Source organism: Lacerta agilis, chromosome 4 (assembly GCF_009819535.1).
Source record: "Lacerta agilis isolate rLacAgi1 chromosome 4, rLacAgi1.pri, whole genome shotgun sequence".
NCBI classification, from domain to species: Eukaryota; Metazoa; Chordata; class Lepidosauria; order Squamata; family Lacertidae; genus Lacerta; species Lacerta agilis.
In genome coordinates, this window is record NC_046315.1 from 45640040 (window position 1) to 45712128 (window position 72089).

The 72089-nt window shown below is 41.2% G+C and overlaps 2 protein-coding genes across 3 annotated transcripts; one reads left to right on the plus strand and one right to left on the minus strand.

Moving 5' to 3' along the window:
• Window positions 1-12003: 12003 nt before the first annotated feature.
• CXADR (CXADR Ig-like cell adhesion molecule) lies at window positions 12004-43600 on the plus strand. 2 transcript variants are annotated; one of them, XM_033146857.1, is made up of 8 exons: window positions 12004-12205; window positions 24472-24632; window positions 24978-25176; window positions 26097-26249; window positions 29076-29198; window positions 29315-29453; window positions 31511-31697; window positions 43140-43600. In XM_033146857.1, exons 1-8 carry the CDS (start codon window positions 12151-12153, stop codon window positions 43179-43181), a joined length of 1059 nt encoding a protein of 352 aa, XP_033002748.1. In that variant the 5' UTR covers window positions 12004-12150; the 3' UTR covers window positions 43182-43600. The 2 variants fall into 2 exon arrangements, with proteins under 2 accessions (XP_033002748.1, XP_033002747.1); XM_033146856.1 differs by lacking the exon at window positions 43140-43600 and having other exon boundaries at window positions 31511-31936.
• A 26145-nt stretch (window positions 43601-69745) lies between these two features.
• Window positions 69746-71924, minus strand: LOC117045626 (glutamate--cysteine ligase catalytic subunit-like). The gene has a single exon (XM_033146858.1). It carries the CDS (start codon window positions 71865-71867, stop codon window positions 69954-69956), a length of 1914 nt encoding a protein of 637 aa, XP_033002749.1. The 5' UTR covers window positions 71868-71924; the 3' UTR covers window positions 69746-69953.
• Between the last annotated feature and the right edge of the window lie 165 nt (window positions 71925-72089).

The following is a 72089-nucleotide window of genomic DNA, read 5'->3' on the forward strand; positions in this document are numbered from 1 at the left end:
GGTCTGGTTATTTGCCCATATATCCCAATGTGAAGAAGGACTTCAGCCTGTGGTTATTTGTAAAGAAATCTATAGTACTGGGGTTATGTCTCAGGCCTGATCACTTTGGCACACACAACAAGGCTATTGTTTCATAAATTAGCAATCCAATTCTGGCCCCAAACTGGATCCTAACAAGTAAACTGAAGGGTGGCATATACACTTTGATCTATTTTGGAACTCATTTGGGCCTTGAGAATTATGAAGGAAAGGAATGAAACATTTTTGCAGAATTGATGACACATCTATTTACCATTCGTTTTGAACTGTGGATTGGTTTCACTTCCTTATTACTAATCCACTAAAAATGATTCTTCCATGTGTCATTTCAGAAAATTATTAGAACACACAAAGAAACCAGCAATGAGCTATTTTAAAGGTGGGATTCACAATTCAGTTTGTATTAAAAAAAAATATCTCCATTGCTTTCTTGTTGCCTATCCTCAATAACTGCTTGAACAAAGGTTCACTGTAAAGGACTATGCAACTCTTTTAAAAAGAACCTTATCTGCCAGAATAAGGTATTGTTTAACCTTGCAGTAGGCTTTCCAGAGTTAGCATAATACAGCAGACTATCAAAACCTGCCCAACCTGTTTTAAATGTTTTGAAAGCAGTTTGCATAGCTTGCTCTTTAAATACACATGTTGTAAAGGGTTTCAGAAGGTGTTATTTCAGAAGACAGGTGCAGCAGCTTAAAGAACAAGGTATCTTAGGCTATACAAACTTATCTGAAACTACCATTGAACTTAATAGTATTTATTTCTGAGAAGATTTCTAAGTAGACATGTATAAGATTGCACTCATAGTCTGTTTCAGATAAAGTAAAACTAGTGAAGTGACACTCTTGAAAGAAAATGGGTGATCACAAATTTTAAAGGTATGTGTGTTAAGTTGTGGGAAGGATGGACGAAGGACACAGCTCTTCAGATCAGCAGCTCTTTATTACAGCAGTTAGAACTGCTCCTTGTGCCTGACACAACAGCGTAGCTGGCTGCCTTATATAATACTAAGTAACTTGTAACAGTAACAAATTCCAACTAACTAACCAATCAGTGAACAGGAGCTCTCAATCCTTCATTTGCATACTGGTGGCCCTGAGTGAGAACTGGAGCGAATCTTAATACATAACAATATGTGACATTTAGATATAGCTAAACAGTTTTATTATTCATATACCCACTTATCTAAGAGTATGTACCATCGAACTCTGGTGCAAAAACACTACTCATTATGGTTTATATGTTGTAACACAGGTAACATTTCAATTCTATAAAACAATTACAAAAAAGAGAAAGGGTCCACATTTTTTTTAAAAAGTATAAAACATTTGTCTACCCCGTAAAATAAAAGCCTGCTGTAATAAAAAGGTTTTCATGTAGCTAGCAAAAAATAGGGAAGGAGGAGGGAGCCAACCCCACTTTATGGGGCAAGGTGTTTCGTAATCTGGATGCAGTCCTAGAAAGGGCACTGTATTGTCCCTCCCACCAGCTGTTATTCCTCCCTAGCTCACAGTCCAATTCTAGCTTGTTTCCTTGGCCTGAGACTTTAGCGAAACCTACTTCCTATTAAGGGCCCATAGGTTAAAATGACACGTGTTTTCTTTGCCTTGTGGCTTACATTCTCACTTCTGAACCTATGATCCATGGACTATTGACTTGTTTTTTCTGCTTCTTTCAGCCACACTGTTTGACTGGTACATGATTACTTCACTTTCTTACTACGCTTTTGTCTTTTATGAAATTATATAATTGGGGAGTCATTATCCCATTAATCTCACACAGAATTCTTGTTAAGTATTGTTCAGATTCGAAAGAAGTTTCATCATAATCAGACTTGAGCCAAGTATCATTTATTCTAACCACGTGATCCTTCCCTTGGAATAGACAAGTCATGGTTTGCCTGCATGCCTATTCTAAGGTACAGAGTTTCGATAACTATAGTTCAACTGCAGAAACACTGTGAGGTTTATTTAATTAATGCTTGCTCCATGCTAATCACCATGGTGCCTGTGTATAGCAGGCATAGGCAAACTTGGCCCTCCAGATGTTTTGGGACTACAACACCCATCATCCCTAGCTAACAGGACTAGTGGTCAGGGATGATGGGAGTTGTAGTCCCAAAACATCTGGAGGGCCGAGTTTGCCTGTGCCTGGTGTATAGTATTGCAGCCAACATTAATGGAGCTGTGTTCTCCTGAGATATGATGCTGCTTGTTTCTCTCTTTCTCTCCCCTTTCTTGGGAGAGTAAAGAAAGACTCTCCTCTTCAAAAGCCTAAAACTAAGTCATTCAATTTCTTCTTACCCCAGACCCTTCCTTTCTTCTTTTGCTTTTGGCAGTGCAGTGCTAGAAGGCACATCTCCCTCAATATGACAAGTACTTTTTCTCCACAGGACATTCATACTTTCAGGGGATGGGGGCAGGATTGACACCTGGGTTTCCTCTGCTGTTCCTCTCAACTGTATGACCAAGTATAAGCCACCTGTTCATGAAGCAGATGTTTGTCAAATCCCCCAAATATGTACCATGCAAATTTTACAGATTTAAGCCCCCTAAAGATATATTGTCTATACCATTTCGTAAAGAAGAAAAGACTGCACTAAATTCAATTAGCTTTCATCTTTTTTCCATAAAGCCTCTTAATTTTAGCGACTTGCTGAGATACAAAGATCTCATTTCAAGCCAACAGGAATATCATTTCCCATTCACTCATGGGAGCAGATCTGTGAAGTCTAAACACAAGAGTTTCAGTTTCCAAAATGCTGTATAGTATTACATAAAATTACTAGGTGGTGTTATGTTGCATAAACATGAAGACCACCAATCTAACAAAGATAGCTTTTTATTTTTCTGTGCAGGGTATAATTACCTGATTAACTATTCCATCATGTACAATTTATGTCAACAGGCCACGCAACCAGGTTTTTCACTCATCTAGTCTATAAAAACAAATTTAGACTACTACTGGTCTTCAGAACATCAAGGAGAGTGATGTATAGTCAAATGTATATTTCCAATCATGTATGATCACTCATATTAAATAGAAAAATAACCCTGCAAATCTGCCTAACGTAATTCACTCCCACTCTCTAAACACCCAGGATCTCACCCTGATTGGTGTCACAAGCATCCATAGCAAATGACTCTCATTTCTTATCCACATTAGGAATGGAGCACAATACATACACAAAGGAAAAGAGAATGGCAGTATGCCACAGATGGTGTTCCTTCCCCCTTCCCAGTCCTGGGGAAGTTCAGGAACCTCAACAAGAAACACGCAGATGGCTTTACTGGTTCCCACTGTCCAAGGACTGATCTGAACTCAGAGCATACCAGTTATTAAGGTAAGGTAGTTATGGGGGCAGATATCTCAATACAGAGATACTGATTTCTCCTTTCTCCTATTTTTCCCTTTACAAACGTGCAATATGCAAAATAGTTCACATCAAGCGAATAAATTAAATCGCTTGCTTAAAGAACAGATGCAGGTTGAAATTTCCAGATAGGCCGCTGCAATGCCAAAAACAGCAACAAGTTTTATTGCAACACAACTATAATTTTTTTTTGATTCTATGATAAAGACTACAGCTCCCATCAGCCCTGATCATTGGCCATTCTGGCTGAAGCCAAAGGGAGTTGTAGACCAGCAACATCCACACCATGTTGGCTACACTGTTGTAAATTTAATCTGATGGTTGACACTAATCAACTGAAATTTATGCTATAGTAAATGTGTTAGGGTTGAAGTCAGCATTAGTTCTGCTCAGAGTAGATACTGAAACTAATGGACCTACCGTATGTTAGTCATGGATACAACTTTTAATCTTCAAGGTGCCACAATGCTATCAGTTGTTTATTCAAGTTAAAGAGATTCATGTTGTTTCTAAAATGGCTAAAAAGACACTGGCTTTAGGACTTGCTTAGTAACAAAGACTCACGATCAGTCTAATTTGGAAAGCCACAAGTGCTTATTATAATCTCCCAGACTTTTCTTTTGGGGGGAAAACATACCTTTTAAAAAGCAATGCTAAATATATAAATAACCCCTTATACAAACATTTGTTTCGCCTGACCTGGAGGAAAATCTGAAGAAGCTGTTCGGCACAGTGATTGCCTTTGTAAAGGGTAAACAGTACTTTCAATTGTACTCTCAAGGAAAAAATGACATGCATCTACTGCGTCCCCTGTAATTTTACCAGGAAAACAGAGACTCAGATTTGGCAGGTAAAAGCTGTAGCTTTATCTACGGTAATATAACTAATGATTTCAAAAGATATAGGGCACATTTACATATTCATTATTTCAGCAGAAATGGAGGCATCCTGATTCTCATCAGTGGGAGCCATCTACCACAGCAAGTGACTAATAACCACCTTTTTGTTAGCAAGAAGAAAATACTGGTACACCCTCTTAGGTAACAGCCCATTGGCTCTATTAATGTCCATAGAAGGCATAAATTAACTTGGGTTAATAGGGCTAGATTGATACTATGAAGGAATACTCTCAGACCCTGCCCAGCCATTAAAACTCACTTTAGTCACCACAGTTGCATTGTTCTCTGTACAATGCTGTTTCTCCCCACTGCAGTTGAACTAAAACCCCATTCCTGAGACACATTCATGTTTTAGACCAAGTCCTATGCCTTCAGCAGAAATACAAAATGATGCTTGTGAAAGACTACAGTGGTACCCCGCAAGACGAATGCCTCGCACAACGAAAAACTCGCAAAACGAAAGGGTTTTGCGAGTTTTTAGTTGACTCGCGAGACGAATTCGTCTATGGCTGTTTTTCGCAAGACGAATTCGTCTGGCGAGGTACCACTGTGAGCCGCCGGAGCCGCGTTTTAAGGCTGCAGCGAGCGCTGCAGCTTTAAAACGTGGCATCGCGCCATAGCTAAAAAGGCTTACCTTTTGGCTCCGGGGGGGGGGGTGTTTTCCCCCGTCGCGTCCGCCATTTTGGATCGACTCAGACATGCGCAGTCGATCCAAAATGGCGGGCACGACGCAGAAAACACCCCCCCCACCACCGGAGCCAAAAGGTAAGTCTTTTTAGCTGCGGCGCGACGCCGCGTTTTAAAGCTGCAGCGCTCGCTGGAGCCTTAAAACGCGGCGCCATGCCGGTCGGGAGGGCTTACCTTTTGGCTCCGGTGTGTGGGGGGGTGTTTTCCGCGTCGCGCCCGCCATTTTGGATCGACTGCGCATGTCTGAGTCGATCCAAAATGGCGGACGCGACGCAGAAAACACCCCCCCACCACCGGAGCCAAAAGGTAAGCCTTTTTAGCTGCGGCGCGACGCCGCGTTTTAAAGCTGCAGCGCTCGCCGGAGCCTTAAAACGCGGCGCCGTGCCGGTCGGGAGGGGCGCGGCTTACCTTTTGGCTCCGGTGGGGGGGTGTTTTCCGCGTCGCGTCCGCCATTTTGGATCGACTCAGACATGCGCAGTCGATCCAAAATGGCGGGCGCGACGCGGAACCCCCCCCCCACCGGAGCCAAAAGGTAAGCCTTTTTAGCTGCGGCGCATTTTAAAGCTGCAGCAGGCGAACAGTTCGCTCGCTGCAGCCTTAAAATGCGGCGCCGCGCCGCTCCGGTGCCGGCCGGCGCCCCTTCCGACCGGCGCTCCCTGACTTTTTCCCCATAGGAACGCATTAATTAAATTTTAATGCGTTCCTATGGGAAACGGTGCCTCGCAAGACGAAATTTCCGCAAGACGAAAAGTCTTGCGGAACGAATTAATTTCGTCTTGCGAGGCACCACTGTATCCTAATATATGTAATTCATCAGTTGTGAAACCACTTCAGTTTTTCAAAGTGTCTTGCTGATCACTTGACTTTTTGCAGCTTCAGACTATATATTATTATTTTATTTACTTTCCCTGAACAATTGTGTCTCTTTTTTCACCATGCTGTCTGTAATTTACAATTCATGAACTCTGTGTATTGGGAAAATCCTCCTTTAGTGTCTGCGTTATTTAATTAAGATCTTTCCTCTTCATAGGATTTCTTCCATGCAGGGATCTTATCGGGGATGGCACCACATGGTCTTTTGCACCATAGCCCACATTTCCTGGTCCACTCTCTGCCTTTTTAAAACATATTTTTAAAATAGTTTACTTACAGAGCAGTTGAGCATCCTGTGAATCACAGTACAGTCGACCTTGGTAGTCAAACGGAATCCATTCCGGAAGTCTGTTCAACTTCCAAAACATTTGAAAACCAAATTGTGGCTTCTGATTGGTTGCAGGAAGCCAGTCAGAAGCCACGGAAGCCCTGTCGGACGTTCGGCTTCCAAAAATAGTTAGCAAACAGGAACAGTCACTTCTGGGTTCGCGACGTTTGGGAGCCAAAACCTTCGGGAATTAAGCTGTTTGAAAACCAAGATACGACTGTACTAGTGAGACTCCAGCTACCTGTCTTTGTTATATGCTCAGAGACATCTATCAGTATAAATTAATATATGGGTATTTTATACCAATTTGTGCCACGCCTGGGCCCTTAAGTACCTAGCTACTCCCTCACTCCAATTTCCTCACAATAGCTTTCCTTTTTAAATTCTGTGAGGATTTTTTAAAAAAGAAGACACTGTATATAGTTCCACGTTTTGCCATAAAGTAGACCCAACCAGCCTCCAGAAATCAATCCATGTAGCCTAGAACAAGCCACCCCATGCAAAGAGCATTCTGTGAGGGTGTTTATAAAGGAGTAGTTGCAGGCGACTCTTGACAGCGAGCCAAAGCACTTCCAATTAACTATAGCACACTGTTTCATAATAAATTATTACTCGTTGAGCAATTCAGTTTTGTGGGTGGATTTAGGCATAGTTAAATAATCAGTCACTTGAACTACAATATGAAATTGTTATAGGAGAGTTAGGGAGTTCGCAAACATGAATTTAAGGAGTCACTGTAGCTGAGGGACTTTTTCAGCTGAATGCTTTATAATTGTTCAAAACATATCACAATTAGAATAGGGTTTGACACCCTGTGACAGAATGAAGAAATCTCTTCAATTAATGCAGAATCCTTCCTTCTAATAAACTATCCTTCTCAAGCAAACTCCTATTAAACTGTTTCTCATAACATTTTAAAAACACAAATACACTTCAAATGTTCAAGGTTTAGTTAACAATGTACCATCAGCTATCTCTATCTACTTGTCAGCAAAATTATATTTGCCAAGCTCAGTGTCTATTCTGAGAATGGAGATAACTGGGCACATGCAAACACATTCCAGTCCTAATCCTTCTTTCCAATGGACATTATCATCCTTCTTTAAACTGAATGTTAATGTAGTGGCTAATGTTGGCCTTTAACCTTATTCTTTTACCTAGTAGATTTCTTACCTGCCCTTTACTATCAGGTCCTAGGGAAGGTTATAATGCTGAACTATACAGACAAACAAACACACACACACACCAACCAACCAACCAACCAGTTGCAACCATAACTGTATAGCCTGACACAAGTCATTGCAGCTCAATCTGTCTACTTCATAGCATTGCTGTTAAGGTGAAAATGACAACCTGAGCTCCATGGAGAGAGTCAAGACTTTAAGTAAGTAATAATAAAGGCTTGTAAATACACACTCCAGCCTAAGGTGAATATATTTTAGACCACAATGCTGTATAAAATCCTGAAGGCCAGATCAGAGTTTAGAACTGTTTAGATAAATCAGCAGCTCTAGTTTTTAAACGTTTGAGTTCTCACAATGAGTTTGATAACATTTCTAATGTACTGTTAGTGCAACTGTTTAACATGAGTGTTGGTTGGCTCTGCAAATCCACTGAAGTGGTTGACAAGTGCAAGTGTGTCAGGGTTTAACAGAGCAATCGAAGCTCCTCTTATGCTGGCTGGGGTTGGATTTGGTGGACATGTCCCTCCGCCCAGTTCTGCTGGCTAAACTGACCTGTTGGTGGAGTGATACAGGTGTCATTCTACCAGTGCAACACCTGTCTTCCACCTACCAAATCTGTGGGTAGGAGTGCTGTTTACCCTACAAACAGCAGAAGCCCCCCAAATGAGGTGTTCTGGAGGCAAGGAGGAGATGCTGAGCTAGCCTGGGATCCACTGGTTCTGTGGGCCCACTTGCTGTAGTAGTAGCTCTGCACTGATTATTCAACCCCTTCTTTCCCTCCTGGCCACTATGAGCAGCAGAACTGTAGATACAACAGTAGCCACGTGGCTCTCTTATAGGAGCAGAAGATCTAGATTGCTCCCTTAGACCTGGAATCTTTTTTTCACTAAACAGGTTCAATGAGGAAACGCCTAACAGTTCCTTAGGGCAGGGATGGGCAGAAGGTATTTTGGCACCCACTGTAGATCCCTGATAATCGGCTATAGATTGGGAAGCGTTTCTGACTCTCAGTTGCTTTACAGTTGCAACCAATCAACTTTTTTCATCTAGGCTGCTGAAATGAAGAAAGCTAACCAGGCTGGCCTTACCATTAGGAAGAATGAGACAACTGCCTCAGGCAGCAGATTGAATGGGGCAGGTAGCATGGGCAAAGTGTTGGAAGGTAGAACTATACCCTGTCCTGTGTCCCTCTAAACTAATCTGCTGTCTTCAGGTGCTGTGGAGATGTTGTCCATAGCCAGTGCTGGAGTAAGAGTCAACTATCAGTATGTCAGGGTTCCATATAAGGAATATCTATTTTCCCCCTTTGCCTAGGGGTACAAAATGTCTTGGGAGTGGAATTTTGTACAAAGAAACTGTGATCTTCTGTCATCTCTGGTGCTGAATTCAAATGCCAACATGTGCTCACAAGCACCCTGTTCCTTAATTTATGGTCATATCCACACCATACCTTTAAAGGGCTATTATGACACTTCAATAGTTATGGCTCCTCCCAAAGAATCATGGGAACTATAGCTTGCGTGTCGAGGTCCCCCGAAACCACCCCCTGAAATAATTCAGCCACAGACAAGAATTTTGGTTTTGGTTTTTGGCATAATTTTGGCCACAACTTTATTGACTTACAAGGTACGTGAGTGGTTGCTTAGGCATTGGTTCAGACTATCTGTCCCTAAGGACAGAACTGACATTTGTCAGTCGAGGGAAAGCCTTTCGGGAAGAGAAAGTGAGGGGGAAACACACTCTCCCCTCCTCCCACAGGCTCCCAGGGGCTCTTGCATGGGCCCTGGCCCCCTACCGGGGGATACGGGCAAGCATGTCGAGCCCCTGGGTTCCTTTAACGGAAATCCCCACATACCATGATGACTTTGGAGGGCTGCACGAATATGTCAACAGCCCCTCCCCAACCAATCAAAAGAACCAATGCCTAACCGCCAACCTTACAAGTTGTGACTAACTGCTATGCAGTAGGCGAAAACCAGATGGCACCAGCCAATCAGCCATATGGAAAAATTCCTACCAGGCCCCTGCCTCAAAAGCAGACGACCCCATGACAGGCATAGCAAGGTCAACACAGAGGCCTAAAATAGGGTGGGAAAGGGCGGGTGATCCGAAGCTCGCAACCAGAGAGGCGGAGCACACAGCGAGCTGCTCTTTTAACTAGGCTGGTCTGTCCATCACAACTGGCAACATACGATTCTCCCCAACAACACCCAGGGTCCAATCAAAGTAGTGGCCATCCAAACCAACCCGCCCAGCAACAAAGGGGTAGTTTGCAAAAAATCTTATAGATATAAATAAAACCCATCTAGATTGCCTTGGTGCAGGGGGTGCCTTAGGAGTGGCCCGCGGGGCCCAAGTTGGCCCAATTGCCTTACGGTCAGCCCTGATGAGACTGTGTAGGGGTTGGACTCAGTGGCGTTGCTAGCCTCTGCGCTGCTGGGGGCGGCGGCAGCGCAGAGGAACCCCCCTGGGGGAGGGGCACGACGCGTGCACGTGGGTGCAGAAAGGGGGAATTTCCCCCTTTCCGAGGCTTTTTTTCGGCGGTGGGTGGTGGCCAGCGAGGAGGGCGTGACAAGCGTGACACCCCCCTCGCCAGTCGACCCCCCCCGCCGAAAAAAAGCGGCGGAAAGGGGAAAAAAGAAGCAGAGCCGGCGCTTCAATGCGTTTTTTTTCGGCGGGGGGTGGTGGCCAGCGAGGAGGGGGTGACAAGTTTGACACCCCCCTCGCTGGTCGGCCCCCCCGCCGAAAGAAAGCGGCGGAAAGCACCCCTTCCATGTGCTGCTGGGTGATGGAGGGAGCGGCGGCGCGTGGGAGTGGCGGGAGGGGCCGCCGCTTGTCACCCCCACCCGCCGCTTGTCACCCTGTCACTGGGGGCGTACCGCCCCCACCGCCCCTCCCCAGCGACGCCCCTGGTTGGACTGACAAGCCCTGCACCTTCTAGGTCCCTGATGTCACCATTCAGAGTACAGACTCAAGGACTTGTTATGGAAATAAAGGGGGGCACTTATTGGAAATCAGTTTTGTCACCTCTTCCCGCCAAACCCTGGGACAATGAGCCCAGCCATCTTTTATTCACAGTCGCATAAGCACTACACTACAGCATGGCCTGCACCCAATGTTGTTTTTGTACAATGTTGTTTGTCCTCAGTAACCAAAATTATATTATCAACGTATACAAGCAGAAAAGTTGTTTTCCTTCATTTGCAAGGAATCATACAAAACAAAGTGGCACTAATAAAGAAACGTTCCAGTGTGGCAACAGAAAGCAAACTAAAAATGCTTTTGCAGTTGATCAAAACTATCCAGTAATATCAAGGTATAGGAAAACTGGTGCTATTAACAGTAATCCTTCTGGTTGGTTAATTGGTTTGGCAACTTCCAGGCACATGATGTGTGATGCTAATTATTTCCCCCAAGAGTTAAATGATAATTGATCAGAGGCAGCTACCGGAGAGCTATGAGATTCAGGTGAGGGTGAGGGTCAGATGACTTGTCAATCCCAGCAGGTATATAAGAGGATGACCCGGCCTGCCCAGGCCAAGCCCATCTCTTTCGATTCCCATACGCTGTCCCCCACGGAGCACAACTATGCTCAAATTGACAGAGGCATGTGCCATTCCTTCTGATGCAGATCTGATACACACACACACACACACACACACACACACATATATATTGGGGGTGGGTGGGGTTGCACATGTGCCCATCAAGCTATGTGTGGGAATTATCCCTGTGTGTGTGGTGCTGTCAGGAGGGGGTCGTGCAAATGCTGCACATTGTACAGAATGGAAATATTTAGGTGTGATGTTCTGCCCATGGATGCAGCTTGCAGAGGGGAAATTCGAGAGGGCGAGGGAGCATGGGTCCGCTGTGGGGAGCAGAGCACATTTCTTGCGCACGGGTGCCCGCCTGCCTGCCTGCAGAAGGGATTTGTGCTGCCGAGCTGTTGTGGAAAATGCCTATGTGGTTGTGTTGACAGGTGTGCAAAGGAGGGGTGCAGAAGCTAAAGGTATCTGTCTATATGGCCTTTCCCAAGGCCAGGTTGTGCAGTCAGCTGGGGCCTGTAAAAAGCCAGGCCGGGGAGCCACCTTAAGTTGAGGTTGCATAGGCCTTGTGGTGCATGTGATTCAGATTCTATTCAGTTGAACCTCTGGTTAAAAAGTTGAATTTTTTTTTAGCAATGCCCCCCTAGTGAGCCTTCTTTTGTTCACTTCTTTTTATTTCGAGGCAGTGCACACCTATGTTTGTGGAATTGCAAACCTTTCCAGTCATGTGTTAATCCATGTGATCCCTTATTTTGAAATCCGAAACTTGACAGCTATGATGTCTACTCAGAAGTAGATCTCACTGAATTCAAAGGGGCTTACTCCCAGGTGAAAAAGCAGGCTAGCGCTGCACCCTCAGCCGCGCAGCTCTTGCAGCCATTGTTGAGAGAAGAGCGCGCGCGCGCTGAAAGTGACCGCAGGGGCGTGTGCGGCGCTGCCTCGCCCGGCGGGCATTGCTTGCTCGGTGGGAGGCTGCAAGGTAGGTGGGTGTGTGAGCTCAGCCTAGTCAGACGCGCAGGCGGGGAAGCCCGTCCTCCGCGGCGAGTCCGGCGCCTCAGCCTCCCATTTGTGCCAGCGCAGCGGCGGAGCCGAGTCCGGGCGGAAGTGACGGCCGCTTCACCTGCTGGGCTTGCGAGGGTCGGGCCGAAGAGTGTCCGCCGGGAATTTACTCGAGAGTCGCCGCCGCTGCTGCTGCTGGCTCTCCGGCCGGCTTGTCCCCGCCATGGAGTCGCAGCTGCTGGCTCGCTTGCTGTGGAGTCTCCTGTTTCTGTGCGCAGGTAAGGAAAAGAGGCGACGCAGCCGGCGCCCTGAGGGGAAGGAGACCCCGCTTCCCCCCCCACCCCCGCTTCGCTTCCCCGGCGCTGTTTTCCCTGCGCCCCGCTTTGTGGCGTTTCCCCGCACCTTCCGCGCGCGCTTCCCGGGCGCTTCTTCTGCTGGTCTCCGCGGGAGGAGGTGGGGGAACAAAGAGTCGCGGTGGGCAGCGCGCGTGTGTGTGGGCTGATTTTCGAGAAATATGGCTGGAGGTCCTCGATCACTCGGTGCTTGGGCTGCTCCAGAGTATTGCCTACAGATACCCGCGCGCACTTTCTGAAATAAAAATGTTTTGGGAACTGTGGAGGGGCTGGATGAAAAAGAGAGAGATACGAGCGCCTCTGCTTGGCGCGAAGTACTTCGCCTGTTGGCGGCTTCCCACGTAACTATAATGTTTTAAAACGTGATGTGCAGCTCCTCTCTTTTTTTAAAACCTTTTTTTGTGGGCTTTGTTCCTTGGTTGGGGGTGGGGAGCGAGGGCGCGCTCAAACCGGACTGGTCTCAACCTGGGCTGGCCCGAGCTCTTCTCTCTATCTCTGGTGATTCACCCGGGTTGAGGTCGAAAGCTTTGTTGTGTGTGCTGAATGTCCCTCCGCCGCCCTTCCTTTCCCCACGCCCCATAGCGAAGCCCTCCCTCCTCTGGACTCGGCTGCCAGCCGGAATTTGTGTGTGTGTGTGTGTGTTCTTTGCGTGGGATGACTTCTTCTCTAACAAAACAAATAAAAGCAAGGTTTCTTCCAGATCCTAGCACCGCCATCACAATCCGAACGCGGCAGACTGGCTGTGCCTTGGAAGGTGCAAGGCAAAAAAAAGGAGAAAAGATTTTGCCAAACGTGGGCAGCGCCAGGAGGGCTCAAAGGAGAGAGGGAGGAGGGGCAAAGTTCTCCTTGCAATCTGTGATCTGGGCAGCAGCGTGGTCCTTTCTTCTACTCTCTTCCCCTGTGTTTCTGAGAAAGAAAGAAAAAGACACGGAAGATCTTTTTAAAAAAAATAAAATAAAATTATTGTGCTCTTCAGTTTAGGATTAACTTTTAAGCCTCTCTTAAGAATTTGACTCTGTGACTTCACATTAGGAAGCTAGTAGTTGGATACTTGAAATAAATAGGATTAATAGCTGCATGTAGATTAGGTACATTTATTTTATTTTATTTTGCTTAAAGGCTCAGCCTGTTTTGCCCGCTTGGACATGTGAACTTAAAAGGCTGCCTTCATCACAGTGATTTTTTTACCTTGGTATCTCTAGGAAGGAAAACCTGTATTACCGGCTGTACTGAAATAAATCCATAATGCATGGCAAATGCATGTCTTTTTACTTTGGCACAATTCACAAAATGGGCAGGACTAGGTATTTCTTAGTGGTTTGATACAACTGCTGTATGTAGAAGATTCAGTTCCTGAAATCTGCAGGAGGAACAAGACTGGCTGGAGTGTCTATGAGGAAGTCTGGCAGTCTTGAGGCAGTTGCACAATGCACAGATATTAGTGCACTTATGGATGGTTTGTTTTAAAATGGAAGTCATATCCATAAAAAAGTGAAGTGGCTTTCTTCCAGTGTGTCGTCTTGTATTGAACTGGAGATACTGATGGAGCATCTTTGGAAATGAATTGATGTAGATGTTATGCTCCATGCAAAATGCTTTGCCCAGCAAGTATTGGGGCTAGAGCATAGGATGGTGGGAGTTTTGTGTGTGTTCTACAAGTTGTAAATATCTTTGGTATGGTAACTTTTCAATAACAACAAACTAAATTATAAACGTAAGTTTGCAATCTGGATACCTTTGAAAATATAAAAGCTTTGTTGAAGGTTTTCTTCACAGAACTGGTAATGTAATAGTGGACAATTCTCATTTTGAGAAATTGCTTGTAATTATTTCCTCTTCTCAAAACCTAGCTATTAAATTGCATGCAACAATCAGAATTCAGTGCATGCAACACCTGTGGGGTTAAAAGCTATGCAAAATAAAAGCTTTTCAACACTTTTAAGCCCTTTGTTTCCTGTTGAAATGTTTTATGCTATTGTTGATGTCATACATGCTTTGGAACATTACTCATATGATAAAAATCCTGCCCAGTCATCAAATAACTGCTTCAACTATTAAATAGCAGCCTAGAATCACACACCAGTTTTTACTGTGTGGTAATAAAAGTAACGATTGATTAAAATCTCATTTATAAGGCAGTACTACTTTAACTTTGGTCTGATGTCAACAAATGCCAAATAGATGGTTCAGAAATTGATTTATTTCCCAATTGTCACAGAATTGTCACAGAATTATACCATACACAGATAATTTAGGTTGCCCAACAAGTGCTGCACTGAATGTTAATCATCATAATTCCTCTTGTAACAATGAAGGCATATAACACTGACCACTAGTTTATAGTTTGTTGGCTGTTAATTAAGAATTTTCAGAATTGAAAACAGTGTTGTACAGTTGAAGGTTTGCAAATTTTAACTTGGATTACTAGTTAAATTATTGTTTGTAATCTTCATAGACTTCTCCCTGTGGCAGACCTTTCAAATTTGCAGATATCTTTTGAAAGAGCAAGTGCTTGCTCGCTCTTCTGCTAGACTTTTCAAATGGAGAAATGGGTTCTGCCACTGCCAACTCCTGCAAATGTCTAATGGGGAAAGGGAGTGAATCCATGCCTCCTTTTCTTCCTCCCAATTCTCTGTGGTGGAACAGGAAATGTTGATAATCCTATAGTAAGAAAAGCTGCAAAATCCTATAGTAGCTAAAGCTGGGGATATAAGGGGAGGGGAAAGGAGTGGTTTGTTTTCTTTCTTTTTTTACTTACTACAAAACCCCGAGGTGGGACAGAACTCACAGCTTTTTCTCATTAGACTTTTCTGGGAAGAAAAGGGCGGGGTAGTTAATGTCTCATGAATGGAAAAGCAGGGATTGATTGATTAATTTATATTTATTAAATTTGTATACCGCCATTCATCTGAAGATCACAGGGCAGATCACAACATTAAAATACATAATAAAAACAAAAGCTAATCAATAACCCCCCCCCTCACGCAACACATTTAAAAGGCCAAATTCTGAGCATTTGTAAGGTCTTACTTCAGTGTGCATTCTTTTATGTTGAATAAGATCAAATGGAGAAGTAAATCCCTTGTCGCAGCCTTTGAGCATTCTTATGTCCTCTCCACTTCATGGGTTCTCTGGTGTGCAATAAGCTGTGTGCTGCACTGGAAGCCCACATTCCAAGCATTTATAAGGCCTCTCCTTGGTGTGTAGGAGTTGATGTCTAACAACGTTTGATTGAGAACTATGTCCCCGACCTTAGTCTGAGCAATTGTGTGGATTTTCCTTTGTGTCTTCTCCAATACACTTTAAGAAGCTCTGTCCACATTCTGAGCATTTAAAAGGCTTCTGTTTAGTGTTGATTCTTTGATGCACACTAAGGTTGGAATGAGAAGTACAGTATACCTCTTGCCACAGTCCGAGCATTCGTATGGCCTCTCCCCTACCTGGGTTCTCTGGTGTGCTTGAAGGCTGGTGCTGTAACAGAAGTTCTGCCCACGTTCTGAGCATTTATAAGGCCTCACTCCAGTGTGGGTTCTTCAACGTTCAGCAAGCTTTTCCTTGTAACAGAAACCTTTCCCCACATACTTGGCACACATATGGCCTCTCCACAGTGTGGGTTACTTGGTGTAAAGTAGGACTTGCGCATGAAGCTTTTCCCCATACAGTTCACGTTTATAGAGATGCTCTTCAGATGTGGGAGGGTGGTTGCTAGTAGCAAGCAGGCAAGTTAATGTTCAGAATCTAGAAAGAAGTTAGATTGGGAACACCTAATAAATGGTTCACATAGTCGGAGCAGGCTTTGTAATTTTCCTTGTTACATCTGTTTAATGAAATGGCTCTCAGTATCCTAACTACATTTGATTTTTGATTTCCACAGTTGATGACTCAACCACATGTTGCACGGATTCTGGTTGTGCATCCTTCTTACTAGTCGAGTCCCTGGAGCATTTCAATGCCCGGAAAATGAACAGGAGAGTTCATTGGTGGTGAAAGGGTGTCTCCCAAGAAGTGCAGAGCATCACACTTCTACTACAGTGCGGCTCACTTGTGGCCAAAGCACCTGTCAGTTACAGGTGGTTGTGATTGGCAAGGAACCTTCTTTTTGTAGGAGGGAGGATATATGTGAAGACAGATTGTGCCGACTAAAAAGTTATGAATTGCTGGGTTGAATGATTGCTGGCTTCACTTTAATTATTTAAAGGATTTTTATCCTGCCCATAAGCTAAGACTTCCAGAGCAGCTTACAGATCATTTAGTTAAACCCAACAAGACAGTCCGTGTCCTCAGGCTTTCAGTCTTAACTTTGGGCTTGTACAGATAATGTAGTGCAAATCAGATCTGAGCCCATGTGATTAATCCTAGACATTCAAACTAAAATGTGCACACAATTCTTCAGGCAGAAAAAAACACATTTCTCAGCATTAATAATTTTAAAAACATTAAGATGTACACAAACGGTTCACCAATCTTTGTTTCTTAATTTTTAATTTCATTATTTGTTAATTAAGGGAGAATACTAAAATTCCCATTTTTGCAGTTCTTGGCTGGCAGGCATAGCATTTTCCTAAGTATCTGATAGCTAAATGTTTTATTAGTTTTTGAATTTTGTTCTAGCCTTACGTGTCTAAACTAACAAAAAGAGGCTGCAATATTTTGTTTTAGAGTTTGTCTTCTCTCCAGGATTAGAAAACAAAAATTTAATTGAGTGTTCTATGTTTTAGAAACTTCCTTTCATTTCCCTTAATAATAGTCTCTGGAGGTCTCTGGAAGTAATTATATATTACAAAGGGAAATGTGGTGGTCTTAATTCTGTGTTTCCTTGTAACATCAAAGCAGTGACAGGATTGGCAGTTGCAGTGGTGTGGAGATGGAAGGAGGTGCATGAGCTTTCTGCTTCCTACCATTCTCACTGCAAATGCCCAGCCCAGCAGATGTTTACTGGTTTTCCAAAGATGTGGGTAGGATGTTAACTAGCTACCATGTGGTTCTGCTCTTTCATTGCTAACCACTTTCTAGGTAGTGTTATCTAGGCGGCACTGGGCAGCCAATCTCTAGAGGTGTGGGAGACTGTGGTGTCTGTTGGCTTCTCCCAACTTTCGTTTTTTCCTGTGTTAGCCAGGCATGCTGGTTAGAGGTAGAGTGTGTGGGGAGGGATGGGGGTGTCTGCTTGCCTGCCTTTGGCTTTAGTCCCCAGACGGTGAAGCCAAGTGCTATTATGTTTGCACGAGTGGGGAGGGTAGCAGGGGGACTGACAATGAGGTATTATTGCTGCTTAAAGGCTTTTTCCCCCTGGCTACCCTTTAAAAAAGGATTTTCTTAAAAAGAAAAAAAAAAATAGTGTTTTGAACTACCTGCATGCTCGGCCAGGGTGCCGTCTGTTGCGGCCGAGTGCAGCAAGCAGCAGGAGGGGACAATGGGGGAGGGCATACATCCCAATGGAGGTGATACCTCCTGAACTGGGAAGGTAGGTCAGCTGAGGAGGGAGGGGAGTGTGGACAGGAGGCATTGGCAGCACACAGTCTGGAGCTGTTTCCAGGTGCGTTGCAGAAGGCTACTAGGAGGAGAACTTCCCGACCTCTGCTGTAGGTTTGGCTTGGCTCTCCCCTCCCAGTCTTGCCCACTTAATTCTAGTGTAGGGGTTCCCCCCCCTTCATGCGGATGCCACTCTTTATACTGTACTCCTTCCCATCTCTCTGAGTCCCTTCCTCCTTCCCTCTCACCTGGCTGCTCTTGGCTGGCCCCAAAACAAAGGTGAAAATAACAAAACCGCAATCTGAGACCAAAACCTCCCCTCAAACCTCCAACCACAAAAAGAGGCTGCTTGGGAAAGCTGTCTCTTAGCATTAATAATGATTATTCTCCTCCTCCTCCTCCTCCTCCTCCTCCTCCTCCTCCTCCTCCTCCTCCTCTTCCAAGCACTTCCACAATTGGGCCTTTGTTTTTTACTATTCTGCTGAAAAGTGTGAGTACCTAGGATTTCAATATAAGTTTTGCTCATCTGCAGAAGTTTACATTTGCAGCTAAACAAACAAACAAACAAAAATCTTCTCTTTACCTGTCAGGTTGCTTAACAAATACAGAGACTCTCTGGGAGCTGTACCTATATTTAACATAACTGCAATGCAATCCTCCTCCTCATAGAGGTGTCAAATGTCCTTGGGAACTGCTGTTAAGAGAGTTGCCTTAGAAACATCTTCGTCTCTCCCAAGTGGCACAATAGTTGCCTGGATTCTGTTTGGCTACTATATTTACTTTTCTAGCCAAGAAGGGATGGAAATAAAAGCATGGTCATACAGAAGTATATTATATCTAATCATCCATCGAAGATCCCAGGTTACTTCATAATGTAAAGTATCAATTTCATTTTTGGGAAAAACCCACTCCATTTATCCATTCTACAGTGCTGGCCAGTATCTTCAAAAATACTCAGACCTTTAAAAGCTTAGTGAAAGGATGTTTTAAGCTGGTGCCTACAGTCAGATGATATCAGTGGCAGTCAAAGCCCAGGATGGAGGATGTTCTGTAATAGAGCTGTCATTTCTGAGAAAGCCCCTGTCAACTCCTAGATTTGCAGATTACAGAAAAAGGGGGTTCCTCCAGTTGATTCTCAAAGCACCAGCAGTACAGTATGGGAAACACATTCACTCAAGTAATTAGGTCCTAAGCTGTTCAGGGCTTTTTTATATGTCAAAACCATCACTTTTAATAGGGCTCCATAAGAAAAGGCAGACAGTGCAGGTCTCCCAACACTGTCCTTCCACGGCCCCAAGTTGTTAGGCCTATTAGACCTCCAGCAGTTGCCTTCCTTATGCACTAGCTGCAATCATTTCAAGGGCAGCTCCACATAGTGCGGCATATGAAAATGCGTAAAAGCCCTGCTATATCAGACCAAAGGTCCCTCTAGTCTAGCTGCCTGTTCTCATTGTGTCTGTTCACAAGCCTGAAAATGAGCACAATAGCACTCATGATTCCTAGCAACCATTTTTCAGAGGACTGCTTATCCTTGAAGTCATGATTAGTAGCTACAGATCACCCAAACATCCATGAATACTCTTTTAGTTGGTGGTCACCACCTCATCTTGTAGGAGTGAATTCCATAGTTGTACTATGCATAGTGTAAAGTAGCACTTCTTTTTGTTAGTTATTCAAGAGTTTTTGGTGATAAACTTTATCAAAAACTTTGACATAGGTTGTGCTGTAGACTGCATGTCTTTCAGTAGGGTGCAAGTTTTTTTCATGAAGGAGACATTACTTTTCCCACAATCCAGAGAAACCTTGTGAATATCAGAGTCCTCTATTCCTTCCGGACAACTTACAGTCACTCCCAATTTGTAAGTGTCCTAACAGGAGATGAGACAGACTTTTCTTTTTCAATTGACACACAGCAATGTACCTTTTCAAATGTACCCCAAGAGGACCAGCAAAGTACTGTTTCAAGCAGTGAACTCCTTCACCTTGATGCAAGACTTGTCAGCACCATGATATGAGCTTCAAATTTGTTTTGGACGGCATATTGCCGAGCTCTACACACCAAAACTCAGGAAAGGCCCTGACATTCCAGGGGCGAGACAAAAAATGGCCCAGGGGGGCAAAGCATCAGTCACACTGTTCTCAAGTCCTGGAACATGTTGTGTTACAAGTAAGATGTCAAATTCCATGCACTGCAGCACAAACTAAACCCTAGAACCGCAAGAGAATGTGAAGTTAGTGTGCAGGGGCCAGAGTGTTGCACCAAACAGTCTAGTTGGCAAACATGCATTGCCACACATGTCAGCAACTGGTGAGATAACAAATAACGCTGAAGCCACAAGCTCCCTCATTCTATTGATAATTCTTTTGACCACAAGACTGACTGGCTGGTGCTTTCTTTTACTGCAGCTGAAAGAATACAAATGTTTTCTGAATTTGATAAATGTGTCTCAGTAGACCAAGGCCATCAACTGTTTGTTGCTAGGAGAAATGTTTGGTTAACTTTTAATTTAATTAGATTCTGAATTTGTTCAGCAAATGCTGTGAACACACTAGTTCTTAATAATGACGATATATTTTTATTTATATATTTATAGTTTTATTTTTTTATGAGAACCAGGAGTGTTATGTGTTCAACTACAGAAAACATTAAAGCTGTTCTGTGAAGTAACTTGGTAAAAAGTATTAGTTATGACATAATTTAATGTGAGGACTGTACAGGTAAGGACTTTATCAAACAATGTATAGTCCCTGATGTATGTTTTCAAGCAAAACAGAGAACAGCTTATGCAGTAGGGTATGACTTTCCTTGCCTCCGCCCTGTAGCAGGGTCTTCAATATCTGCATTGGAAGGTTGCTGGGGTAAATGTGCGCTCTCTGAAGCAGATTTTGGAGATGCCCATTGGGTTGCAAGAGGGAGATGCGTAAGTTGAAGTCTCGTTGCATAAGCAAGTCTTCTCGTACAACGTTTGATTCCTCCCAAAACTTATACATGATATTTCAGTTTTAATTATGTGTTTGATTTGTTTATTTCTTTATTGACTTTAAAGATATATGAAGAGGCTGAAGACAACACAGTTTGGTTCTGTCCATGCTAGCTTAAGAAAAGAAATAGACATTTGTAGTGTAGAATATGAGTTTGAGTTAATTACAGGCAACAACCATCTGATGCATGTCTGTGCATGTGTACATCATGGCGAGCTGGAAAAGGGGGTGGGGTGGGCTTATGTGTGCTCTGCCGTTGATGCATTGGCTTGGAATGCAACCTCCATGCAAATTGGCCGTTGCCTGTATTAGAATGTGGTTCTCTAAATATTTTACTTTTTAGTAATTAAGTAGCACCCTAATTTTACATGAAGGAAACTAGTGTGAAAGCTCATGTTTGTGGTGGTATGCTTTTTCATGTCTACCTGGTCTGCTCATATATCTAACCCAGTGTGGTGCCCTCCAGTTGTTTTGGACTACAGATCCATCAGCCCCAGCCAACATAACTGCACTGTCTGGGGTACTGAGAGCTGTAGTCCAAAATTCTGGAGGGCACTAGGTTGGTGAAGACTGTTTCGTATATCGTTATTAGAATCATAGAATTATAGAGTTAGAAGGGACCCTGAGAGTCATTTAGTCCAACCCCCTGCAGTGCAGGAATCTTAACATGTGGTTCTCCATTCAAGTTGAAAACATACATGACCCTGCTTAGCTTTGCAATTGTGCCAGCAGTTCTATTGCTGCAACACTAGGAAGATGAAGTCTATAGGGGAAGTTAATGCATCACTTAACTTGAAAATTTTCCTACACTGGTGTTCATGTGACACTTCAGTAAATCATGTAGACTGAAAACATAGCCTGGTAAATTCTTCATTGTGACCCTAGTGCATCTGCAGCAGGGGCGTATTGATCGTTGCATTATAAGCATGAGCGGCACCACAGCTGTGGCACAAAACCAAGAAAATGGATTTGGTGTTCGGGCTTGCATCTTTTTAAGATGTGCATCCTGTTCAGCTCAAACATTGCAGGAGGGAGCTTTAGAACTGCAAGATTACATTCCATGTCTAAGTAACACATTCTGTCTACAGAAAACCCACACTTCCATACATGTGAAAGTTCATGTGAACTGTCCTGAGAGAATGAGAATAGCACCAAAGTACCACCAAAGGGACCCAGGTGGCGCTGTGGGTTAAACCACAGAGTCTAGGGCTTGCTGATCAGAAGGTCGGCAGTTCGAATCCCTGCCACGGGGTGAGCTCCCGTTGCTCAGTCCCAGCTCCTGCCCACCTAGCAGTTTGAAAGCACATCAAAGTGCAAGTAGATAAATAGGGACCGCTCCAGCGGGAAGGTAAACTGCGTTTCCGTGCGCTGAGCTGTTCAACCACCTTACAGGGTCCGCCTCCTGGCGCGACCTAGCCAATTACAGACAAGCTAGGTGGGCAAACACTCCTATCAGAAACAAGCTAACTAAGCACTCTTTTCTTTGAACACAGTTTTGAGGCGGCAGCGAGTCAGTCTGGCTCGGGCAGGCTCACACGCAGCATGGGTTGTTCTTGAGTTCTAGTTCCGTTGTTAATAATAAAGGACATTTGGAACCAACACTGCCTCTGCCTCTTATCCTAGCTGAGTACTTAACAGTCATGTTGGCCACATACCCGGAAAAACTGTCTGCAGACAAACACCGGCTCCCTCGGCCTATAGAGCGAGATGAGCGGCGCAACCCCAGAGTTGGACACGACTGGACCTGATGGTCAGGGGTCCCTTTACCTTTTTACCACCAAAATATTATGGAATAATTGCATGTTGGATAAATTTGAGGGGAGGGGAGTAAGATTTCTATATTTATATAAAGGGCTTTTGTCCCAGATATTTCTGGCAATATCTATTATTTTCTATTTTGTCATACTTGTGTAGAAAACAGTATTGGACAAACAAAAACCTGTTTTGAATATAAATCTATATGTCACAGCATATGTTATGAATTAATGGCATTTAATAACTATAGTACTGTATGGTGGTACTGTATAGCAATTCTTGTGTGACTTTGAACCATTCCTTATCCTTTGTTACTTGGATGTTAATGTTAAAACAGTAGAAATCAGCCATAAAAATCTAATTGGTAGCAAAAACAACAACAGTATAGGAACAAGTTTGTTTCTTTTTTAAGCATTGCAGAACACACCTCACCATTTATACGGAATAATTTTGAAAACTACTTTTCAGTTGTTTTTTTGAGAGTTGAAAACGTATAGTCTTATTTAGGATTCTCAAATTTGTGCAAACATTTCTCTTGGTCTTTACTTAACTACCTCTGAAAAAATTCTTTGGCCATTATGCAGATGTTGTGATCATTTGCTTGCCTAAATGTGTGTGTCAGAAATTTATTGTCCTTCTGAGTATAGCATGCAACTGAGGATTATGCTGATGTTCCAGGAGGAGATGAAGCAGAAAAGGCTGCCAAAAGCATTAGATCTGAAAACTCATTTGGGATTTTATGAAAACGTTAAACTACACAGTTGTTTAAAATTAAGCTGTCTTTGTCTGAAAATGGAACTTCCATGATCTGGCTGTAGATTTTACGTGTGATAACGCCCTGAGAAGTGCCACATGAATTCACTGAGAAATGGCAGTCATATGTTGATAGTACTACACTTATAATTTTATAACTTTTGTGAAAAATAGGAGGAATGATGTAAACGTTTCCTGATTCTATAAAAAACAGTGGCCTGTTTCTCACATTATATCAAGCCATAGTTAAAAGAAATGATGGTTTAATGTGAAGAAGCTGCATGTACCACTGCCCAAAAGTCCACACTTCACTCCTCCCCTGTTCCTGCTGTGCTGTAAAAGAAACAAGCCAAGATCTCGCCTTTTCATGAATGAAAACATGAGCTTGTGGTTCCCCCCCCCTAAGCTAGGTTTGTTTTCAGGGGAGAAACTAATGATAAGCCCGTGTTTGCACATGATGACAAGCCAGACTGTGGCTTGTTTCATTTCCAGCAGGGGATGAATTGAAGTGCAAATAGCAGTGCAATACAGCATGGCCACATAACTGGTTTACCATGTGAATTGGGCCAATGTGTCAATGCTAGATTATTGTCTGAATTTGGATACATGGGAGTCTCAACGTTTGACGTTACCAACTTACGCCCGCCCCGCCCCCATTTTCGTGGGGGGGGGGGTGTAGTTAATAACACAGACAGAGATTTGTGGATGCTCAGAATGACTCCGTGAAGTTATTGCAACGAAAGTGCTCAACTTTGCCTTCCTCGTCCCTTGATTTTATAGCACGTCTCTTAGATTGTAAACCATTATTGTAAAATGGAAACTACTTTTGCTGTGATAAAAGGAGGTAGATAGTATACTGTTACATCATTGTTACGCAGGTACTGTGGTTGTAGAATTCAGTCCTACTTGCTTTAGCCTGTACAGTGTTGTGCTGGCCTTTAAGTATAGCAGAGTAATGAAAAATGCATGCAACATCTATTTAACATAAAAAATTCTTCAAAAGATATGAGTAATGTTTTAGTCCCTAAGGGCAAACAGCTAATGTAATCAGTGTGTTCTTTTTTCCTTGTAATATATAGAAATGCAAGAGGTTTTCAATAGTTGGTTCCAAGTCACGTGGTTTATTTAGATGTCTAAAAGAGAGAGAAGCTATTCCTATTTAAGTTGTACATACAATATATTTTCATACCTCTTTTAACTTTTAAGGTGTTAAAATTTTGGTTTGCTTCTAGATCTCACTGAGGGCGTAACAATAACATCAACTGAACAGACGATGGTAACCAAAGCTCTAGGAGAGAAAGTTACTTTGCTCTGCCAGTTTACTCTTGCAGCAGGAGATGAAGGACTACTTGACATTGAATGGGTTGTCTTGGAGCCAAAAAAGGAGCAACCAGTAAGTGAAAACCTTTATTAAACTCCTAGGTCTTCCATATGTTTCACTTCCATTTTGAACGTAGGTGAGCCCAAATGTCAGACTAAGAATTCAAATGTTTAACCTAATGTCCTTCCAGGAAATAGTTCCAGGACATATTTATTTACTACTGGGAAAAATAGAAATCATATTGGATAGAACATAATAACTGTAGAGCATGAGACTCTTAATCTCAGGGTTTGAGCCCCATGTTAGGCGAAACACTCCTGCATCATAGGAGGTTGGACTAGGTGACCCTTGTGGTCCCTTCCAACTCCTCTGTGATAACTCATATACAAGATAGTCATCTGTCTCTTTTCCTTTCAGGTAATTATGTACAGTCAGGACACGGTTTATGACAAGTATCATATGGCTGGGCGGGTACAGTTTGTTAATCAGAACCCGGCTGATGGAGATGCAAGTATTGATATCCTGAACTTACAGCCGGCTGATAGTGGCAATTACCAGTGTAAAGTGAAGAAGCCTCCTGCTTTGCAGACCCATAGAGTTCAGCTGATGGTACTAGGTAAGATATTTCTAGTTTTGCATTTGCATAAACTGTATATAGCACAGGCGCGTGACACTCTTTTATGTTGATAGCTGTATTTGCTTGGAGATACGTGTTCGCTGCATGTTGGCAGGGGGCAAGGCTGCAGCAGCTGCATGTGGAAATGGGGCCAAAAGTAGGTGTGTGTCCCCCCCCCCCCCCGGTTTTCATCCCTTTTCAGCAGTCTGCGGAGTAGGGGGAACAAATAACTTTGCTTGCAGACGGCTTCTGAAATCATGAGCTGCAGGTTGCCCTGCTTTAGTGAGTTATTGCATGCATACAATTAATATTAACTTTCCGTCTGATTTTATAAAGTGGCTGTAAGTATTGGATGAATAGTTGGAGATTTGCTAGTATTTATTTTAATTCATATAATTTATATATCACCTTTCATCTGAGGATCATAGGGCAGTTTATAGTATAAAAACACAAACAGAACAATACCTCCCCATCTCCCACAAAGTTTAAAAGGCTACATTCTAAGCATTGTAAAGAGGAGTTGTTAGATGGACAGTATTTAAATCAGCCCCCTTGTTATCTTGCATTAGTTGGGCTAGGAAATAAAACATTTTGCATGCCGTATTTCAGATTAAAGGGCACCATGACCATTAGTTTGTTACATTTTGAAGCAAGACATAGTACAGACTGGTGGGTGGGACAAATATGTGGTGTGATATGCTAAGAAATGGCTCTGTAGTTGGTCTCATATTGTTCGTGGAAGAAGTAGCTTAATCTTTTTGAAATTGTAGTAACAATTCTGGTTAACTACTGATACCTGAAAGACAATAAAATACGTGTGTAAAATGTCTGTGATGTATGTATAGTTTATGTTGCACCTAATTTAATGCGTACATAGTTCTAAAGTTTGCATTCATAGTACAATAATATTCTTTTATTAGAAAAACCCCAAAAGACCAAATGCTATGTCGAAGGATCTCAGGAGATTGGAACTGATGTTACTCTGAAATGTAAATCCCAAGGAGGCACTCCCCTTATAAGCTACCACTGGGCGAAGATGAGTAAAGAAGGACTTCCGGACAGATCATCACTGAGTATGCTTCTCTATTATTACTGTCTTTTTCATATTAGAACATGAGTGTCTGTTCCCTTCTAACTTCAAATGCTAAACTAATTACAAGCAGAGCTTTGAATTTTAAAGAGTTGATTTTTTTAAAAAATTGAGTCTGCTCTGATGGGTTTCTTAAAAGAGTTTTCCAGAGATGCTTCCTTGGGCCATGCAGGTAGTGTAAATAAAAAAAGCCCCCTGGTGACCTTCTGAAAAGAAGAGTTATACAGTGGTACCTCAGTTTAAGAACAGTACTGTTTACGAACGATTCGGTTTACGAACTCCGCAAAACCGTTTGCGAACTTTACCTTGGTCTAAGAACGGAATCTGAACGGTAGAAGGGCACCAGTGGCGGAAGGCCTCATTAGGGAAACTGCGCCTTGGTTTAAAAACGGATTTGGTTTAAGAACGAACTTCAGGAACAGATTAAGATCGTAAACCGAGGTACCATTGTATATTGTTATTTTTGCCCCTGACTGTCAAAAGGTTTTCAAATATTCAGCTTGGGATTTAGAAGGTGTCTTTGGCAGTGGAAACAGTAGAGGAACATTTTTTGGCAGCAGAAAAATGATTTCTGTCATGCATTTTATTGCAGTGATTTCCAACCTTTATGAGGATGCTTTTGTAACCTCAAAAAAATTCATGGTCCCCCACATGCTAATTGTTGTAATTTTATGCAACTTTAATTCATATAATGAATAATGAGCAAAATAATAATAATATGAACACAGTAACACTTTTAAAAGAAAATGCAAATGTGCCAAAATCAAAGAAAGCAGCAAGGATTTGTTTATTTATTTCCTCAGTGTACCCACAAATCAAAACCTAAGCAATTAATTCCAAAAGGTATTGCATATCAATTTATCTATAAATATAAATTCATTTATTTCCCCAATATGCCCCTTGATGAACCCAATGAATCCATTCAAAAAGGTATGAAAGGCACAAGATAAAATTATTTATTTCCCCAGCACACCCAGTGATCAACAACATAACTAATCAATCAGATTGAACCAAATATTTATTTCTGAGTAATACCCAAAATAATTATAAAAAAAACTTTTAATTGCCACCAATGATATATATAGCAGTTTATAAAATAATGACTCTCTTGTATTCTTCGATAAGTTTCCTAATCCCTGTAAGTAAATTCACTTATATATACAGTTTATTTGATTCTATTTCATTTATAGGTTTTGTTTGTATTCTTCATTTTTTAAAAAACAAGGTAGCAGGCATGAGCAGCAAATGCTGCTCAGAACAACAGGCAGCTCTAAAAGGTCTGATGCCCAAATGATCTCTAAGACAGAAAACTCCCCCAAATCCACAAATTTTATTCTTTAATAAAGCACCAAAAGTAATTTCCATTGCTGCCAAAACTGAGGAACTCAAATGCAGCCAGTAATTAGGAGGCAGAAAGCCCACAGCGTGGAGCCCACTAAAATTAAATTGAGGGTCTTCAGCCCTCCACACTGTGTATTCCACCTTCTACAATAAGCCCTAATGTGTCGTGCATCATAAAAGGCCTGAAAATCCCAAATGCAACATGCCTCTGCTACGTTCTTGCAACTTGCCTCCAGGTTTTCCCAAGTACACATCACAGCAACAAAGGAAAGCAGGGAAGGCATATACCAATGCGGCTGGACCACGTTCCCATAATTTCCAGTGGTCACAGTCACCTCAGGGATAACACAGCACTCCTGGGAATGCTGCTGCAAAGAGGTAGAGCAGCATAGGAAATCAACCAACTGCAGACTTGGAGGAGCATTACCCATGGATCCCTTGGGGGTTCCTGGCCCTAAGGTTGGGAAACAGTGTCCCAGTTCATATTTCCTATTTATAAAAGTATAAAAGCAGGCTGTTCTCAGCAGTCAGTGAATTAATTTTAATAGAAATTTTCATTGGATAATACTAATAATGTGAATCATGAAAAAGCTTGGAAGAAAATGGTATCCTCTTGTAATTCTATGAAGTTTATCTAGGCAAGGTAGAAAACCCCAAATCTCTCCAGATCAATCTAGATTAAATGGGTGAGTAAATATATGGAGGCAGTATGAAAAGTCAGTTTAAGTTATAGCTAAAAGGTAAAGGGACCCCTGACCATTAGGTCCAGTCATGTCCGACTCTGGGGTTGCGGCGCTCATCTCGCGTTACTGGCCGAGGGAGCCGGCGTACAGTTTCCGGGTCATGTGGCCAGCATGACTAAGCCGCTTCTGGCGAACCAGAGCAGCTCACGGAAACAACGTTGACCTTCCCGCCGGAGCGGTACCTATTTATATACTTGCACTTTTGACGTGCTTTCGAACTGCTAGGTGGGCAGGAGCTGGGACTGAGCAATGGGAGCTCACCCCATCACGGGGATTCAAACCACCGACCTTCTGATCCACAAGCCCTGTGGTTTAACCCACAGCGCCCCCCACGTCCCAAGTTATAGCTAGTAAACATCTAAATAGCAGTAGCTGATTTGGTTGCTAATCAGTTTGGTACCTCATAGCTACATTGTCTTGATTTGGAGGGTTATTATAGCAGCAGCCCCAAGACTGTTCCTAATAGGAATGGGGTGAGTGAGTTGGCAGAGACATGCGTCTGATTCTCTGCTTGCTAATTCTGAATATGTTTGGAAACCAAACTACTTACTCATGTTTCCTTCTTCTGTACCTTAACTGTGTTGAATTATTTTGTGTAAGTAATACGTACAGTCAAAAGTTAAACATGTAATAACATAAATCCATGCTTTATTGATTATTCATACCAATACTATTGACAAATTCTAATGAAGTTTACATATATATATATATATATATATTTACAGATTCAGATACAGGTGATCTTTTGATTAAAAATGCTTCTCGGGCTTCCTCTGGCACATACAAATGTGTAGCTTCCAACAGAGTTGGTGCAGATGAGTGTTCTCTTGTGCTGAATGTCACCCCTCGTAAGTATTATGTTTTGAAAGAAAAAACATAGAAATAGTAATTTGGTAAGGCTTTATCATTAAACTGCAGAATTAATTTCTGCCATCTCATATATCATTTTTTCTATTTGCTTTAGCGGTGAATAGAGCTGGAACCATTGCTGGAGCTGTAATAGGGACTCTTTTGGGTCTCTCTTTACTAGTTATTATAATCTTCTGTTGCTGCAAGAAGCAAAGAGAGAAGAAATACGAAAAAGAAGTACATCATGATATAAGGTGTGTCACTCTGGCATGAGAAACTGGGCATGAGCTCAAAAATTTAATTGTCGATTTTACAAAATGTTTTGACAAAGTTTAACCAACTTGCATAAAATACCAGAAACATTGACATCTACTCATGTACTTCTTTGACTTCATACTTTTCCCTTGCCCTGCCCTCAGTTTGAAAGCTCAAAGTTAATTATAACACACAAACAATTTCAGCAATATTAAATATATACAATAGTATGTATAGTGTTTATAAGACTAAAATATCCTAACAACTTGCCCTGGGGAAAGTAGTACATAAGCTACCAGTTTGAACTGTTTCACTAAAAAATCACCACCATGTATAAAAACATCCTTTAAATGTGGGGGAAACTGTAGTGTACGTGCCAAAGTTGGCCCCTAAGAGACAGTTTCATAAATGTGTGGTCATTCCTTGGTTCAAGCACCTGGTATAGTATTTTATGCTTCAGCTATTTAGTAGTGGCTACAAAGAAAGCTTCTCGGCCATCATTGCATTCACAAGTATCCATCCAATGCACCATTGCAGAGTCACCTGACCAAGAGAGCCATGCTTTGACACCATTGAAGGCCTGCTGTAACAACTTTGCAAGGCACTTTAGGGACAAAATCACTTAGATTTCAGTGGCATTGGATGCCACAATAAGAGCAAATCCAATTGAGGGGCCTGCAGCTCCATCTATACTGGATCAGTTTAGGTAGTTGCAGCTTGAGGATGATGTGGACAAGCTGTAGGGGTTGACTGGGTGGGTCAAGAGGGTGATTAATCTTCGCTGGGGATTGGAGAGTTATCTTCTGCCTTGAAGGAAGCAGTGGTGCTCCCTCTCCTTAAGAAGATATCCCTGGACAATTATCACCCAGTGGCAAATACCTCCTTGCTGGGCAAGGTGCTCAAGAAGGTGGTGGCGGTTCAAATTCAGGCATGCTTGGAAGAAGTTGCTTATTTATATCCATTCCAGTCTGACTTCAGGCTTGGTCATGGCACTAAAACTGCCTTGGTCTCCCTGGTTGATTAAGTTTATTGGGAGAGAGATGGGGAGAGTGGGACTCTGCTTGTTTTCTTCAATTTCCCGGTAGCTTTCAGTACTGTTGACCACAGTATCCTTCTGAAGTGTCTCAGAAGGTTGGGGCACTGCTTCAGTGGTTCCACTCTTATCTCCAGGGCCATTTCCAGAAAGTAATAATAATAGGCTACTGTTCAGTGCCATGGGAGTTGTCCGGTTGGATCCTGCAGGGTTCCACCTTCGCCCCCCACCCCATGCTATTTAGCATCTGTGCAAAGCCTCTGGGAGTTGTCATCAGGATATTTGAATTGTCATCAGTATGCAGATGACACCCAGCTCTGTCTCTTTGTTCTAGTTGTGGCGTTAGATTGGTGCTTGGATGAGGGGATAGGCTGGATGTGGGCCAATAAACTGAAGCTGAATCCTGAAAAGATGGGTGTTCTCATGTCCAGGAGGTGGGGAGATGGCCTCATTGACATGGTTGCCCACACCTAGAAGGAGCAGGTTCACAGCTTGGAGGTGCTGTTGGATGCAGCACTGTCATTGCAGGCTCAAGTGGATTTGTTGGCCTCTGACTGGTTTGCCAGCTATAGTCCCTTCCGGACAGAGATAACTTTGCTCCTGTACTCCATGCTCTGGTAACTTCCAGATTGGATTGTTGCATGTTGCAATGTGCTTTGTGTGGAACTGTGCTTGAAGGCAACTTGGAAACTCTGGTTGGTCCAAAATGCAGCAGCCAGACTTTTGGCTAGGGTTCTGTTTAGATCTCATATAACCCCTGTTTTGAAACAGCTGTGCTAGTTGCCAGTTCATTGCTGGGTTCAATTCAGGGTGCTCAGGATGGTGCTTAAAGCCCCAAATCCCTTAAAGACCACCTTCCCTACAGACCTCAGGTGCTAGGATTGGCCGGGGGGGGGGGGTTGAGGCGATGTTCCATTGAAATAAATGGTACCAAGTCAATATGGATAGGGATGTTTCTAAGTGTTTGGGTTTTCCTTGCTATAAGATTCTTAAGTAATTTTAAAAATCTGCTTAATTTTTCAGAGAGGATGTTCCTCCTCCGAAGAGTCGTGGTTCAACAGCCCGAAGCTACATAGGGAGTAATCGCTCTTCTTTGGGTTCAATGTCTCCTTCCAATATGGATGGATATGCCAAGACTCAATACAACAAAGTACCAAGTGAAGACTTTGAGCGTACTTCTCCTCAGAATCCAAATTTTCAAGCACCAAAGGTAGCTGCACCTAATCTAAGTAGAATGGGAGCAATTCCTGTGATGATTCCAGCACAAAGCAAAGATGGTTCCATAGTATAGTACAGCGTTAATTTATACTTTCTGCAGTTCAGTGCATTAACTTGTTCCAGTTCTACACTTTTAAATATGCACAGAATTGATCTTGAGCATTGACAAGTGCGCTTGGTTTACCACCTTTGTACCAATTTTGACCATATACACTAAAAACTGAAACTTTTGGAGAGAGTTTGTCATCTCTGAGTAAACATGAAACACTAGCAATATTTAAATTCTGTATGGGTTGTTAAATGAATCCTTAGCTCTGAATTTTTTTATAATATTAGGAGATACTGAACTGTATAACATGAATTGTTTGTCCTTACATTTTTAGAGTGAATGAAATATATTCAACATCTGTTACAGTGATGGAAATGTCTTGTGTAAAAAGATGGACGTAAATTCTTGTAATATAGACCCTGGAATATTTTTTATCAACAACTTTAAACTGAATGAATTGTCAGTTACAGCTAGACACATCCAGCTTGGTTGATTTTTTTTATTTCAGTTGTTCAAAAGGCACTGGTCTCTTTCTCTTGTAGGAAGATAGTAATTTACTGTGACCATGAAGCCACTAAACATCTTGTACTGCTTGCCCCATGAGCATAAACCTTTTTATTTTTGGATACATAACACTGTGTGTTTGCACAATAAGCACCTGATTTTTTTAAAAAAAGAAAATTTAAGCAGAAAAACTGAAGTCTTATTTCTAAATTAACACTTGGCATTCTGTAACCAATACTTGCTGCATGTCAGACACTCTTCTGCGGATTTGTGTGTGCAGAAGTCTGAATTGAGGGTTTGTTTTTTAAAATAAAAAAACCCCACTATCACTTGTGTGTTCTTGGGATATTTAATATTGCTCTTTATGTTGTGTAACGATGGTGAAGGGCTTAAGGATTTTGTCCCCTAGCTTTCCTGCAGTATTGATACCTTCAATGGCTCTTTCCAATACCTTCTGATAATATTTTTTGGTTGTTCCTCCCATCTGTGTTCCCATACTATTTTAATTAGAAAACAGGAAAGAAAAACCTAGAAGGCCATAAAAGTGAAACCTCTACTTAATTTATAGCCTTTTATCTGTTTATTTAAATAACCAGATGAATTACTAGGAAGCCATTTATAATGAATTTGTATAGAAATGTTCCCTGTCATAATTTCACGGATTTAAATATCAGCAGATATTTAAACTGCCATTGCAATAAGCTATATTTGTGTATATTATTTGCTCTGATGTTAGTAAAATACAATGTCCGCATTATCTGCTCTTCCAACTTGAAGAAATTTGGATTATCTGTGTGTGTAGCTATGAAAACATCAGATAAACCAATGGTGTAAATATCTATGATTTTCTTAACTTGGGTAGATCTGATATTTTCATGTATTATAGTGAGTTTTGCATAACTTCACATCAGGACTCTTATGTGAAGTACATACACCCCAATGAATTTTGGTAGTGAATAGATTGTAAGTGTGTAAATAGTCTTCATATATTGAGATGTTTTAGATTATCTGATGCCGTTGGATTGAATTTCCTTTTTTTTTCATCCGTGCCTTTTCAATAAACTTTATATCTGATTGTAAGTTAAGTTTCAATTATGGAATATTCTGGTGCCTGACTTTACTTTTCTTAAAGGTGCTACAAGATGAAGGTATAGTTTTTAACACAACACTGTGACTTAATTCCTTCTTACTTGCTGTTTAATTTTTTCCCCTTGCCAGTGTTTTGGATGTTGCTCATTTGCCTACATAATGTCATAATGTCCTGTATTTCAAAATGACTCCTTTTTGTTTGTTGCTGTGTCTATAATACCTTCATGGGGATTGTTACCATTTCCTGTAAAACTTGTTTATCTACTGCGTTGCACCAGACAGATGGAAGATTAAGAATTTAACTTGTGGCTTTTGAAAAGGAGACAAGTAGTAGTAATAATAATAATAATGGTAATAATAATAATACCTAAACTTGCAATATGAAAGTAAGCCTCCTTTAAATATTTTAACATTTTTTGAGGGGGTGGGGAGCCACACACTGCTACTTGAAGTCAGGCTTGACATTATACGCAATAGATTGGTTGAACTCTGGACTCTTGCTTCAGACTGAAGGCAAGCTATTGTATTTTTGCATGCTTCCCCACTCAAATAAGAAATATTAAGTGTGATAAACTGGCACATCAGGCAATTATTAATAAATCTCTGTCCATAATCTGCAAATTTAGTACACACAGAGGGAGCATTTGTAGGAATATTCAAAAAGATTGACCCTACTGCACTAATTCTGAAGTAATACAGTTCAGATTCTAGAATTCTGCCACACTGCTTAAGAAGATGAGCTGTCACTGAACAATTTTAAATTTACCGTGTTGCACACTTGATGAACATGGGGTATATTAATATAGCATTGTCTCAGTACTCTCTGCTTGTGGTGTAAATGGGCAAAAGGCATAATTGTGTGGTAGCACACCAGTCAGAAGAATTTCTGCATATTTATTAACTTGTCATCTCACATGAAAGTAATAAATGGGTAGAATGAAGGATAGCACGATGTGCCTTCAAAACATAGCTCTTAGGCTTTGGGACCTTGACAGTGTCTGCTTGTTTATAAAATTGCATGGAGATTGTAGTAATAGGAACTGACATAGCAGATCTATATGTTTTAGGTAAGAAGTGACTTGGGACAGACTTTGCTCTGAGCACTTAACTTCTAGACCCTACTGAATAACTAAAACACCAGTCTGAAGGACACTGCTATTATAAACATGATAAGGTCTGAAAAAATTTCCCGTGGTAAACTGTTGGATTTTCTTTAGGCTGTGTGTGTTGTTGCTTTGACAAACCAGGAAGCAGGAGAAGGGAGAGAGGTCATGGCCTGGGATGGCACTGTGCCTCTGCATACCAACAGTGCCAGCACAGTCAGTTCATTATTGTACTAATTTACCATCCGGATGCTGATGATCTGTAGAGAAGTTGTGCAACAGCAGCACAATCATTGTTTGAGAGCGGGGAAGCTGGTATGTAGGGATTAAGGTTAATATGGTCTGTATTGATTTGACATTTAAAAAATAGATGTCAGATACTGATTTATGTAGAAGAAAAAACAGTAGCAACTCAGTTGCTAGATGGGAGGAGGTAGCAGAATAACTTAAGTAAAAGTCTTCAGATGGTAATAGTACTTCTGCTAAACCTCTCTCTGAAAGGTAGCAAGCAGATAAATAAAAATATTAGGTCCATCTGTAAGGTAGTTCATGCACAGCAGTTTCGTATGTTGTTGATTTTAAAATGGCAAGTCTTTTAGCTTAAATATAAAATGGCAGTCTTTATGAAATGCATTTGATTTCAATCAAAAGATGGTACCTAGAATGATTTAACAATTTTAATGTATTACCATACATTTATGCAAATAAATATTTAACAGTATCTTTGATTGGCATACCCTCATAACATTGAACTGATAATAGTTTTTAAAAGGGGATTATTTTTTAAAATGTCAGCAACAAAGTTTTGAATATCATCTCCTTGGGTTTGAGCCTCCTCACTGTTGATAGAGGCAATCTTGATATTGTTTCTCTTACGAAATAATTCAGTTTTTTTTGCATGTACAAGTCATTGTTGAACAAAGCGTAATTCGTTTGTTTAAAGGCAATGGGATAACTGTACTTGTGGACCTTCCTAGGTTTTGCTCATTATTAAGAATGCTTAGGCCCATTTGGTGTTAGTGTATAACTCAGCAATTGGAGCAATAATACAGGACATTAATGAGGCATCATGATAGGTTTTGGATTTGGCAATGAATGCAGTTTGTATGCAATTCACTTTTTCAGACTTCTGAAGTACAAGCACTGAAATTTGTAGGACAAGTCCCAAATTGCTGTAGTTTCATAACTTCTGCATTACTTGAAATAAAGTTGTTAGTGAAAACTATTATTCTGATGCAGTGTCTGAGTGTGTGTTCTCTTTCTACTTGCCCCCACCCCCACCTTCTCCTGTAAGTAATTTTGAAAGGATAATTCGTTTTTGTGAAAGTTGATTGTGGTCATTCTTAATATTCTGCTTCTTCGTTTAAAAATTAAGATAAAAAGTAAAACCATGCAGAGAGCTGGGGAATTTGTCCTGTTTATTAGCATCTAACTGTTGAGGTATAATTTGTGTCAGCATGAAAAATGTCAGCTTATCCACAAGACTTTTTGCAAAGGTAGTCTTAACACATCAGACAGCAAACTAGAAGGAATTGTGGGTTTAGGGTGGCTGTTAGCTATATTGAGGCACTCTTTCTACCATGCTAATGCAGTTGCCTTTGCATCCAAGGGACACTGAAACATGGAATTAAATCTTAACACTTCCCAAGTAGGCGCCTAAGCATAATTTGGACTCGACGCACCACGAAAGCAGCCAACATTAAGCTTCTATCATGTCTGGCTGTGTGTGGAACTTCAGCTTTCAATCTTCACATAGTCCAAAAAGGAAAATTGAAATAACTGCACACCCAGTATGGCCAGCAAACTTAGTTGTTGTTTTTTAATCTTAAGTATTTATACTCCTGCATATTTGTATTCCTGAATATGCTCAAGACTTAGTTGATGCATGCTTTCTATATATTTAATAAGTTTTATGTTCTCCCTTTCATGAAAAGAAAAATCACATAAAATAATTTTAACATAATGCAATTAAATCAAAGTGCAAATCACATGAACTTTGTATTTCCACAGGATGGCGACATGTTTTAAGTAAACATAAAGATGGCTTGTAAAAAGTAATTGCTTTGTTATTGCATATCTGTTCAGCCTTGTGCTTATTATTGGATTTTAGATATTTAACTACAGTATAATGTATGTTGTCAGACACATGATTGAATGAGTAGGGTGTGTGAACATTGAAACTGTTGAGGGTTGTTGTTTTTTTTTTTGTATACCTTCCATTATATAGAAAGAGCAGGTCTATCAAGAATGGAGTCTGCAGTAAGTGTCTGGATGTTCTTGTGTATATATTTTAACTATGTTTTGGGTTTTTTACATTTCTGTTGTGCGAAGCACTTGGAAGCACTTGTTGGGAAGTAGTTTATAAATCCTTCATTAAATCCCTTTAGGATTTTCAAAAATTGGTAGCAGGCATGATAGTTTATTTTTATTCCAGGTTTTCCACAAATAAGAGTCTAGATTCTTGAAAGTAGCTAACCCTTTTCATTGTCGTAACAGGAAGAGAGCTTGGTACATTATATGCTTTCAGGATTTATAAACTGCTTCCCAACAAGTGTGTCTGTAGGAAAGAAATGAAAAAACAAAAATCCATATGCAATAAAAATAAATTGATACATAACCATCTAAAACCACATATTGAATGCATCAAATCATAACAGATTCCATTTGCTATCAGTATAAAATGGCTGAGCCTCCCCTAAGGGAAAGTTTAAGGAACTATCTAAAAGCAAAATACTAATATTTGTTCATAACGGGTTCGTGTAGTGTTTAAGATTGAATTATTGATACTTTCCCACCAGTATTCCAGACATTTGGAAAACTAGAGAACATGAGAAAACCCTAAACTCGCTCATTTTTTTTGTATCACTTTTTATTCATTTTCATCTGTTTAACATTGTTGCAATGAGATATATATTCGTTTACATTATAGCAACAGTTACCTAAGGTTAAAAATAAAACAATAAACACCCAGATGAACATTTCAGAATATATTCTACTATATAATACTACTGGTCCTATAGTATGATGCAGCGCTAATAGTAAAATATATCCCACTCTTGCTCTAAAAATATGAAGAGTAGAATTCGTTTGTTGTCAAAGGTGTGATGCTTGATAAAATTATAAATCTATTTAGGACTTCAATTCCCTTTCTGCTTATACCTTTCTTCTGTTACTTTTATCTAATTTACTATTACTGAATTATACGGGTGCCTAGTTAACAAAGCACAAAAGCTATGCAAGGCTCTGGACTAGTGAATGATTGCTTTTGAGGCTGAAGCAAGCTGACATCTCTGGGCACAGCTGGTGAACTGAGGAACATAGTTGAGAGCTTGTGTTGTAGCTGCCAGCTTTCTCTGTGCTGGATGCTGCTGCTGCTGCTTTCTGAAGTAAATAGGTTGCCCTTTCCCATCACTTCTAATTCTATAACCATCAATACTGTAGTATTCTTTAGTAATACAATATGCTTAACAAAACAAACTAAAGTATGTGTGGCAAGAGGAAGTGCAGTTTGTTAGTCATGGGCAACATAAAACCACCAGGAGCGACGCCTCAGTGCCTTTCATATGGACTGAAGATTTTGGGTGTCACGTGGCAGTACAGAGTTTCAAATATGTGCTCTCCCACATTCTGAGCCTGTTTGCACTCCTTTCTCAGTGACACCTATGCTGGCTTGGGTCATGTCCACAAAATGGAAGATGGCAGGTCTATTGGCCCCAGGTCTATTGGCAAACCAACTGCATTATGAAGACACTGGGTCCATTGGCAGACCAACTGCATTATGAAGATGTCTGCAAATGTGACATGAGGACTGGCAACATCAAACCTGCCTTGTGCAGACAACCACAGTGCCTGGTGACAGATAGGTTGCGTATCCATAGCAGTGACCAGAGGAGGAATGACCGCTAGAGGGAGCACAGTGAAAAGAAACCATGATTCATCTGCAGCAGCACAACCGGGTGTTCAAAGGAGCATTCCTCCAGTGTCTCCTGGGGAAGACGGGTGCCAACAAATTTCTGTGAGACTTAACATCTCTCTGGGAATAGGAGTTCAAGCTTCAGGGAATGGAGTGACAAATGTTGGATCTCGGCCTATAGATTTATACTTTCCCCCATTGAACTGCAAGTTTTATTTAACCCTGGGCTACACTGGTTCTTCCAGATCTTAACATAGTCTTAGCACTCTGGCTCAAGAACTGCTAACCTTAAGGTTGGATTTTGGCAGGGGTGGCAAACTTTCTTTTCACACCGAAGGCCCCATTCCCATCTGGGCATCCTTCTGTGGCCACCATGCCAGAAAGCGCCAAAGGCTAAAGTGGGCCAAGCAACTAATGCAAGCTTTTCCTTGGTACAGAAAGTTGGTTTTTACACCCACCCCCACCAGCCCTCTTCTCCATCCAGACCACAGAGAGGCAGAAGTTAAAGGACATTCCAGCCAAACAAAAACATTCCAGCCAGACAAAAATCCCACCCAAAGCAGGAAATTGATCAATTATCCAGATCATATTATCCACACAGCACCTCTGTCTTTACCATAAGTCTCAGTTTGGACAACATGGTAAGGCAAACTTTGGCTTAACTCAGAACAGCAGAGAAGCAAATATGTTGTGAGCCCACATGTTTTCTCCAGGAGCCCACATGTTTTCACAATCTCACTAAACCAATGTTTGGCTTAAGTGTATCATGCAAACCAGGCCACCGATAAGTACCTGGACTGATGTTAATAACCAGAACACTTATCAACTGAGGCAAGGAATTAAAGGAATTAAAATTTTGTCAGTAACATTGAATGAAAAAAAACAACATAACCAGGATTAGAAAGGGGTGGAGAATCCGAATGACATTGAAAATGAATTTGCCAAAATGAAGTAAATGTTCTTGTGATTTTGCTTGTTCCGTTTCCAGGTATAATATCACAAAGAGTAGGCTGAAATCTGGATCTTGGGTTGACAACCAAACTGCAAAATATTATTTGCCGGGGGGCGGGGGGAACCAAGCCGAAGCTGTGCTGCTTAGTTTATATATATATAAAATACAAGTTGACAGGTACTTTCTTTTAGAATGGGGTGGCCTAAATAAAATATAAACCAGACGCTTGACCTCTGTGGTAAAGTAAGTAGCTCTTCATTGTTGCAGTAAATGACGCTTAATATTGGTTAGAAACAGTAGAAATGCTTTTGAGAAAATCTGAAAGTTTATGCTGCTTATCTCTCACACACGTCTTAAAATGGTGAAAAGTTTAGATGTATGGCATGACTCATTTGCAGACCCTAGTGTCTTGATTCCTTTTGATTTTAGTAAATGTGTAAAAAAAAATTCACTTGGGGGGTGGGTTTGGGTAAAAGACTACTCAAAGACTACATAATCTCATAAAAGAGTTCATCTATACAACATGCACCAACCATTTCCCAGCTCAGCTGCTTATAGCATTATTCAGTATTTCGCAAAGCATCTTAAATAAGTGGTGGAGCAGGGGTGCTTTGCAAATGCATATTGTCCTTTAAATAGGCAGACACTACCATACCTGAATAATAAAACTGCTTTGAGAAAGAAAATTCATTTACCCTTGTGGCATAAATTTCATTGTTTTTTTGTAAACAATTTTGAGGTCTGTCTTACAACCAAGTGGTATATCAATTTTATGAGATTTTTTCTTTTAGTGATTGCATATCACATTTTTGAAGCATCCTATACCACTGTTAAAAGTTTTGATTTAGGAAACATTTGGCTCGGATCAGCCAGGATTTGTTAATGCGTAACAGACTATCTAAAATGTTTTATCCCCCTTCATGATGTATTTTCTTCCTCTGCGTGATGATACTGTATAAACTTCCTTTTAAAAACTGCATTGGTTCTATAAAACCAATTTAAGTTTCATTTCCTGTTCATCCCTAAGGAGTTCATTTCAATTCCACATAGCGAATTTCTGTATCTTGAATATAGAACATCCTTGGTTAATAAAATATTCTAAGATGTAATTATCTCACAGTATTGAATTTTGAAAGAGTTTTGGCATGCAGCTGTTCCCATAGTCTCTCTCTGTGTGTGTACACACACACACACACACACACACACACACACACACTATAATGCAACTAAAGGGGCTGGTATTTCACACTGCCATTACTGAAAAGATGAGTAGTTCAGTTGAAAACATACTGTTCACCAAACACCTAAAATTCCACTGTGTGAAGTAAGGGACATTTGTGTTTTTGCATGAACTGATCTATTGTTCTCACTGTGTTAATATAAACTTGCCTGATATACCAATAGCCATAAAACCCAAAGTTAAATTCCTTCATAGCAAAGCTGTCTAGAGGAAGAAGCCACTGACATGTCAGTTCATCATGTGGGTTTTTATTTATTTATTTAAAAAAAAGACCAAACTTATCTAAGGCACTTGGAAAAAATCTTTTTTGGTTCACTGCCCTTCTAGGGAGATATAAATTCCTGGGACAGGTCTTAATGCATCAGATGAGAAGACTCTGGAAGCGGGAAAGAACACTTCTCTAGAGCAGAAATAGTACACCCTGATCATGCCAAATCATACAAAAAATTGAGACATCAACTCTCCTTTGTTTCCGGTGATGATGTGCTTATAAGGGAACGAGGTAGTTTTGTTGGCTGAGAAAATCCCTTGGTTTAAGATTCCTTGTGACAGGTAGTCTGTTAGTAGACCTAAATTGAGCTAACCAAGGCATTCTGCTTTATTTGCTTCCAGTACTTCTAATGAATACTTGCAACATTAATATCCTTTGAAAGTATGTTGCGTATCAGACAGAGGTTCTCTCTCTTAAAATTTTTTATTCCTGCTGAAGGCCTTCCTTTTCCAGATAGTATTTTAAATGACTATCTGTATTGTACTTGAACTTTTTAAAATAGATCTTTTTATTGTAGGCTTTTTCTATTAAAATTGCTTTTAAATGCTTTATGGCAAGCGGTTCATAAATGGAATAAAAAAAAGATTTGTGGCTATTTCTGCATATCCATTGTTTCTTATGCTATGTAGCTCCTGTACGAAGTAAAAAAAAATCCTTTCCCTTTCCCCTTAACTGGCATCTATTCCTTAAATATTTATCATTCTATTTTCCCCCATTGCCACTGTTTTGCCCCTGGCTCTGGTTGAGGGATTTGGGTGTTTTAGAAAAAAAACAACCAGTATATCCCACAAGCCTAAATTCTGCTCACTCCTAGGTCAGTGGGTTCCTGCCAATACTGAAACTTGGGACATTGTAGCATGCATATTAGTTTTATGTTAGTGGACTCTCATTAACTACCATATGTATGCGATTCTAATGCGCCAGCGAATCTAATGTGCACCTCAATTTTCAAAAATACATTGAAACCATAAAACTATTCGCTGGCACCATCAAATCTAATGTGCACCCTAATTTTTGCGACATAATTTGGCCTCAAAAGGTGCGCCTTACATTCGAGTAAATACAGTACATACTTATTTTTAAAATCCTAAATCAGTTGGTAAATATACACAAAGAGGGATTAGGACTCACTTTGCATATATGCAAGGGATTTAAGCTGTAAACCACTCTTGAGAGCACTGCAGCGGTGAAGGTGTGAGACATAAATTAAATAAAATGTAAAAAGTATTGAATTTAGGGGGGGAAGGAAATGATTTTGTGCAAATGGTTTTTCATGTGCTTGCACAATCAGATAAATATCTTCTGGATAGTCATTCTTCTGTTCTTTAGCTAAGCTGAATGCATCCATCCCACAAGTAGAACCTTGGATCCAGACCATTGTGCCAAATTCAGAAGGTTTTAAGGCTTAACAAAAGACTGAAGCTTATAACACGATGAGTCCTCTGAGTTTTTTTCTTTCTAAAACAGTTTATTTATTTTTTTAAAAAAAAGAATGATACATTAAAATGGTAACAGATTTAGACCTAGAGATGAAAGCAGAATGAGTAAGAATTAAAAGAAGGCAACAACCTTGGAGACAGTTGTGCGAATAATGTCAATGGAACATCAGCTTGCAGAACTTGATAAGAATTTGGAGTGAAAATTTGGGAGGGAGATGCAACAGTGGGAGAAGGAAAGGTTTATTACAAATTGATTACAGAAACAAGCTAAGATACCTACACAAATTAAAATAAAGTAGGGGGTCAAAAATGTCAATTGCTTTGTGTTTTTGAGTTCTGTCTCATACTCATAACCTTGAATTCTACATCTTGCTTCCCACCTGCTCCTTCAATCTTTAGAATTGGGAATCAGAAGTACAAGCAATTCTGCAGTGTTTCTTACTTTTGTAATGTGCACCAGCTTGTTCAGAATGATTTGATTATATGTTAAAAAAAAAGAAAATTCATGTATAAAATATTCCTAATCTGGGATGGAAAGAGTAGTAGCACTTGTGTTTGTGAACTAGGTTTGATATACTCTATATAAAACAAACATACAGCAGAAAGAATCCTAAACCACTTAACTTGATGCTCCCTCTTTTTGAATAAGTAGAACTGGTTTTATTGGAGGGGAGAATTTGGATCCTGGAGCATTCACACAATTTTAATTTCATTGACTTTACAATTTGAATTAGACTTGCAGTTATCCAGCCACAACAATTTTACAGCTCAGGGGTATCTGGATTAATTGTTTTATATTCCAGTTCAAATTGATTATTTATACTTGAATATACTAGAGCTCTGTATTGATTGATAATATTTTCTCTATTTATAGTATGGCCACGCATGCAGGATGGGTGACATAACAGTGGTATAAACTTGAAGAAACAACTTGTTTGTCATGAATTTCAAGTTACGGAACAAATGAAGTACTGTGTATTTTGTCATAACTTTTAGAATCTACAGACAAGATGGTAATGTAGACTAAATTTATATTGCAGGTAGCATTTTGCCTGCTGAATGTTTACAACATGTTTTGCTTTAAAGATTTCTTCCATTGTAATAGTCCTAGACATGAATATGTGGGGAAATATGAAGGTTAACACTGGATCTGCGTGCAAATTCAAAAGATCAACCCAGATAACAATGTAGCTCATATTTTTGTGGTTAATTAATTCAATCTATTTGTTTACAATGTATGAAATTACACTTAGCAATGAATTAGTATGTTTGAAGCAACATGTGCCTTCCATACTGTATATTTTGGTGCTGTCTTTTTTAATCTTCTGATTTTTTTAAACAAACACACCTTTTTAAAATACTTGTGCTTTGTAACACTTAATAAAATTTTGTATGATGATACCATGTTTATCCACTGAATTTGGGAACTATTGTAATGACCATTGATTTCTATGATGTGCATAGTGGTTTGGTAATTTTAAGTGTTGTGCTCTTAAGATTTTTTTTTTGCAGTGAACCTGCTGACTGCTTCTTAGATATTGTCATTACTAGCACTTTGATTTGGGTCTTGAAACAAATAAGAAGCCAGTGCAATTGAATAATATGTTCACCACCAACTTTCCTTCTCAGGAGGTGAGCCCACAGAATTCTGTATTGGCTGATATCGCGATGCAGGAAGAATAGGCTGGAATGGAGGACATCTGGCTTACAAGACATATAAAAGCCACCCATTTGCTTCCACTGAGAAGCATTTTTTCCAAGCCTAATGCCCCTCCCAGAGGGCTATTTAGGAGGATTACAGCTGTAGAGGCAAGGCTTAGTCCAGGGGTCGGCAAGGTTTACCTCGCCTGGGCCGGTTCACTCCAGCGGAGATCCCTCCATGGGCCGGATCGTGTGCACGGCCACAATTTCCGGCGTCTGCGCAGACACGATTTTTCTCATCTGAGCATGCACAGATGCGATTTCTGGCACCGCAGAAGCAAATCCCTGCGCCACACTGTGCTGGTTTAGCGCAGTGCGCGGGGACTCGCCAAGCAGGCCACTCGGTTCGGGGGCCGGTTAAATGACCCCCGTGGGTTGCTTGTGGCCCATGGGCCTTAGGTTGCCTACCCCTGGCTTAGTCCTTCCCTCCTTCCTCCACAAAGATCACACCGCCCTCTGGCAAGACTCATACCTTTTTCAGTACTTTGTGTGTATAAGAATATGAATGGAGGGGAACGGAGGCACATGATGTGTGAATGTGTGTGAATTGGTGTGTGTGTGTGGGGGGGGGGTAATAGAGGAGAGAGATAGAGATGGTAGCCCTACCCATTTTAGTACTGGTCCTGCCTACCATTGGCATGCAGTCCCAGAAGTTCATCCGAGGGAATTTGTTCCTGAAAGATGTTTCCACCACACCTTGTATCTTGCATACTTACCTAGATGGGTAGATCTGTTGACTCTCTATCCCTAGACTGACCCACTACGGCAGTTTCTGTCTTCCCTGGTTAAGCTTATTCTTCTTAGCACTTAACAGCACTTAAGTTAGCATTATGTACTAGATGTTGGCCTCTGTTAGCTTTTGGGGGCTAAAGCTTGGATTGAGATGGAAACAAGACCTCTGCTGGTTCAATCTTATCCAAATTGCCTTTAGACGTTTTGTTTCTTTTCTTTTCTGGTAAAAAGTGACAAATACATTTAATAAAAAAATAAAAAAATAATGAATTCTAAAATTAATTTATTCCAACAGGCCTTTGTGGGATGTTAATGACTTGGTCAGATTCTGATACTGGTACTATTGACTTTGCTATAGTTTCTATCTGTTTCTGTTTTTATTGTTTGATCGATTATTTGTATTTGATCCCCCCCCCCCATTTTAATTTCTTGTACCCTGCCCTAGTTTCACTATGTGAAGAAAGGCAGGGTAGAAACATTTTAAATTAAAAATTAAAAGAAATAAAATAAGATTAAAAGAAACAAATTCTATCCTTTTAAATAGCTTCTAAATATATAATAAACTGAAGGACCACATCTCAGTGGTAGAGCATCTCTGGCTTGTATGTAGAAGGTCTCAGGTTCATTCCTTGGTAGCCCCAGGTAGGGCTACCTGAGATTCCTGTCTGAAACCCTGGAAAATGGCTGCCGGTCATTGTCTTGTACGGATTTTTGTCCGAATCGATACAAGGCAGTTTCATATGGAGTCTCAGATTAGTCTTTTAGCAATTTGGTTGCCACTGTATACATTTTCTATAGTTTACATAGCAACATGATGTTATCTGCAATTAGACCTTGGAACTTGAAAGATGTGCTAAGAAACTGAATATGAACTCCTTTTCAGTGCCTCTTCAACACTTGTATCTTCCATCATACTGAGATTTGAAGCATTTTTTTACTCATTTTATTTTACTGTAAGGTAATAGTCATATTCCAGACCCTGAGCTGATATAAACTAATTTTAGCATGACCTTTCCATCAAATCCTGGGGGGATGCTTCTATTTAAGTTCATAAGGTACCTCACCATTCTATCCCATCCTTCAGTACGAGTAGGGACATTGAGGTGTGGCCAGATTGCAACATTGTTAGGTTGATTCACGTTTAATTTAAATCCAGGTGATTAATGAAGGGAGGAGGAAGATTGGCAACCTGTGCAATTACTTCCCTTGAAGCTCTGTGTTGGGAAGAGGTTAGAAATAAACAAGAAGTTCTTGGTATGTGAAGCCTGCTGTGTGGAACTAAAAGTGCCTTGCTGGCCATAATGTTTGTTCTGAATAACAGATAAAGAGGTAGTTTGACATAGCACATGATTTGACCCTAACATTTCTACTATAACAAATAGGTGCTTAGAATGGTTTATGATGATGTGCCGTCAGCAAAGCAAAGCTGTTAGGTCTGGGTTTTGTAGAAAGGAATATCAGTAAGAATATTTCGGCTGGAGGTGTTAGGGCCCTCTCAAATAATACAAAGCCAACACAGGGGTCACTAAACTTGAGTACACTGTGGGCTGATTTTATGATTGTGTAAAAGCAACAGAGAAGTCATAAGAATATGAAAATATCAGAATAAATACATCCACTGTGGTAAGCCATACTTCCTGAATTCTGAGGCTTTAGGCAGCTCCTTAAAAAAACAAAGTTTTGTATGACTTGCTGAAGAACCAGGAGGTTTTGATCTAATGTTATATTATGTAAAGTATAATTGGATATTTGATGCCATATACAAAGTATTGAAAATGACACTCATAGTTTAAAAATTATTTTGGGATAATTGCTTTTATTGCTCAGTTTCAGATTTCCTGAAATAGATTGCTACACAAGCAGGTCAGCTAAGACAACATTCTTGCATTCTGTTAAAAACAACAACTAGTAGTTGGTCTTTCTTCCTGCAAACGGTGTGTGTTGCTCTTTCAGGCAGAAAGCAGTACCGGTAGTTTATTACCAGGGATTATCTCTTTCTGTGGGCTGGTTGACTCACCCACAGAAAATGTGCTTATTCAGGAAGTCTGCAATCCTTAAACCTCTTGTTTGGAAACAGATCTCTTGGAGGTAACTGAACAGCTCTGAATAAAGAGAGTTGTGGGTGGCTATTGTAGTCTGGAGAGTCCATAGACAGCTTTCCGGGTCATGTGGCCAGCATGATTAAACTGCTTCTGGTGCAATAGGACACTGTGACAGAAACCATACCGCACGGAAACGCTGTTTACCTCCCCGCCGCAGCCTTACCTATTTATCTACTTGCACTGGTGTGCTTTCGAACTGCTAGGTTGGCAGGAGCTGGGACAGAGCAACAGGAGTTCACCCCCTCACAGAGATTCAAACTGCCGACCTTCTGATTGGCAAGCCCAAGAGGCTCAGTGGTTTAGACCACAGCGCCACCCTAAACAACACCACCACACTAAAAGCCTACACACCTTGACACAGTGTGTTCATGACCCATCATACATGCATCATGAACTAACTCTTTTTACTTCACATCAGCTGACTCTAGCTTCCTCCCCAAATGTGTTTTAAGTTTATATCTATTTCTAACAGTAGTATGAGGCTTTGAGGTGGAAGCTGCTAAAGTAAATTGCTGCTCTTGCAAAGGAGCTATTTCCTCGTCTTCTCCCCCCCCCCAGCAGCACCTCTATCTAAACCTCCTTTTTAAACTTGGAGAAGCATATGCTTCTTCCTAAACATGTGGCTCTCCAGTAAATATAGGTCCATGGTAGAAAGGAGGGGACTGCACAAGCTTGGCAAAAATGCATAAGCTGGATCAAAAGGCATGGTTGAAAGCCCATCCAGTACAGTAGTTAGATCTTTGGAAAAGAATCAGGGAGATCCAAGTTCTGATCCCCACATGGCCAAGAAGCTAGGTGACCTTGGTCTGGTTGCTGTCTTTCAGCCTATCTGCCTCGCAACAACTAGGTGCTGCGCTGAAAAATGTAATAAAAATGTAATAAATGTGGATAAATGTAATAAATGCTGATTGTCAGATGCTGAGGAATAACCAAAGGAGATATTTCTTATCTTGAATATTAGCAAATGGTGTTAACCCAAAGAAATCACAGTTTGCCTCTCATATCCAATTTGTTTTCAGCACAGCCTATGGCTAAGGTTTACATTTGTGTGCAAATGACTTTTCTCGCTGTGTTCATAGGTCATGAAATGGGGATATTCAGAATATGGTTCATTTGTCTGAACTTTTGTAACGTCCTTTGCTTTTAGGCTGAGCTGACAAGTAAATATTTAAAGAGTTTGTCTCAGAAATGTAATCTGCATGCATGGAAAGTGTTGAGTACAACTCAAACAAGACATAGTGGGACGCTGGGGACTTAGGATAATTGACTGGGGTGTGTCTAGGTTGTCATCTTGACTTGCTCTCCAGTTAGAAGTAGCTTAACATTATGTGAAGTGAATTTCTGAGTCCTAGTATCTTTTCCTAAGTGTCTATTCAGGGTAACTGAGACATGGAATTATTATAATAAGAAGAATGAAAAATAGCCCGAGCCCAAGTAGTTATAATGTTAGTGAATAGTCCATGACATGAACTAGTGTCTGAAGGGGGTGACAGGCTCAAAGAAGACTGACAGCCGATAACAAATGTATAACAAGGTGGCAGAGCATACATAATTCACCTTATCAAATACACCAAGAAGTATAAAGATAGGTTGTCCCAACTCAATATTTGGAATTCTAATTAATCTCAAATGCGTGTCATATGGCTAATACCCTGGGATCTGTGCTGATACACAGGATAATCTCATTAATAGTATTTAGCCAATAATGTAATGAGATAAAATGAGTGCTTAGAGCAACTAGATACCAATCAAAACCAAGAAGAACCTAATTCCCTTTATTTTTCTCATACCTTCCGTTTATTTCCTAGCTGCTACAATGGGTATTTAGAAGAAAACCTTTTATTAAATTAGGCCAAATGCTAAGTAATGCAGGCTTGTAATTTAGGATTACAATTAAATGTTTGGTAATGTTTCCACAAGTCTGTTGATGGGGGGGGGGGGGTAGAGAGAGAGGCGAAGAATAAAAATGTGCCTGTGTCTCTACTGAGATGAACAGAATTATTTTTCCTGCTCATCTCATCTGATCTAAGTGGAACTGAGCTGCAGCAGCAACAACAACAAAGAGATCCATGCACAAAGGTGTGCAGTATCTCAGTTGTCATGACGTGGTGTAGAATGGAAATCAAAAGCACTCTCCCTATGGGAATCCAATGTTTCACTTTTCCTTGAAACTGGCCTCTGAAGCCTTTTGAAAAACATCTTCAATAATGCGGTAACTTTCTGAATTCATCTATCACAGTCAGAATTCAGTAAAATGACACCGTGGCTATGCTTTATGGCTATATGGGGAGCTAATGTGTTTGTGTCTTTGTATACACAGACACACAAGCCTAATCCAGTTCCATTCATTTCAATAAACTGAATCAGCATTTAGTGCAGCTGCCTGTAGCAGCAAGTTATAGATGGTTAGACTGAACGTCTCTTGTTGTGAGCCTCATTCTAACTATTTTTAGAGGTTTGGGAGGCGGAGATGCACATTCATCTATTCCCCTTATGTTGTTTTATTAATTTCAAAACAGCTATTGAATTAATTAAAGAAATTATGCACACCTTGTATATTTAAAAGGGAAGATTATTCCTTCCTATTCTGCTTAAGGGGAAACTAAGTCGCATTAAATGATGTAGCAAAACAACTGGGAAGGTAAGAAGCTGCTTTGCAGGCCTCTAATTAGATGCTGATGCAGGTGGTGCTGTGGTCTAAACCACTGAGCTTCTTGGGCTTGCCGATCAAAAGGTCGGCGGTTCTTATCCCCACGACGGGGTGAGCTCCCGTTGCTCGGTCCCAGCTCCTGCCAACCTAGCAATTCGAAAGCACGTCAAAGTGCAAGTAGATAAATAGGTACCACTCTGGCAGGAAGGTAAATGGGGTTCCTGTGCGCTGCTCTGGTTTCACCAGAAGCAGCTTAGTCACGCTGGCCACATGACCCGGAAAAGCTGTGGACAAACACTAGCTCCCATGGCCTGTAAAGCGAGATGAGTGCCGCAACCCCAGAGTCATCTGCGATTGGACTTAACTGTCAGGGGTCCTTTACTTTTACCTTTTTAATCAGATGCTGAAGCAAACATGAACTTGTCATATGAGAAATGGTCCAGATATGCACTGTAGTCCCTGGAAAGACTGATTTAAACATTATGATGAATTCCGTACTTGAAACTGGTGGCAAGGGAAGATTGCGAGTGGGAGGAAGTCAAAATAAAGTTTCTGAGCAGAGTGTGGCACTACTTTTGAACCAGTTTGCTATGCAAATTAGATGGGAGGTGAGACGTTGATCTGAAAAGCGGATTGCTTTGGATTAGACCCCCACCAAGACAGCAGTTTAATCTGGCAGCCAATTCACAACCAAACTAATTTTGCAAAGAACCTGCAACTGAAGAACAGGCTGTCACATTGTAATGAAAACTAGGGTGGCAGATTTCCTAGTGAGTGACAGACTGTGTGGTTTGCTCATATGAAATTCTATGGCAGATTTAGGAACGGCAGAGAGCAAGCAGAATGAAGCATCAGTAGTAAGCAAGGATCCTACCCCTGCTTTTCCCATCCTTAAACAGAGGACACATTGACTTATTCCCCTCATTCCACCACTCCCAACCAAGGTTACAGAAACAGAATTTTGCTCTCTGCTTATATTTATGCTGCTGAACAAGGAGCTTCTAAAGAGAATTCTTTAGTACTTGAACTTATTTAACAAGATTTATCTACCTTTAAACCAACACAAACCGATAACAGAACAATCATTAAACACAGCACCATCTTAAATTACAGTCGTACCTTGGTTTTGGAATGGAATGCGTTCCAGAAGTCCGTTCGACTTCCGAAACGTTCAGAAACCAAGGCGCGGCTTTCAATTGGCTGCAGGAGCGTCCTGCAGCCAATCGGAAGCCGCGCCAGATGTTCAGTTTCTGAGGCAAAGTTTGCAAACCTACTTCCGGGTTTGCGACTTTCGAGTTCCAAGTTGTTCGTGAACTAAGCTGTTCAAAAACCAAGGTGTGACTGTACCCTTATTTCAAACCCAGTTCAGGAGGAATTTGTTTTATAATAATCTTTTTGCCATTTAAGTTCCACTAGGTTCCTGGGTCACAAAACGTGAGTTGAAAGGGGCTTGGAATAGGTGCAAGCCTCTCCTTGTTCTGTCACTTGGAGTGGGGGGGACTTGGACTGGCATAAACTTTTCTGAGCCCCCAGTGAGCAGGGGTGTTTTATGCTGGCATATCTTTGGCTCAGCCAAGGTGAAAGACCTGATACTTGCTGAACCCAGTCTCAGCTGGGAAAGCCCAAGATCCATGCAGTCCAAACTCTCATCCGGGTGGATCTTGAGTTTGGATTGCCCTATGAGTGGTTTACATAAAACCGCACAAAATATTCATATACAAACAAACTTTAAAAGCAAGTAGACATAACACTGATCAAGATATCGATTAAAAACGAGCAATTTTAAAGCATATAAATCATAAACATTGCAGAGAGCTAGTACAAGGAAATAGATATGTTTTAGGTGTGTGTGTGTGTGTGTGTGTGTGTGTGTAATAGCATTGTTTCTCCAAGGTGATGCAAGCTTTGCAAAGAGTGGCTATAGGAATATGAAAAATGACAGGTGGAATTAAGACTCCAAGCTCCTCAGAAGGAATGAGGTCAGGTTTGGCAAGATACATTAGTATCACCTACTGAGGCCACTAGAAATAATAAAATATGCTTGAAATCATGTACACAATACATTGCTACCTGTTATTAAACATTTTTTGGGTGATTTTAAAAAATGCATTATATAAAAAACAATTCTGGTATCATATGAAAACTGATGGGAAAATACAAAGTTTCTTCACACACATGAAAGATAAGTAGTGGCTGGGATAGATATAATTATGGTCTCCTGAAAGCTAGGTAATATCCTGATGTCCAGGTCATACAAATTATTGGTATGGGGGACACTGTGACTCAGTGGGAGAACATCTGCTTTGCATGCAGAAGGATGCAGATTCAATCAAGGTGAGTCAATGGTCTGACTCTATGTAAAGCAAATTCCTATCATTCCCAATTGGTCTTTATCCAGCATGGTGGTTTTTGTGCTGCCTGTGATGTCTGTGTTGCAGGAGGTTTCTAAATATTGCCAAATAACCACAATGTTAATTTAGGGAAAACATGCAATATACTTTTCCTTCTGAAAAAAACAAACCCTGGTCCACTATTCTTTTACCTTTTAAAATGCAAAAGTTAACCTCTACACTGACTTTTAACAACACTTCATTGCAGGCAGGCAACAATGAAATCCATTTATGGCCAGCATAAAATGCAGATGAAGACATTAAGTTATTTCTACATTAGTTTTTGAAATGTGATAAAAACTGATAAGGATTTCCTGCCAGCTCCCTCAGCCAAAAAGCGAGATGAGCGTCCCAACCCAAGTCATCCACGACTGGACCTAATGGTCAGGGGTTCCTTTACCTTTACCTTTATGATAATGGTAACTGGAGATGCAGTGAGTCTTTAGTAGATAGAACTGCTGATATATATAATCTGCAGGACTGAGATATGCTTAGAAGAGAGAGGATGTTGGAATAACCAAGGTTAGGATGTGAGAAGAGAAGCAGCATTGCTCTTTATTAAAAAGAAACATTACAGCTCAGGTCTATACTTGGAGCAGCAGAACCTGTATCAAGATGTTGCAGAGCATCCTTATCTCCCAGCAGGAGTGCTTCTGTTCAGAGTGCCAGCAGGTATTTCCATTTCTTGTCCATTTTTCTTTCTTTATTGTCAGTATTTCCTGACTACTGAGCATGCTCAGTATTCACTGGGCTAGCTGGGCTAAGAGCCAGTTAGAGGGGCAGACTAGGAACTGGGAAATCAGGGTTCTAATCCCCAATAGACCATGAAACTCATGTGATCTTGGGCCAGTCAGAGTCCCTCAGCCTAAACTACCTCAAAGGGTTATTGTGAGGATAAAATGGAGTGAGGGGCTTCCCTGGGTTAGTTGTAAAGGCATTTTGTGACCTTTCCATGGATACTATGTAATCTGAAAGTGTCTTTGGTTTTATTGCGAATTCACCGAATATAACTCAAACAAGGCTGTATTTCAAGAGTTTTCTTTTTGGGGTCTCTAGCAGATGGCCATTTGCGGGGGGTGGGGGTGGAATAGTGTTTGCACCTTCAAAGGGACGGGGGCTATTTACTATGAAAGCTCCCTTTCCCAAAACCTTATCTTGCTAGTTTTAAAATTGTGCTGTTGTAGCATAGACACTAAAGACCTATGCTGCCCTTCTGCTTTTAGTTATTCAAATACGTCTCTAGACTGCTTAATATTTAAACAAACTCTAAAATATCACAAAACAATGAAACAGCATAGTAAAAAAAACAGCAAAATAGCATTATGAAGATAGCAATTCAGAAATAACAGGGTTCAATCTGGTGGGTGGGTGAAAGCCTGGGCAAAAAGATGTCTTCAGGAAACATCCAAGGCAATGTAATATGGGCAGGCAATTTGAACTAACACACAAAGATTCTCACCCCATTGCCTTGTGGAGGGCAAATGTCTGATGCTGGGAGCCTCCTATACTCACAAGTTCTCCCTGCATGGTTTAAGCTCCCTTCAGGTGCTATTGCCTGAAAGGAAACACAGGTAGAGCAGGCCTGTATGGTTTAGCTCTATCACCCAGATCCAGCTGACTCCTCTGTTCCCTTCAGGAATTTTCATCTGCAGTGAGGAACCTTGTGTATCTGTGGAGGCGTCCTGTATAAGAGGGAATCCTGGAAGATAAGGGTGCAGAGAGCTTAAGAACCCTGAATAAATGGGGTTCTTGAATCATGGGGAAAACCTCCATGAGTACAGGATGCTCCCCTGTTCAAGCCCTTCATGATTAGTTCTTCCTTTTGATGTTGCACATGGCAGGGATTTAAACCGCTGACCTTCTGATCAGCAAGCCCTAGGCTCTGTGGTTTAGACCACAGCGCCACCCACGTCCCAGAGAAAGTATAGTGATGCCTTAATGTGGAGAGCCAAGTGAATATAACAAAACAACGGTGTAACTTTCATGTTTCACAGAACTTTCTCAGGCTGGGTGCTAAAGAAAAAGATGGTGTGAGTCAGTGGAGCAACAATTGGGAAAGAGAATATTAAAGGGTGTTGTTTGTAAAGGGAATGGTAGAGACATGTCTGTAATGTGCCCAGTCTTAAGATGGTGATTCAGGAATCTATGATCTCAGGTGGCATCGAAGTGTAAAGGAACAGCAAAGCAGTGATTGTTTTTCTTTTGAAAATAGAGAAGCATCTAGTTTCTCAGATCTACAGCTTTGCTAGTACAAGTGGCATTGATAGAGAGCACTCCATCTTTCAAGGAATTTCCTAAAATGTACTAGCCCTCTTACTGTCTTGCACACCTATCTGTGTAAATTATTTGTGGTCCAGATCCAACCAGTGTCATTCTCCAGTGATAATCTCCCGTGTTCTCGGAAACAAAATGTTTGCATAGTGTATTTCCAATTGTTTCTTAACTAATGAATGAGAAATAGTAGTTCCTGAGGTCTTCCACTAGGGAGTACCATTGCACTTCTGAATGAGAAAGGCAAGTTGGCAAATATTTCCAAGGAATGTATGTACCAGAGTGCTTTCAGATTTTTCTGTTCTGTAAAATGTTAAATATGACAGAAAGGACTGCAGCTCAGTTGTAAAGCACAAACTTTACATGCAGAAGGTCCTAAGTTCAACTTCCAGTGTTTCCAGTTCCACATAGGGCAGGAAAGACTTCTGTCTAAAACCCTGGTGAACTGCTGCCAGTCAGTGTAGACAATGTTGTGCTAGATGGACCAACGGTCAGACTTGCTGTTATGCAGCTTCCTACGTCTATGACGGGGGACACGGGTGGCGCTGTGGGTTAAACCACAGAGCCTAGGGTTTGCCAATCAGAAGGTCGGCAGTTTGAATCCTTGTGACAGGGTGAGCTCCCGTTGCTCGGTCCCTGCTCCTGCCAACCTAGCAGTCAAAGTGCAAGTAGATAAATAGGTACCGCTCTAGTGGGAAGATAAACGGTGTTTCCGTGTGCTGCTCTGGTTCACCAGAAGCAGCTTAGTCATGCTGACCACATGACCTGGAAGCTGTCTGCGGACAAATGCCGGCTCCCTCGGCCTATAGAGCGAGATGAATGGCGCAATCCCAGAGTCGTCTGCAACTAGACCTAATGGTCAGGGGTCCCTTTACCTTTACCATTTTATGTCTATGACAGTTATGCATATCAGAAATCAAATAAAAACAAAATCCCTATGAAGTTTAATGAATAATTGTTCAGATTTATTGAAATTTCAGTTCTCCTGATTTCTGACTTCAGCTAGTTTAACAGTACAATGGGCAGAATCCTACTGCTTTCGCCAGTGAAACAAGACGTTGCTACAGTTCACATGCCTTTGTGTAAAAATCTTGTCCGATCCCCAGCATAGCTCAGTTAAGTGCACAAGTCTTCTAAGAATGGAAATATTTCAGCACTTCTCTGGCGATCGGTTTCTTCCTGTCCTCTTTTTACTGATATGCACTTCATAAAAGTGACACCCTATCACAACCAGTCATTCTTTCTTAGGCAGCTAAAAAACTGGCCTCAAATCCACTCTGTTTAAGTGCTCAACCTGGGAGCACAACCACCACAAAAATCATGCAATGTTAATGTCTGCCCTCGCTGCATCAGCATGCAGCCAGTCACACTGGCAGTACAGTGGTACCTCTGGTTACGTAATTAATTCGTTCCGGAGGTCCGTTCTTAACCTGAAACTGTTCTTAACCCGAACCACCACTTTAGCTAATGGGACCTCCCGCTGCTGCTGCGCCACCACAGCACGATTTCTGTTCTTATCCTGAAGCAAAGTACTTAACCTGAAGCGTTATTTCTGGGTTAGAGGAGTATGTAACCGGAAGTGTATGTAACCCGAGGTACCAACAGAGTCACTCTGTTGGAAATAGCCTCCAGCAGCAGACATCCTATGAGGCCATTGAGCCAGGTAGGATGCCACGCCAGGTAGCACAATCACAGCATCACACATTTCTTTTTAACGAAGGCACTGGGCTTTTGAAAGAGCTTATTTTGGCTTAGACACAGCTAGCTGTTTCCACTTCTGCATACTTATCAACCTGTTATCCTGATCCTGTGGATAAGGCAATTCACTGTCTTGACCGGAGGTAGAGGTTGTTATGGTTTCATGCCACCCCAATCTCTGAGCGGTATGAGATTTCAGGGGTTCCATGTGCTCATCCAGGGTTCATATTTTCTTTGGGAACAAGGCACAGAGGAGAATCTGGTGTCTTCATGATATATGGTATATTTACACACATACATAACTTGAGCCTACGATGGATGTGTTCGTAGCATCAACACCCCCAAAAGGTCTTGATCTCCCATAGCCACAGCCTTGGATTCAAACATTGCTCTCAGACATTGCTCTGAGTCTTTCTCAAGCCTATCTTGCCATCTCACACATAGCCCCTTTCCTTCATTTCTCTTAACTGCCCATCACCCAGGCTATCACCTCAACACAAGAAGTAAGCCTGACTTATATTTTAACACTTGCTGATAAATTAAAGCAAAATAAAAGAAATTACTAAGATAACTTTAAAAACCACACGCCAATTAATGCTTTTTTGTTTTAAATGACTCATGTTACCAAGAGCTTAAAGGCAGGCAGTTATGACAGAATGTTTCTTTCAGAAGAGAAACAAGACTGAAATTGTATTTCCTTGTCTCCAATTTAAACTTTAAACTATGAATTAATGCTGCAAAGGTAGATAACATTATTATGTTATCCTTTAGTGGCTAGGGAATTGCCAAGTGCTTTAGTTCTTTGTCTCAGAAGAAATGAGACAATGGCTTTCTTTCTGTGAGGTATAAAAATCAAAGTCTATTTTGCTTTACAGTGTAAATTAGTTTCACACAGATGTCATACCCCAGAAGAACAGCTTTATCAGGACTGCTTCAACTGTTGCTTTGCCCTACTCATGTTCTGAATATGTGTTGGGACATGGCCAGAAATGAGAATTGTAGTGCATTAACACAGACAACCACATCAAGGGGTTAGCTTACTACAAAGTGCTTAAGGGTACTTGATAAGCTAATGGTCCAAACTAAACCAGACCAAAAGTCCCATGTGAGTTATCTATTGCAGGGCAATAGCATTTAAATGACTTCAGGGTGCTGGTGCTTGTTAGATGTTTGGAATGTCACCCTCTTAAAATATTGTCGACACCAGGGGTAGCCAATGTAGTGTCTTTCAGATATTATTGAACTCCAACTCCCATCAGCCTTAGTTATTCTGGACAATGATAAGGTACAATGGGAGTTGCAGTCCAATAACATTACGATGGCAACACATTAGCTACTTTCAGTCTACATTCTATGCAATTATGGACTATTTGTAAAGAACTGGAGCCATTTTTAAGCGAACAAGCTATTAAGGTTCAGCAGAACATTTAACATATGGTCAAAATGCACCAGTACAGTGGTTCCCAATTAGCTAATTACTGAGGCCCCGCTATTTTTCAAAATCCAAGCCACTGACCCCCTGTTGTTGTTGTTCAGTCGTTCAGTCGTGTCCGACTCTTCGTGACCCCATGGACCAGAGCACGAAAATTGTTATCTCTATGGTAGTTAAACATTAACTATAGTAAACTACAGTCTTCATAAAAGTTTTCAATGGAGTGCGTAGCACCTGCAATAAAAATAAGAAGCTACAGACAATTGATTGAACAGCTTCTTTTTAATGATTTCCCCCCCTCAGTCATTATCATTCTGCTACTCAGGCTCATGGCTTCATTTATAAATATTTTGAAGACACCGCTAATTACATATCTATATCTATATCTATAATCTATCTATCTATCTATCATCTATCTATCTATTACACACACACACACACACACACATCCTGCAAATACCTTGTATAGATGCCTCACCAACATATTGATCAAAGAAAATGGAGGACTTAGCCAGGAAAAGCCTAATGTATTTATTTCCAGCAGATTATTAGCGTGCAAGCAAATCGGTCTGTGTTTCTAGAATAGGACTTGCACCAGCCTTTCAGCATAAATGTTGAATCTGAAGTATGATGATGATGACGACGATGATGATGATAATAATTTATTGTTTGTGCCCCGCTCATCTGACTGGGTTGCCCCAGCCACTCTGATCTCCCTGCAGAGTTGTAACCAAACCGACAAACAGCTCTCAGCCAGCAGCTACGTATACTATGCCTGTGAGGGGACTCTATATTTGAGAAGCTTTAATTAAAATGCTGAAGGGGACTCTTGTTCCAACAAATTTCTATCTTCTTGGCTAAATATGAAACAAATATTTAGGATAGGAAGCATATACATGGGGGTGGGGGGAAGCCAGAAGTAAATTGTCTACTTTAAAGAAGTATTTCAGAACAGGTGCAGATGTATTTTTAAGCAGGCATTTGCTCATTTCTACAGCCTTCTACAATGGAAGATCAGATTATATGGAACAGCCAGCATTGGCTTTTGTACTCAGCTCCTGTTGTTCTGTTGCACAATAGCTGCTGGGTTTGTTTTCTTGTTCTATGCATGTCTCTAATCCTCTGAGTTATGCTAGCAGCTGGGCAGGTTCAGAGAACAGCGAACAGGCACACACAGTGCTTGGATGCCAGAATTCGCCAACGAGCTACAACATCCTTCATGTCTCTCTTCTCCTCCACCCCCATCCTTTCTCCAGGTTCTCCAGCCAAAGATTAGTGTAGAGAGTTAGAAGCAATGTGAGCTAGAAGCTTAGAACAGAGTTAGGAGTGATGTCATGGAGAAGGCAGGCAGCAAATTGAAAAACCAGAGAAGCAGAGCACAATGTTTGATGTCTGTTTGAATCTAAGGCTGCAGCTATGGCAGAAACAAGACCCTTTTGGGTTGTTAATGCTGTGAGCCCCTTCATTGTAGGCTTCAGGCTATGTGTGTGTGTGTATAAATAAACCATATATCATAAAGACACCACAGTCTCCACTGTGCTTCATTTCCAAAATAAAACACACACCCTGGGTGAGCTCCTGGAATCCCTGGAATCTTGTACCGCTCTGAGATTAGGGTGGCATGCAATAGTGTTTTAGACCACTGCTAGGAATGTTTGTGTTTAATTTATGCCTGTACAATTAACATTCTCCACATCGAGTGTGTATTACATGGTCTAAATATTTTAAAATTCACTAAGCAAGTACTTAAATTCTGTCCTCCTCTGAGGTTCTATCCTGATATGAAAACAAAACAAAGCCGTTTGACATGCTCCCTATGTTTTCCTGTGAACAATTAACTGTATTTAAGGATTTAAAAGCCTTGTGCCAGTTTTGTTTGGCAGTCATGACAAATGTCGTTTGCATTTTTAGCACTTATCTAAAAGCAGGAACACATGTTGCCTTGAAGCTTTTATTCATGACTCCAAAGTCATTTGGAGCCTGTAGATATTTTTCCTAACACATTTTCCTAATATGGTTGGCACTATGTGGGTGCTAATCTGGAGTAGTTAAGAGGCTCAGTTTCATCTCCCATACAATGCACTAGAGGTATACTTAAGGATGATAATGTTGTTTGGCTAAAGTTTAAACTACATTCAGATTCAGGATAGGGTTTGGATTACTTGATTAGGCTGCTAACATAAAGGGATAGTTAATTAATGAAACTCAACAGCCTTTGTAGGCAGATGGGGAAAAACATAAGCAGTAAACTATTTCTCTTTTAGTCTGCTCATTAGATATTAAGAGTCCATTAACCATGTAATGTGCTCATTTAAATTTTGGTTAAGGCCTTCAAGAGATTTGAATTACTCTATTTGAATTACTCTATTCAAATCTAGAGAGATTTGAATTACTCTATTTAGCCACAGAAACTAAAGCCAACATACACAGAGAAAGTGGTTTGCCTAGAGAAGAATAAACACTCGTAGATTGCCAGTTACTCACCTGTCCCCCAATTACAGAGTAGGACTGTGTATATACCATACATCTAAGTCACTACCTGAAGAATTCTGGGAATCAGAGTTTGCTAAGGGGACTGGGAGTTGTAACTCTGTGCAAAGCAAACTAGAGTACTCTTCCCCCTTTAGGGGGAGGGAGGAAGAGATATCCTTTAAATGTATGGTGTATATGCAGAATATAGACACCTGGCCGATGTGTGGCTGTCAGACTATGTCTTTGAGGACCAAGTCTAATTCTATGTTCACTAAATCCACTAGATCACACTAACTCATGTTAGGTCAAAGTCACCTCTAAATACACCAAGAACTTTGCTCACTTTGACAGGACCAAGAGACACACAAATGCTTTGCCTCTCAGACAGTTCCCCTTGTTATCTTAGCATTAAAACAGAAAATAGGGCTAGCTGCGGTGAGGGAAATGTCGTTAGCACATCATGCTCAGAGCCAGTCTTCATGATTTCGCATTTCTAACAGTGGGGGGTGGGGGTGGGGTCCTGCAACCTTCCAAAGGTGGTTGGATTTCCCAAACCCATCAACCCCAGTCAGTATTGCTTATGGTCAGGGACAGGGGAAGCTGGGGTCCAGCAACATTTGAGGGTGACATACTCCCCATCTCATATTTATGTAGATTTTTATTATTAATTATTGCATTTATATATACCAATCTTCATCCAAACATCAGAAGGTGGTTTACAATATAAAAAAACAACATGCATAACACAATAAAAGAAAGAACAATAACACCCTCTTGCACACATTTAAAATGCTATATAATATTGTTTAACAGCCCAAGGCCTGGTTGAAGAATAATGTTTTCAACTGGTGCCTAAAGATGTGTAAAGATGTTGCCAGGCAAGCCTCCATGGGAAGAGCATTCCACAAGTGGGAAGCCACTGCAAAAAAGGTCCATTCTTGTGTTGGTACCCTCCAAACCTCTCTGGAGTCGGCACATGAAGAAGGGATTCAGTTGATCATCTCAGGGTCCAGTTCATCTGGAGAGAGGTAGACCTTGAGGTATTGCAGTCCTGAACCATTGAATAGAATGGTTATTCTATGTTGCTGGGTAATTTTTGTCGATCAACACTTTTAGTATTTTTTTTGTTCTAATAGATTCGTATCGTGTTTGTTTGTTAGTGCCACTGTAAATTGCATCTGGGTGCAGGATTGGTTTGTTGATGAGGAAGGATGTGCTAATTTCTTCTCCGCCCCTCATTCCTCCTCTCCTCTTGTCTCGATCCTCACACTGGAATCTGTGCATTGCCATGCATTCCCCACATATTTGCATAAGAAATTGTTCTACTTTGCCTTTCCCATCCTGTCCACCTCATCTAAAGTAAGGCATTGTGCCAGCCATGTACAGGAAGCAACTACCACTGAGAGCAGAGAGATAGTAAAAATTAGACTTACAGAGTCAATTTCTGAGTTCTGTGTACCCCAAAACACACATATACAGTACTAGCCAAGAGAGAATTTTAGTTCTCTCTCATATCAGTTCTTATGTCATATCATTTATCTATTTACTTAAAAAACATTGTAAATGTCAACATGTCTGTATGCAAGTAAGGGGATGAGATTCCAATTCCTGTCTCTATATACTTGTGCTACAGGCAGAGAAATTTAGGGTTCTCATATTTCAAAAAGTAAAAATCAGAAAGTTGCCGAAGAGCCAGGACAAACTGCCACCTTCTGGAAATTCCCCCCGATGACACCTCTGCATTTGAAATCCCAGTAATGTCCAGCAATATTTATTTTATTTTATTGTAAAAATGTTTGTAAAATCACTCCAGAGGGAGTGTTTTCTGATAATATGTAGCATATGAAATGTTGGAAATACGTATTACCAAGTGCATGGTCGATTTCAGTCATCAGACAAACCAGTCCTGCGGCCTATAAAAAGCCATGGCAGCATATGCCATGTTTAGCTGAGAGAAACACATGTTTTCCGCAGTGAACTAAATGGAAGTAAAGGCTGTTTTTGATTCTGTTTACTTGATTAAGATTAAACAGACGCATTGCTGTATGTTCAAGCTGAGCCTTAGTCTGTGGGAAATGTCAGGCAGCATTAGGCTCATTGTCGACACTGGCCTAATTTCTATTGATGTTAATTAAAAAGTTTTAGTTCGCCAAGTCAAGGAGAAATAGTGGTTGATGGCCCTGAAATTAATTTTAAAAGTGGCAACTTGCTTTGTCAATCCACCTCATGTACTTGAAAATAACTCAGCAGGTTGGAGGAAACAATCCAGATGCTTCCTGACTCCATTTAACACAACGCCATGCCAGGCCTTCTTCAAAACCCCGCCAGTGCAATTCTATACATGTCTGCTCAGAGGTAATCCCCACTGTGTTCAATGGACTTACTTCCAGACAAGGATGTAGGATTGTAGCCTGGCGATATAATCCTCTGCATATTTTACCCAGAGGTAAGTGGTACTGTGGGCAAACAAAGTGGGATGAATTTTCACTAAACAAGTCCTCTGGAAGCAACACGAAACTATGAAATCAGGGAAATCTTGGCTGTGAGTCCTGGAGGACCTGCTACTTGCCTGGCAGACTTTTTCCCGCCTGGTCTAGGAGGGCTGGGCCCTGACTGACTCCAGCTACAAAAGCTGAAGCTGCTGAACAGAATCTTGGATAGGGGAATAACTTGTGTGGTTTATTTTCCTGAGGGAGGGGAGATGTATCTGGGAAGAGAGGAGTTAGGGAGAGGATGGGGACAGTTGCAGTGGTTCAGGGAAGGAGAAGGTATGGTGTGGAAGGTGGGACAGACCGAGTAAGGTGTACACAGCACTGACAGTTAGTGACTGTGCCGTGTGCCCATTCGTCCTCCAACCTGGGAAATTGTGGTTATCCTATCAGCCAGCTGTGGGTCTGCAGATGCTTCTGCTGCTGAATGCCAGGTCAACTCTGAACAAGACCTCCCTCATCCATGATCAGATTGTGGATGAGGAGGCTAATCTGACCTGCATCACTGAGACCTGGGTGGATGAGCAGGGTGGAGTTTGTCTCACCCAATGGTGCTCACCTGAGTATTCAGTGCAGAATCTGGGCAGACTTGAGGGTCGGGGAGGGGGAGTTGCTGTGGTCTATATAAATTCTCTCTCTCTCCTCCCCCTCCCTCCAGCTTGGGGTGTGTGTTCTAGAGCGTGTGCTCCTGGCACAGGTCAATCAGGACAGATTAGGGATTCTGCTGGTTTACCACCCACCTTGCTGCCTGCAGTCTCCTTGTCTGAGACAGAGCTGGTTTCAGAGGTGTTGTTCAGGACTCCCAGCCTGCTTGGTTTTGGGGAACTTCAACATCCCTTCCGAGGAGACTGGTTGTCGGGTGGGTCAGCACTTCATGGTTGCCATTAAGACCGTGGGGCTGACCCAACATGTCACCAACCCAACACATGCAGCACACCACCTTGTTTTTTTAACTGGGTGGGAAGATGGTGTTCTGAAAGTGGACTTGCAAACTCCACCCATTTGGATTTCTTTATAGAGAAAAAAAATCACACCATGAAATTTTATGAAACAGGCATTTCAATGAGATGCTGACTTTCATCAACGTTTCATCTCATTTCTCCCTGTAATTCACTTCTGGGATGTGTGAACAAATTATTTTTGTACTGAGTCCAGGATTTATTATCTCAGAATAGTTATGTAAGCAACCGCCTTTCTATTGCCTCACAGCAAGCTCCGAGGATCATGCCATAAGTTGCTTGTTAATCAAACAGAAGTATGTTATATTTCTGTAGCTTTGCAGTTTAGATTGTTAACCCAGCGCCAAGTTCAGCAAGTGCTAAGCCAGTCTCACTGTCACACTGAATGCTAATTAAACTGAGTTGTATCATGCTTTTCTCTTTTGCCTGCCATCTGTTTACTCTGATCATTTCCCCCTCAGAAAAATCAGCTTTCCTTTCCTACTTTCATTTGCATGATCAAAACGCAGCATGCTTAATTGTGAATTATAACCGTTCACATTTGAAAGCTAAATCAAGGGAAAGTAACTCCAAAAAGTGTTTCCTTTGAGGAGAACTGAATATTTGGTGTTAATTTCCTTCACAGATTTTGATTAGTTTAAAACGTGATGTAACGTTTTAATGATGTTATTTTTTTATTGTCACCCAGTAAGCAAAAGGAAGCTGTGCTGACCAGAAACAAAATGGATTAATGAGCAGAAGGCTGACTTGGTGTTAAAGTCACAAGGTCTGCAACTCATGGATTATGCAGTGGTTTTCAACCAGTGTGCCGTGACACCCTGGGGTGCCTTGAATGATGGTCAGGGGTGCCGCGGTCAACACTGGTCTCTGTCCCTCTTTCCTTCCCTCCCTCCTCTGATACTGAAATATACTCGGAGTCAATTGTGGATTTCATGCTCTTTATGCAGCTCATAGTAGCAAGGAATGAAAGTTTTTCCAAAACGTCTGCTTTATATACATTATTTACACAATGGGCCCCACGTGTTTGGCTAATTCTGGGATACTCCTGTATGCCAATCAGGTTGCAGATTCACTTCCACCTGGAGCTGGATTGGGTGGCTCCTGCGGATCAACCAGACTGCTGCATTCTGGATCCTATTGTTCTAGGACCAATCAGACTGCTGCATTCTGAATCCTATTGTTCTAGGACCAATCAGACTGCTGCATTTTGGATCCTATTCAACTCAGTACATAACAGATACACTCTCATGTCTCTGCCTCCCAAAGGCCTGCACAGCTGTTTGTTGCACCAGCCCTGGCTACAAGCTCCCCATGTGAATGGTGCCTCTGGATCTGGCCAGGGTGTGCTTCCCAGTCCCCTGTGGAGCAGTGTGAGGAGGCACCTATCTTTGGGGCAGGGGAGCAGCTCAGAGACAAGGGGCAGCAGCTGTGGCTGCCCAGAGGACTCCCAAGGAGAGGGGAATGGAGAGGAGGCTGAGGGTGTTTGAAAAATGGTGAGAGGCTGCCAGCTCTGCAGGCAAGGGGTGACCCAACTAGGCTCCTGAGCCCCACTGGGGTGCTGCAGAACGAATGTAGTTGGTCAAGGGAGCCATGGACTCAGAAAGTTTGAAAACCTCTGGATTATGGTACAAACTAGCAGATTTAATAGGTTAGGCTCTCATAAGTCTTCAAGGCTTCAACATTTAGCTGAATTTTTTCTTCACCCACCACCTGTCTACCTTCTTTGCTTTACACCCAGTCCAACAAAGAGTTCTGGAGAACTCTAAAGTTTGCTCACTATTTTGTGATATTTTTGTGGGCCTAACAGACATCCTGTCACACTATAGATTATGGATATAGATTATATACATTTTTGTACACATTGTTTGGCTGGAGACCTGTTCCCCCGAATTAGGTGAACTACCGGTATGCATTTTGAAGGAGCATTGTGTTTCAAGTTTGCATATTGTTTCAATGAGAATTAAGTAGGTTCACATGAAAATGTAGACCAAACCAAATTCTTCCCCACCCCTACAATGCATAATAGAGTTTTACACTGAAACAATGCCTGAAAGCAATGCTACTCACCATTAATATCTCTGTCTTTCTCATCGAATAAAAACACAGAGGTTATAGTTATTAAAAAATAAAAATTTAAAAAACTTGGGTGTTATTTAGAACTACTGCCCAACAAAGTCTCCTTTGAAATCACCATTTTCCTTGTTGCTTTTGAAATTCAGGCAACCAAGGGTTGCCTCAGAGCCAGCAGCATAGCCTATGCTGGATTTAAAAACTTGAGACAGGTGCTTAAATTTTAAAAGTCACTCTTTTCTACTAGATTCCTGGAACGTAAATTCTTGGCTTTGCAACTGAAGCAACAGAAAACCAGTTGTGGCAATAAAATAAAATAAAATCCCATCATCACCACAGTACACAGAAAGAACTTGAGGAATGTATGCACTGTGTTAGGTTGCTTTTTTGTTGTTAAAAAAGGTCAGAGTTTCAGAAATCCCTCTGTCAGGAGGCAATGATAAGGACCAAGTGGGTTGGCTTTTAAAGAGGATTAGCCAAATTCGTGGAATATAAGGCTATCAATGGCTATTAGCCATGATGGTTATGTTGTATCTTCACTGTCAGAGGCAGTGTGTCTCTGAATATCTATTGCTGAGAATTGCAGGCGAGCCAAGTGCGGTTGCACTAAATTCCTGCTTGCAGCAGGCTTCCCACAGGCATTTGGTTGGTAACCTTGAGAACTGGACTAAATGGGCCACTGGCTTGATCCAGCAGGCTTTTCTTAGGTTCTTAGTATTTACTACTACTACTACTACTACTACTACTACTACTACTAATATATTTGTACCCCACCCATCTGGTTGGGTCTCCCCAGCCACTCTGGGTGGCTTCCAACAAATATTAAAATACATTAAAATATCACAGATTAAAAACTTCCCTAAACAGGGCTGCCTTCAGGTATATAACAATGTCTCATCTATGTATTTGTATAGTACACATACAAAACTGAAGGAAGTATATTGCAATGAGAACTAGTCAATGTGTTCATGAAATCCACCCCTTCCTCTAGTTTGGCATGGCCCTAGTTATGATGCTACAAAATACTTTATCATGCACTTTACAATACTTCAATGAATAGCTAGAACTGGAATCCTCTTCAACTGTTGCTTTTTATGCTGACCTCTAGCGGACAAAATGAGTAATAAATGGAATAGAAACAAAACAAGAAGATTACAGATTAGCTGTGTGGCTCAATACATAGCACCATTTTGGTCCATTTTAAGATATGGCCATTTGTTATCTTATGAGAGAGGGCTATTTTTTAATCACATTGAACCCGTTTATGGTGAAATGTATGTAGCTGATCTACACCAGCAAGTATTTAGAAAGCTACAAAACGTTTGAGGCCAACTGGTTTATTGTGGCATAACTGAGACCCCGTGTTACTTCACCGGGTACATAAAATGAGTTACTGTGCCTTATGGAGGATAAACAGAGCTGACAACCTAGCTAAAAACTAAATATAATGGGTATGCAAAGCGCACCCTCGTTTTTGGAGCATTAAAAATATAGGATCATTCAAATGTAATGCCAAACCATGGGTTGTTGGTATAAAAATGAATCCCAAGAAGCCTTAGTGCTGTGTTCATGTCACCAATGATAATCTGCCTTTTTTTTGATAATTCAGTATACTATGGTTTGCCACAAACTGTGTTTGAAAGTTTCCAACTACCATAAAGTTTCCATTTACTATACCTGATGGAAGAATGAAGGTGGAAGAAAGGAGTACATTCATAAAACTAGACTGTGTGTGGTATCCAAAAAAGGAGTTCATTTATCACAAGGACTTCTGGCTGCACAACAGAACTCCTCTCTCTCTTCTTCTTCCACACCCCCTAACATTGTTCTGAGTCTTTCCTCAGCCTTCTAGAGCAGATTTGGAGACAGCAAGGGGGCAGGTGGGGAGATGAGAGGAAAGGTAAGTTCCGTGGCACAACAAAAATCCTTGCACTAGCAGAACTACTTTGTTAGATACCACCCTAAGGTTTACAGTCTTATAATAGCGAATGCAAGGAACAACCAAGTGAGAAATGGCTTATTTTTTTAAAAAAAACTGTATATGAGGGAAACACTCTCAATTCTTTCTCAAAGCCCAAGAAACATAATCAATGCACAGTATAACATTTAGGTCACTGGGCTTTGCATACGCCCAAAAATCCTTAAAGAATTAAAATGTTTGGATGACCATGACAACAACAACAACTCCTCACTTAAATCAATCTCTCTTTTTTTGGAAGATTAGAAGGCAGTTAACAAGCAATCATTTTTTTTGAAAAGGTATCCAAGATGGAGGCAAATATTACAGGCCAGCTAGCCTAACACCTCTTCTGTCTAAACTGATGGGCAGCATTGTTAAAGTACAATGATTAGAAGGAAGAGCAAGCCTTGCTAAGGAAGACACCACATGATTCATTTATACTCCGCCTCTTAGCCAGGGGCCAAAGGTTCCCCACACCGGCATAGTGGGTGAGGTTCCCATGTTTCTTCCTTACATGTCATCTTGTTTTAAAGACATGCAGACATAAAAGTGGTGCCAGCAGTTTGTATACTTGAAAAAAGTATCTGAATTGACATCAGAAGGCCCAACTAACAAGGTCAACCAGACTACCAAATTTGGTAGCTACTTTAATATCTGTATATGTAGTGTGCTCTGAAACAAGTATTAAATAGCTTTTATGCTCGATGGATAATTAAGTTCTGTATTTTTCTCAGTGGGATAGCAATATATACTGCAGAGCCAGCATGTGTGGAGTCATTGTATGGACAAATCCTGATTGTGGATTAGCTGTCTTGAACCTGGCTTTAATTTCAAATCCTATGTTTTTTGTTTTTTGTTATTTTAGGGATAGTCTACATGAAAGTGCATGGGACTCTTGTTTTTTTTTGCATTTCATATTGAAATGGTGCAACAATTCATGCTTGTCCACAAGAGGGTAGCAAGATTACATAGCTGCTAATTTTTGAAGATTTCAAGAATATGTTTGTTGTTAGTGGTACTTTTTTTTTTTAGTGCCCGTTGTTTTTCAAATATTGGTTTTCAGGTGTCATGAATCAGATTCTGTAGGGTAAAAGCCATTTAAAAAGATGTAGGTCATTGATTTAATTGGAAGCATCCTATTTCCATTGGAAAAATATCGTGTTTTCGGCATGTGTCTTACAAACCGGGTTTAAATTTATGAAAACTTTTTACAGAAGGAAGAGATGTGTGTTTTGGGTCTCCACAGAAACATGATGGAGTGTCAACACCATGTATTACAAATAGAGTGGAGGTGAAGAACAGGGTGAGGTACTCGCCTGCTCCTCCACCATGGCAGATGTTATGTCCAGGTAGAATATATGGCATGCACTCCAATAATCACAGCCCACTGACCAAGACTCCACCAGCAGAACCAAGAGATGTGATCTGATCCTTGATGATTCCTCTACCCTCCCCACAAGTGTCCCATCTACATCTATCTGCTTGAGGGTTGGAGGGTCATCTGGAGCATATGGGGTGCATGTGAGCCATGGTTTGGAGAGAGCACCTAAAACTCCCTCTTTCCCCATTCTTCTAATTGATTTCTTCCACCAGGTGAGAGTCAGCACTGGACACCACGCATTAACTGAATCAGAAAACTATAATGAAATATGAATATACAGTGGTACCTCTAGTAACGAACTTAATTCGTTCCAGAGGTCCGTTCTTAACCTGAAACTGTTCTTAACTAGAGGAGTGCTTTCGCTAATGGGGCCTCTTGCTGCCTCTGTGCTGCCGGCACACAATTTCCGTTCTCATCCTGGGGCAAAGTTCTCAAATTGAGGTAACTCTTCCAGGTTAGCGGAGTTTGTAACCTGAAGCGTTTGAAACTCGAGGTACCACTGTATTGGAGTTAGGATAACTTTAAAACAAGGTGAAAATGGAGTGAAAACTAAGCACTTCTATAAGCTTGGAGTTAAGAGGATGTTTTTTTAAATAATTAATAATAAATTAACAATTTAACAATTAATAATAATTTTTTCCCAAATGTCAAGGTACTTGGATGTGACTCAGCAGAAACTGTAGCTATTAGGAACTCAAAAATCTGTGGCATGAAGCCACTGAATGAAGCTGACAGACTTGTGGAAGAGACAAAAACACAATTAAGTAGAGAAACATGTTGATTTTTACCCCAGCTTAGTAAAGAAAGAAATACTTTAGATTCATCATATCCCATTTACAACAGTAAGCCAAATATCTTTTTAAATCCAAGTTTGTGAACTGGGCTGCTTGACTGGAAACCTGATTTCACGTGTCAGCTTCCAGTAGAATCAGGACCACATCACCTTCTCAAGGTAGAATAGGAAAAATATCTGTGTGAATCAGGTTCTGGTTATTTCCTTAAAATATAGCAGATTGTTCAATGCTGATAACGTAAATGTTTGAGAACACTGACTCCCCGCATTGCCCCCAAATAAGCACATTAAAAAGTACCAGCTGGTTCACAATGCTTTTCAATATAGCATTATTAAAATACATTGATGTTAAATAAATAAAAAACATTTTACTATTTACATGTACTGTACACAGCATAAAGCATAAATATAAGACTGTGCCTATTGTAGGGAGTTTTAAGGGAATATTCTGGCAGATAGGCCCATCTTAAACTGAAGTAGAATCTATTTGGGTCTTCGCATTACAAAACTGCAGATATTTACCAGCAATGTAGCTACTGCTCCAGCAGAGAATGTGTTATACTTCCCACAGTTGATTAAAGCATTTCATCAAAAAGCATCAGTTTTAGTTTCATTGCTTTTTACTTTGTTAAAGCATGCTCCGAGCAGTTCAGGGCATTCAGCTTGTTCTTCAGCAATTTGGTTGCATTTCCAAATCAGACTATAATTCACCTCTTCCGTAATCACACTGTCATGTTTGTATGCTGGGTGGTTAGCGACAAACTCTCGCATCCACTGAGCAGCTGTCATTAACTCTCCTGATGCCCTCTTTTTAATTAGTTTCAGGTATTTTAAAATGCTGCACCTTGTATCCACATCCACTTCCATACTTTCAAGGTAAGAGTTTAAAATCGGAATTAATCCAGGAAATATTCCCTTTTTCCCATTGATAATTGTATCTATGCTCATTAAGATATACTCTTCGGCATCTGTTTCTGGAACATTCTGAGCTGGGCCACACCCATCCACTGCAGCATTTCCACATTTATAAATATCTTTTCTGAAATAGAACATGCCCTGCTGGACAGCACCTCGTTTCTGAGCCACTTTAACGTTTTCATCCACCTTGGACAAAGGAATAAGAAAGTCTAGTTTGTATGAGAGAATGGCTCGTGTCAGCAACACCACAAATACAACATATGCAGAATTTTCAAAGTCTGTTAACTGGACGTCCATTGGTCTGAACTCAACCCTCCATCCGATATCTGAATTGGGAGGAGGAGGTTTAAATCTCATTGACTGCCAATTTGTTGACTGAATATTCTCAAAGTGGTCAGATTCATTTGCATCATCCAAGTGTATTTTCTCTTCGTAGAGAATCAATGGATCTCGAATAAATAAATGAGCAATGTGTTGGGCCAAAAGATGGTCAATGCCTTCCTTTACCAGCTGCTCATAGATTTCTTTATCTACTGCCAAATCAATGTCGTTGTATTTTTCACCGCTTTCAGAGAGGTAAGCATCTATGGAATCATATCTGGATTTGTTGATTCTGTAGCGGTTGTTCTTTAATGGCTCCAGCCCCTTCTCCTCCCTGGTTCTATCGTCTACTGATGCAGATATTACTCCCCAACGGCAGTCAACATCCGTCACATAGCCCCTGTAGAATGGAGCTGCAGCACTTAATGCCATCAGAATGGGACACATTGTGGCTAGCTGATCATAAAGGTATCTTGCTTCAGAGATACTGCAAGCCTGGAATGTTACTTGAAGGCAGCAGTTGCCCATTCCAAACCCCATAGCATCCATATATACATGGTCAGGCAGGGCTGCTTTTGCTGCTTCACCATCATCATTAGGAAAAGTTTCTATAAACGGTGATGGGGTATTCCTGTCCTTAAATATTGGTATGTTTATCACTACTTTTTCTCCTCTTCTGTGCCGAATGTTTCTCGTTAAAGTACCAAACCTGGGGTGTTTGCTGATGGCTTCATCTGGGAAGAAGAGGGACTTGGAGGCTCCCGTCTCAACAGGTGTTGGGACGCACTCTGGTACCGTAAATCCCGGGCAACCTAATCTTGGAAATGATGTCATAGTGCAAAGAGCTTCATTTTGTTTCAGCACTGACGCCGCTTCCTGCCGACGCTTTCTCATGTTCTCTTGCACAGTGCTAAACCCAGACATTGTTTCTCCATATGGCTGTCCAGGAATCCCTTCAACCATATAGCGTCCATATTCTGGCTTCCACAGAGTTGGATGGTTTGAGTCTACCCTTTCAGCTTTGTCTTGCAAAGTATGTGCAATTTCTTCTCCAGTTAAGGACAATTGTGCTCTCTTATTTTCATGGTCAAAAGCTACCACCATGTATTCTACCTCATCCCCCCACTGGAGCAAATCCTTGCGCCTCTCTCCGACAGCTCGGTAAATGTGCAAGAACTGGAGGATGCCGTGCTTGCGCACATGTTCCATGTACTGCTGCATCTTCTCCCAGCTCATCGGGGAGCCCTGTGTCAGAAGCCCCATGGCCCTCAGGGGAAGCCGTGAGGAGAGCTGAGATACCACAGGAAGGAGACATAGGAAGTGGCTATGGGGACGGAAAGCTGTGGCCACTGAGAGGGTGGGGGAAAGAAGCAGTCCAGCTGTGACAAAAATTATTTCAGACAGTGTAAAAGGCAGAAGAATTAGGAGGAGGGAGATAAAGGAAGATATACTACTAATCTCTTAACTTCTCTTTCACTTCCATTA

Coding starts and splice junctions, on each gene's coding strand:
- CXADR (XM_033146856.1), top strand. CDS start 12,151: ATGGAGTCGCAGCTGCTGGCTCGCTTGCTGTGGAGTCTCCTGTTTCTG. Junction 12,206..24,471: donor TCTCCTGTTTCTGTGCGCAG/GTAAGGAAAAGA, acceptor GTTTGCTTCTAG/ATCTCACTGAGGGCGTAACA. Junction 24,633..24,977: donor AGCCAAAAAAGGAGCAACCA/GTAAGTGAAAAC, acceptor TTTTCCTTTCAG/GTAATTATGTACAGTCAGGA.
- LOC117045626 (XM_033146858.1), bottom strand. CDS start 71,867: ATGGGGCTTCTGACACAGGGCTCCCCGATGAGCTGGGAGAAGATGCAG.